This window comes from Triticum aestivum, chromosome 1A, assembly GCF_018294505.1.
Source record: "Triticum aestivum cultivar Chinese Spring chromosome 1A, IWGSC CS RefSeq v2.1, whole genome shotgun sequence".
NCBI classification, from domain to species: domain Eukaryota; kingdom Viridiplantae; phylum Streptophyta; class Magnoliopsida; order Poales; family Poaceae; genus Triticum; species Triticum aestivum.
The window spans coordinates 514376370-514448458 of NC_057794.1; the positions used below are offsets into that span (position 1 = coordinate 514376370).

At 42.9% G+C, this 72089-nt stretch overlaps 2 protein-coding genes across 3 annotated transcripts; both read right to left on the minus strand.

The window, feature by feature from the left end:
• Positions 1 to 28202: 28202 nt before the first annotated feature.
• LOC123168311 (uncharacterized) lies at positions 28203 to 31194 on the minus strand. Of its 2 annotated transcripts, XM_044586277.1 has the most exons (7): positions 31061 to 31194; positions 29910 to 30062; positions 29521 to 29778; positions 29211 to 29412; positions 28983 to 29051; positions 28710 to 28864; positions 28203 to 28537 (listed from the first exon to the last, which is right to left on the minus strand). In XM_044586277.1, exons 2-6 carry the CDS (start codon positions 29964 to 29966, stop codon positions 28854 to 28856), a joined length of 597 nt encoding a protein of 198 aa, XP_044442212.1. In that variant the 5' UTR covers positions 29967 to 30062; positions 31061 to 31194; the 3' UTR covers positions 28203 to 28537; positions 28710 to 28853. The 2 variants fall into 2 exon arrangements, with proteins under 2 accessions (XP_044442212.1, XP_044442149.1); XM_044586214.1 differs by having other exon boundaries at positions 28710 to 29051.
• A 336-nt stretch (positions 31195 to 31530) lies between these two features.
• On the minus strand, positions 31531 to 32330 carry LOC123168451 (uncharacterized). The gene is made up of 2 exons (XM_044586366.1): positions 32111 to 32330; positions 31531 to 32023 (listed from the first exon to the last, which is right to left on the minus strand). The coding sequence occupies exons 1-2, from the start codon at positions 32249 to 32251 to the stop codon at positions 31640 to 31642; spliced, it is 525 nt and encodes a 174-aa protein (XP_044442301.1). The 5' UTR covers positions 32252 to 32330; the 3' UTR covers positions 31531 to 31639.
• Between the last annotated feature and the right edge of the window lie 39759 nt (positions 32331 to 72089).

The following is a 72089-nucleotide window of genomic DNA, read 5'->3' on the forward strand; positions in this document are numbered from 1 at the left end:
ATGACCGAGACATGTCTCTGGTCAACAACCAATAGCGGAACCTGGATTCTCATATTGGCTCCTACATATTCTACGAAGATCTTTATCGGTCAGACCGCATAACAACATACGTTGTTCCCTTTGTCATCGGTATGTTACTTGCCCGAGATTCGATCGTCGGTATCTCAATACCTAGTTCAATCTCGTTACCGGCAAGTCTCTTTACTCGTTTCGTAATACATCATCCCGCAACTAACTCATTAGTTGCAATGCTTGCAAGGCTTAAGTGATGTGCATTACCGAGAGGGCCTAGAGATACCTCTCCAACAGTCGGAGTGACAAATCCTAATCTCGAAATACGCCAACCCAACAAGTACCTTCGGAGACACCTATAGAGCACCTTTATAATCACCCAGTTACGTTGTGACATTTGGTAGCACACAAAGTGTTCCTCCGGTAAACGGGAGTTGCATAATCTCATAGTCATAGGAACATGTATAAGTTGTGAAGAAAGCAATAGCAACAAACTAAACGATCAAGTGCTAAGCTAATGGAATGGGTCAAGTCAATCACATCATTCTCCTAATGATGTGATCCCGTTAATCAAATGACAACTCATGTCTATGGTTAGGAAACATAACCATCTTTGATCAACGAGCTAGTCAAGTAGAGGCATACTAGTGACACTCTGTTTGTCTATGTATTCACACATGTATTATGTTTCCGGTTAATACAATTCTAGCATGAATAATAAACATTTATCATGATATAAGGAAATAAATAATAACTTTATTATTGCCTCTAGGGCATATTTCCTTCAGTCTCCCACTTGCACTAGAGTCAATAATCTAGTTCACATCGCCATGTGATTTAATACCAATAGTTCACATCACCATGTGATTAACACCCATAGTTCACATCGACATGTGACCAACACCCAAAGGGTTTACTAGAGTCAATAATCTAGTTCACATCGCTATGTGATTAACACCCAAAGAGTACTAAGGTGTGATCATGTTTTGCTTGTGAGAGAAGTTTAGTCAACGGGTCTGCCACATTCAGATCCGTACGTATTTTGCAAATTTCTATGTCAACAATGCTCTGCACGGAGCTACTCTAGCTAATTGCTCCCACTTTCAATATGTATCCAGATTGAGACTTAGAGTCATCTGGATCAGTGTCAAAACTTGCATCGACGTAACCCTTTACGACGAACCTTTTGTCACCTCCATAATCGAGAAACATATCCTTATTCCACTAAGGATAATTTTGACCAATGTCCAGTGATCTACTCCTAGATCACTATTGTACTCCCTTGCCAAACTCAGGGCAGGGTATACAATAGGTCTGGTACACAGCATGGCATACTTTATAGAACCTATGGCTGAGGCATAGGGAATGACTTTCATTCTCTCTCTATCTTCTGCCGTGGTCGGCTTTTGAGTCTTACTCAACTTCACACCTTGTAACACAGGCAAGAACTCCTTTTTGACTGTTCCATTTTGAACTACTTCAAAATCTTGTCAAGGTATGTACTCATTGAAAAACTTATCAAGCGTCTTGATCTATCTCTATAGATCTTGATGCTCAATATGTAAGCAGCTTCACCGAGGTCTTTCTTTGAAAAACTCCTTTCAAACATTCCTTTATGCTTTGCAGAATAATTCTACATTATCTCCGATCAATAATATGTCATTCACATATACTTATCAGAAATGTTGTAATGCTCCCACTCACTTTCTTGTAAATACAGGCTTCACCGCAAGTCTGTATAAAACTATATGCTTTGATCAAATTATCAAAGCATATATTCCAACTCCGAGATGCTTGCACCAGTCCATAGATGGATCGCTGGAGCTTGCATATTTTGTTAGTACTTTTAGGACTGACAAAACCTTCTGGTTGCATCATATACAACTCTTCTTTAATAAATCTATTAAGGAATGCAGTTTTGTTTATCCACTTGCCAGATTTCATAAAATGCGGCAATTGCTAACATGATTTGGACAGACTTAAGCATAGATACGAGTGAGAAACTCTCATCGTAGTCAACACCTTGAACTTGTCGAAAACCTTTTTGCGACAATTCTAGCTTTGTAGATAGTGACACTACTATCAGCGTCCATCTTCCTCTTGAAGATCCATTTAATCTTAATGGCTCACCGATCATTGGGCAAGTCAATCAAAGTCCATACTTTGTTCTCATACATGGATCTCATCTCAGATTTCATGGCCTCAAGCCATTTCGCGGAATCTGGGCTCATCATCGCTTCCTCATAGTTCGTAGGCTTGTCATGGTCAAGTAACATGACCTCTAGAACAGGATTACCGTACCACTCTGGTGCGGATATCACTCTGGTTTACCTACGAGGTTCGATAGTAACTTGATCTGAAGTTACATGATCATCATCATTAGATTCCTCACTAATTGGTGTAGTAGTCACGGGAACAGATTTCTATGATGAACTACTTTGCAATAAGGGAGCAGGTACAGTTACCTCATCAAGTTCTACTTTCCTCCCACTCACTTCTTTTGAGAGAAACTCCTTCTCTAGAAAGGATCCATTCTCAGTAACGAATATCTTGCCTTCGGATCTGTGATAGAAGGTGTACCCAACATTTTCTTTTGGGTATCCTATGAAGACGCACTTCTGCGATTTGGGTTTGAGCTTATCAGGTTGAAACTTTTTCACATAAGCATTGCAACCTCAAACTTTAAGAAACGATAGCTTAGGTTTCTTGCCAAACCATAGTTCATATGGTGTTGTCTCAATGGATTTAGATGGTGCCTTATTTAACGTGAATGTAGCTGTCTCTAATGCATAACCCCAAAACAATAGCGGTAAATCAGTAAGAGACGTCATAGATCGCACCATATCTAATAAAGCACGGTTACGACGTTCGGACACACCATTACACTGTGGTGTTCCAGGTGGCGTGAGTAGTGAAACTATTTCACATTGTTTTAACTGAAAGCCAAACTCGTAACTCAAATATTTTACTTCTGCGATCATATCATAGAAACTTTTATTTTTGTTACGATGATTCTCCACTTCACTCTGAAATTCTTTGAACGTTTCAAATGTTTCAGACTTGTGTTTCATCAAGTAGATATACTCATATCTGCTCAAATCATCTGTGAAGATCAGAAAATAATGATACATGCCGCGAGCTTCAATATTCATCGGACCACATACATTAGTATGCATGATTTCCAACAAATCTGTTGCTTGCTGCATTGTTCCGGAGAACGGAGTCTTAGTCATCTTGCGCATGAGGCATGGTTCGCAAGCATCAACTGATTCATAATCAAGTGATTCCAAAAGTCCACCAGCATGGAGTTTCTTCATGCGCTTTACACCAATATGACCTAAACGGCAGTGCCACAAATAAGTTGCACTATCATTATTAACTTTGCATCTTTTGGTTTCAATATTATGAATATGTGTATCACTACGATTGAGATCCAACGAACCATTTTCATTGGGTGTGTAACCATATATGTAAACAGAACAACAATTTATTCTCTTACTTAAATGAATAAGCGTATTGCAATAAACATGATCAAATCATATTCATGCTCAATGCAAACACCAAATAACACTTATTTAGGTTCAACACTAATCCCGAAAGTATAGGGAGTGTACGATGATGATCATATCAATCTTGGAACCACTTCCAACACACATCGTCACTTCACCCTTAACTAGTCTCTGTTCATTCTGCAACTCCCGTTTCGAGTTACTACTCTTAGCAACTGAACTAGTATCAAATACCGAGGGGTTGCTATAAACACTAGTAAAGTACACATCAATAACATGTATATCCAATATACCTTTGTTCACCTCGCCATCCTTCTTATCCGCCAAATACTTGGGGTAGTTCCGCTTCTAGTGACCAGTCCCTTTGCAGTAGAAGCACTCAGTCTCAGGCTTAGGTCCAGACCTGGGCTTCTTCACTTGAGCAGCAACTTGCTTGCCGTTCTTCTTGAAGTTCCCTTTCTTCCTTTTGCCCTTTTTGAAACTAGTGGTCTTTGTCAACCATCAACACTTGATGCTTTTCTTGACTTCTACCTTCGTCGATTTCAGCATCACGAAGAGCTTGGGAATTACTTTTGTCATCCCTTGCATATTATAGTTCATCACTAAGTTCTAGTAATTCGGTGATAGTGACTAGAGAACTTTGTCAATTACTCTCTTATCTGGAAGATTAACTCCCACTTGATTCAAGCAATTGTAGTACTCAGACAATCTGAGCACATGCTCACTGGTTGAGCTATTCTCCTCCATCTTGTAGGCAAAGTACTATCAGAGATCTCATACCTCTCGACACGGGCATGAGTATGAGATACCAATTTCAACTCTTGGAACATCTTATATGCTCCATGGCGTTCAAAACGTCTTTGAAGCCCCGATTCTAAGCCGTTAAGCATGGTGCACTAAACTATCAAGTATTCATCATATTGAGCTAGCCAAACGTTCATAACATCTGCATCTGCTCCTGCAATAGATCTGTCACCTAGCGGTGCATTAAGGACATAATTCTTCTGTGTAGCAATGAGGATAATCCTCAGATCACGGATCCAATCCGCATCATTGCCACTAACATATTTCAACTTAATTTTCTCTAGGAACATATCAAAAATAAAATAGGGGAGCTAAACGCGAGCTATTGATCTACAACATAGATATGCTAATACTACCAGGACTAAGTTCATGATAAATTTAAGTTCAATTAATCATATTACTTAAGAACTCCCACTTAGAAAGGCATCCCTCTAATCTTATAAGTGATCACGTGATCCAAATCAACTAAACCATAACCGATCATCACGTGAAATGGAGTAGCTTTCAATGGTGAACATCAATATGTTGATCATATCTACTATATGATTCACGCTCGACCTTTCGGTCTTAGTGTTCCAAGGCCATATCTGCATATTCTAGGCTCGTCAAGTTTAACCTGAGTATTCTGCGTGTGCAAAACTGGCTTGCACCCGTTGTAGATGGACGTAGAGCTTATCACACCCGATCATCACGTGGTGTCTAGGCACGACAAACTTTGGCAACGGTGCATACTCAGGGAGAACACTTTTATCTTGAAATTTAGTGAGAGATCATCTTATAATGCTACCGTCAATCAAAGCAAGATAAGATGCATAAAAGATAAACATCACATGCAATCAATATAAGTGATATGATATGACCATCATCATCTTGTGCTTATGATCTCCATCTCCGAAGCACCGTCATGATCACCATCGTCACCGGCGCGACACCTTGATCACCATCGTAGCATCGTTGTTGTCTCGCCAATCTTGTGCTTCCATGACTATCGCTACCGCTTAGTGATAAAGTAAAGCATTACAGTGCAATTGCATTGCATACAATAAAGCGACAACCGTATGGCTCCTGCCAGTTGCTGATAACTTGGTTACAAAACATGATCATCTCATACAATAAAATTTAGCATCATGTCTTGACCATATCACATCACAACATGCCCTGCAAAAACAAGTTAGACGTCCTCTACTTTGTTGTTGCAAGTTTTACGTGGCTGCTACGGGCTTTAGCAAGAACCGTTCTTACCTACGCATCAGAACCACAACGATAGTTTGTCAAGTTGGTGCTGTTTTAACCTTCGCAAGGACCGGGCGTAGCCACACTCGATTCAACTAAAGTTGGAGAAACTGACACCCGCCAGCCACCTGTGTGCAAAGCACGTCGGTAGAACCAGTCTCGCGTAAGCGTACGCGTAATGTCGGTCCGGGCCGCTTCATCCAACAATACCGCCGAACCAAAGTATGACACGCTGGTAAGCAGTATGACTTATATCGCCCACAACTCACTTGTGTTCTACTCGTGCATATGACATCTACGCATACAACCAGGCTCGGATGCCACTGTTGGGGAACGTAGTAATTTCAAAAAATTTCCTACGCACACGCAAGATCATGGTGATGCATAGCAACGAGAGGGGAGAGTGTTGTCCACGTACCCTCGTAGAACGAAATCAGAAGCGTTAGCACAATGCGGTTGATGTGGTCGAACGTCTTCACGGCCCGACCGATCAAGCACCGAAACTACGACACCTCCGAGTTCTAGCACACATTCAGCTCGATGACGATCCCCCGACTCTGATCTAGCAGAATGTCGGGGAAGAGTTCCGTCAGCACGACGACGTGGTGACGATCTTGATGTTCTACTCTCGCAGGGCTTCGCCTAAGCACCACTACAATATTATCGAGGACTATGGTGGAGGGGGGCACCGCACACGGCTAAGAGATCAATGATCAATTGTTGTGTCTCTGGGGTGCCCCCTGCCCCTGTATAAAAAGGAGCAAGGGGGAGGAGGTGGGCCAGGCAAGGGGCGCGCCAGGAGGAGTCCTACTCCTCCTGGGAGTAGGACTCCCCCTTTCCATGTTGGACTAGGACTTGGGGGGAAGGAGAGAGAGGGAAAAGGAAAAGGGGGGGGGGGGCGCCGACCCCCTCCTTGTCCAATTCGGACTGGGGGGAAGGGGCGCGCGGCTGCCCCTTGGCCTCCTCTCCACTTCCCCCACTAGGCCCATTAAGGCCCATTAGGTTACCGGGGGGTTCTGGTAACCTCCCGGTACTCCGGTAAAATGCCGATTTCACCCGGAACACTTCCGATGTCCAAACATAGGCTTCCAATATATCAATCTTCATGTCTCGACCATTTCGAGACTCCTCGTCATGTCCGTGATCATATCCGGGACTCCGAACAACCTTCGACACATCAAAATATATAAACTCATAATGAAACTGTCATCGTAACGTTAAGCGTGCGGACCCTACGGGTTCGAGAACAATGTAGACATGACCGAGACATGTCTCTGGTCAATAACCAATAGCTGAACCTGGATGCTCATATTGGCTCCTACATATTCTACGAAGATCTTTATCGGTCAGACCGCATAACAACATATGTTGTTCCCTTTGTCATCGGTATGTTACTTGCCCGAGATTCAATCGTCGGTATCTCAATACCTAGTTCAATCTCGTTACCGGCAAGTCTCTTTACTCGTTTCGTAATACATCATCCTGCAACTAACTCATTAGTTGCAATGCTTGCAAGGCTTAAGTGATGTGCATTACTGAGAGGGCCCAGAGATACCTCTCCGACAGTCAGAGTGACAAATCCTAATCTCGAAATACGCCAACCCAACAAGTACCTTCGGAGACACCTGTAGAGCACCTTTATAATCACGCAGTTACGTTGTGACATTTGGTAGCACACAAAGTGTTCCTCCAGTAAACGGGAGTTGCATAATCTCGTAGTCATAGGAACATGTATAAGTTATGAAGAAAGCAATAGTAACAAACTAAACGATTAAGTGCTAAGCTAATGGAATAGGTCAAGTCAATCACATCATTCTCCTAATGATGTGATCCCGTTAATCAAATGACAACTCATGTCTATGGTTAGGAAACATAACCATCTTCGATCAACGAGCTAGTCAAGTAGAGGCATACTAGTGACACTCTGTTTGTCTTTGTATTCACACATGTATTATGTTTCCGGTTAATACAATTCTAGCATGAATAATAAACATTTATCATGATATAAGGAAATAAATAATAACTTTATTATTGCCTCTAGGGCATATTTCCTTCAACGGATGCACTAGAGCTATAAGTATATGAAAGCTCAACAAAAGAAACTAAGTGGGTGTGCATCCAACTCGCTTGCCCATGAAGACCTAGGGCATTTTGAGGAAGCCCATCATTGGAATATACAAGCCAAGTTCTATATTGAAAATTTCCCACTAGTATATGAAAGTGATATCATAGGAGACTCTCTATCATGAAGATCATGGTGCTACTTTAAAGCACAAGTGTGGTAAAAGGATAGTAGCATTGTCCCTTCTCTCTTTTTCTCTCATTTTTTTATTTGGGACTTTTCTCTTTTCTTTTTTATGGCCTCTTTTCTTTTTATTTATTTTTAGTCCAGAGTCTCATCCCGACTTGTGGGGGAATCATAGTCTCCATCATCCTTTCCTCACTTGGGACAATGCTCTAATAATGATGATCATCACACTTTTATTTTCTGACAACTCAACAATTACAGCTCGATACTTAGAACAAAATATGACTCTATGTGAATGCCTCCGGCGGTGTACCGGGATATGCAATGACTCACGAGTGACATGTATGAAAGAATTATGAATGGTGGCTTTGCCACAAATACGATGTCAACTACATGATCATGCTAAGCAATATGACAATGATGGAGTGTGTCACAATAAACGGAACGGTGGAAATTTGCATGGCGATATATCTCGGAATGGCTATGGAAATGCCACAATAGGTAGGTATGGTGGCTGTTTTGAGGAAGGTATATGGTGGGTGTATGATACCGGCGAAAGGTGTGCGGTATTAGAGAGGCTAGCAATGGTGGAAGAAAGAAAAGTGCGTATAATCCATGGACTCAACATTAGTCATAAAGAACTCATATACTTATTGCAAAAATCTACAAGTTATCAAAGCAAAGTATTACATGCATGCTCCAAGGGGGATAGACTGGTAGGAAAAGACCATCGCTCGTCCCCAACCGTCACTCATAAGGAAGACAATCAAAAAAATAAATCATGCTCCGACTTCATCACATAACGGTTCACCATACGTGCATGCTACAGGAATCACAAACTTTAACACAAGTATTTCTCAAATTCACAACTACTCAACTAGCACAACTTTCATATCACCATCTCCATATCTCAAAACAATTATCAAGCATCAAACTTCTCATAGCATTCAACACACTCATAAGAAAGTTTTTACTATTCTTGAATACCAAGCATATTAGGATTATTTAAGAAATTTACCATGCTATTTAAGACTCTCAAAATAATCTAAGTGAAGCATGAGAGATCAATAGTTTCTATAAAACAAATCCACCACCGTGCTCTAAAAGATATAAGTGAAGTACTAGAGCAAAACTATATAACTCAAAAGGTATAAGCGAAGCACATAGAGTATTCTAACAAATTCCAAATCATGTATCGCTCTCTCAAAAGGTGTGTACAGCAAGGATGATTGTGGTAAACTAAAAAATAAAGACTCAAATAATACAAGACGCTGCAAGCAAAACACATATCATGTGGTGAATAAAAATATAGCTCCAAGTAAAGTTACCGATAGAAGTAGACGAAAGAGGGGATGCCTTCCGGGGCATCCCCAAGCTTTGGATTTTAGGTGTCCTTAGATTATCTTGGGGGTGCCATGGTAATCCCCAAGCTTAGTCTCTTTCCACTCCTTGTTCCATAATCCATCAAATCTTTACCCAAAACTTGAAAACTTCACAACACAAAACTTAAAGTAGAAAATCTCACGAGCTCCGTTAGCGAAAGAAAACAAAAGACCACTTAAAGGTACTGTAATGAACTCATTATTTATTTATATTTGTGTTAAACCTAATGTATTCCAACTTATCTATGGTTTATAAACTATTTTACTAGACATAGATTCATCAAAATAAGCAAACAACACACGAAAAACAGAATCTGTCAAAAACAGAACAGTGTGAAGTAATCTGTAGCTAGCGCAAGATCTGGAACCCCAAAAATTCTAAAGTAAATTGCTGCACGTGAGGAATTTATCTCTTAATCATCTTCAAAAATAATTAACTAAATATCACTTTCCAAATAAAAATGGCAGCAGTTCTCGTGAGCGCTAAAGTTTCTGTTTTTTACAGCAAGATATCAAGACTTTCCCCAAGTCTTCCCAACGGTTCTACTTGGCACAAACACTAACTAAACAAAAAAAACACAACCAAAACAGAGTATAGGTAAATTTTTTATTACTAAACAGGAGCAAAAATCAAGGAATAAAAATAAAATTGGGTTTCCTCCCAACAAGCGCTATCATTTAACGCCCCTAGCTAGGCATAAAAGGCAAGGATAGATCTAGGTATTGCCATCTTTGGTAGGCAATCCATAAGTGGCTCTCATAATAGATTCATAAGGTAATTTAATTTTATTTCTAGGAAAGTGTCCCATGCCTTTCCTTAACGGAGATTGGAATCTAATATTTCCTTCCTTCATATCAATAATTGCACCAATCATTCTAAGGAAAGGTCTACCAAGAATAATAGGACATGAAGGATTGCAATCTATACCAAGAACGATAAAATCTACGGGCACATAATTCCTATTTGCAACAATAAGAACATCATTAATTCTTCCCATAGGTTTATTAATAGTGGAATCCGCAAGGTGTAAGTTTAAAGAGCAATCATCAAAATCACGGAAACCTAGCAAATCACACAAAGTCTTTGGAATCGTGGAAACACTAGCACCCAAATCACACAAAGCATAGCATTCATAATCTTTAATTTTAATTTTAATAGTAGGTTCCCACTCATCATAAAGTTTTCTAGGGATAGAAACTTCCAACTCAAGTTTTTCTTCATAAGATTGCATCAAGGCATCAACGATATGTTTAGTAAACGCTTTATTTTGACTATAAGCATGAGGAGAATTTGGCACAGATTGCAACAAGGAAATACAATCAATCAAAGAGCAATTTTCATAATTAAATTCCTTGAAATCCATAATAGTGGGTTTGGCAACATCTAGGGTTTTAATTTCTTCAATCCCACTTTTATCAAATTTAGCATCAAGATCTAAAAACTCTGAATTTTTGGAATGCCTTCTAGGTAAAGGTGGATCATATTCAGCCCCATCATTATAAAGATTGATGATCATCATTTTCTAGAGCATTCTCCCAGGTGAGGAATTATAAAAAAAAGAGAAAGGCCATAAAAAAAGAGAAGGCCCAAAAAAAAGAGAAAGGCCATAAAAAAAGACAAGGCCCAAAAAAAAGAGAAAGGCCATAAAAAAGAGAAGGCCCAATGTATCTTATCGGATTGAGTTTCCCCTTTGAAGTTATCTTATCAGATTGAGTCTTTAAAGATTTGAGAACACTTGATGTATGTGTTGCCGTGCGTATCTGTGGTGACAATGGGATATCACGTGATTCACTTGATGTATGTTTTGGTGATCAACTTGCGGGTTCCGCCCATGAACCTATGCATAGGGGTTGGCACACGTTTTCGTCGTGATTCTCCAGTAGGAACTTTGGGGCACTCTTTGAGGTTCTATGTGTTGGTTGAATAGATGAATCTGAGATTGTATGATGCATATCGTATAATCATACCCACGGATACTTGAGGTGACACTGGAGTATCTAGGTGACATTAGGGTTTTGGTTGATTTGTGTCTTAAGGTGTTATTCTAGTACGAACTCTAGGGCTGTTTGTGACACCTATAGGAATAACCCAACGGATTGATTGGAAAGAATAACTTTGAGGTGGTTTCGTACCCTACCATAATCTCTTCGTTCGTTCTCCGCTATTAGTGACTTTGGAGTGACTCTTTGTTGCATGTTGAGGGATAGTTATGTGATCCAATTATGTTATTATTGTTGAGAGGACTTGCACTAGTGAAAGTATGAACCCTAGGCCTTGTTTCCTAGCATTGCAATACCGTTTATGCTCACTTTTATCATTAGTTACCTTGCTGTTTTTATAATTTCAGATTACAAATACCTTTATCTACCATCCATATACCACTTGTATCACCATCTCTTCGCCGAACTAGTGCACCTATACAATTTACCATTGTATTGGGTGTGTTGGGGACACAAGAGACTCTTTGTTATTTGGTTGCAGGGTTGCTTGAGAGAGACCATCTTCATCCTACGCCTCCTGCGGATTGATAAACCTTAGGTCATCCACTTGAGGAAAATTTGCTACTGTCCTACAAACCTCTGCACTTGGAGGCCCAACAACGTCTACAAGAAGAAGGTTGTGTAGTAGACATCACGGCGCTTCCATCGACAAAGAGCACCGTACTATCATGAGTGCGGTGATCGAGAAAGTTCAGTCCGCCAAAAATGGACTGACTGAAGCTTGCGCCAGCCTCCTAACAGGCTTTGAGGTAAGCAATCAAAATATAAGAAAATATTGCCGCATAGATAGTAGCCCCTGATGCTCTGTTCGGTGTTCGAGTAGAAAGGCCGAATAGAGGATCAAATGATGAATCAGGAGTCTAATCAGAATATATCTATGTGTATGTGCAGGCTTCACTGCTGGCCGCTGCCACACGTACTGCGGATGTCTCTGCGCTGAAGCAGGACCTGGAGCGGTCCAAGAACAAGCTTGGCCTTACCAAGGGGTAGCTCGAGGAGAGCAAAGGTAAGCAATACCTTGTCTATATAAAATAAAAGTAGTTCAGTGTAAAGTAATAGGATCATCATGAATTTTCCAGGGGCCACGACCAAAGTGGCGACCCTGAAGAAGGTGCTGTCCGAGGCCGAAGAGAAAGCGGCCAAGGAGCGCATTGAGCGGGAGAAACAAGAAGCCCGAGTGGGCGAGGTGCAGCAAGAGCTCGAGGCTCTCACCAAGAAACACGAGTCCTTGGAGCTTGACTCTAAGACGCGAGAGTCCGAGCTTGAGAAGGCGCTCGAAAGCGCCCGGAGCGCCAAGGCTGAAGCCCACAAGGCCCTCCAGGAGATTGATGCGGTGAAGAAGATAGCCGCGGGTAAGGCATTCATTATGCAAAGCAAGCATGTGAAGGAAACTTTCCTTTTTCTTACCCGATTTCGGAGCTCTCTAGGAGTGTTTGCAGATCTTTCCCGCAGTGTACTGGATGCCGTAGAGTTTTACCGAGCTAAGGAGGGGAGCTCGACGGAGAAGTTTATCTGGTCTCAGTATACTGGGACCGAACACCCCGTGCCCTTGACCGACCAGTTGAAGCAGTTGGTCGAGCTTCACAAGGCGGCCGAACAAGCCATGAGGGGCCTTATAGTCTGGATGTGGCCTGGCGAGCCCCTATCCGGTAGCTACTTCGGTCTGGTGGGGCGGCTCGTCGACGCCTACCCATGGCTTGAAGTCATAAAGCGGTCCTCCTGCATCGAGGGTGCACGCATGGCTTTTGCCCGGGCGAAGGTGCACTGGGCGATGCTGGACGCCGTGAAGCTGGTGAGGGAGGGGCCACCGGAGGGCAAGGAGCATCGCTGCCCCGAGATGTATTATGAGAGTGTCCTGAAGGGTTCCTGCCTTGTGGCAGATGAATGTGCCAGGGATGTAATTTTTGAATGAACATGCTTGTGTGATCCTGTAATGTGAAACAAGTTCATCTGCGCTATGCAACACCTTTTGAATTTAAAATATTACCTTCTGTGTGGCCGTTTACAAAATCTGAGAGTTGGCCAGTCGTCGGCTTCTGCCCCCATGTAACTAGTACTGGGGTGTTTGGGATAAACCTGAGCACTCTTTACCCAAATTTTGGGTCCTTCAAGGGAGGTGTTCAGCGCAACGAACCAGGCAATCGGACTGTAATGCTTTATCACTCTCACTTAGCCATAGAAGCCTACAATTTTTCAATTTTGGCGAAGCCCCTGGTATTCGGAAGGCCGAATTTGGGGCGCTATACACGCTGAAGCCGGACAAGGCCGACTCCTCGCCCGAAGTATAAAAAGTCTTTAAGGACTTGAGACCTCTCGAACAGCGACCAGTCTCTCGCCTTATCATGACAGTCATTTTTCGGCTTTCTCTACTAAGGTGCTCGTCCGGAAGAACTGGGACACAATCGTAGTAGTTCTCCCACCGCTACCTTAGCCGATATAGCGGAACGTAAGGTACCAAAGCATGGGAGCCGGGCAAACCCAACTATTGACCCAAGACATGATTCAGAGCTGATGCATATAATGCTATAAGTTCGGGGTGCCGCACTGTCGAAAGTGTTCGGACTTCTTGTGCCGTAATATGGGGTAAACGAAAGCCCCTGGCGTACTGACCGTACCCGAATTTACGGGTGTGGATTGTCATAAATGGACATAAAGGAAAAAAAGAATGAATAATGCAATAATAGACTAATGCTATGCATTGTTATTTAAATAATACAGCGAAGCGTACTGGTACAGGTAGTGCAGTAAGAAGAAAGTAGGACTATTTGAAATGTCCTATCCAAGGGCAAGCTGCATATGGATAGTAGAAAGCGGGTATTATTATTAGAGACCACCTGGGGGTTCCCGTGTACATCTTAGCTTCTTGCCTCCTTGGTTGTTCCTTCCCGTAATGTGTCCGACAATCATACTGCCGGAAAGGGCTTCTAGAGAGTTAGGCCCTGAAAGAGAAAAGAAATGATAAAGATATACAACCCCTAGGGCGGTTAAGCCGCATTGAGGGACGTGCCCTGATCGTGCCCCCGCATATGTCCATGGTATTTTCAGTGCATAATTATGTACCCGCGACACGGATTTCGTCACTTGACTGGGACTGTGACGGGGGCTGAATTGCTAGGCAAGCTCTGAACGTGCCAGGCGATCCTGTTGCAGTTTACTCCGGACATGCTTGAAGGTGTTCGGGGCCTGTATCGCCGAATTAGTGGTTTGCCTTGAAAGGCTGCTTTCTGCTTCTGATGCGAGGGCCGCAGTGTGCTCTTCCATGCGGAGCGAGTGTTCTGTGTTTCCATTCACTGTTATGACCCCCCGAGGTCCTGGCATCTTGAGCTTGAGGTATGCGTAATGCGGTACTGCATTGAATTTTGCAAATGCAGTTCGTCCGAGCAGTGCATGATAGCCACTGCGGAATGGGACGATGTCGAAGATTAACTCCTCGCTTCGGAAGTTGTCCGGTGATCCGAAGACCACTTCATGTGTGATTGAGCCCATCCAATGGGCCTCTACACCTGGGATGACGCCCTTAAAGGTGGTTTTGGTGGGTTTGATCCTCAAGGGATTGATGCCCATTTTTCGCACTGTCTCATGATAGAGCAGGTTCAGGCTGCCGCCGCCATCCATAAGGACTCGAGTGAGGTGAAATCCATCGATGATGGGGTCTAGGACCAGTGCGGCGGATCCGCCATGATGGATACTAGTGGGGTGGTCCCTGCGATCAGAGGTGATCGGGCAAGCAGACCATGGGTTGAACTTTGGGGCGACGGGCTTGATGACCCACAAGTATAGGGGATCTATCGTAGTCCTTTGGATAAGTAAGAGTGTCGAACCCAACAAGGAGCAGAAGGAAATGATAAGCGGTTTTCAGCAAGGTATTCTCTGCAAGTACTGAAATAAGTGGTAACCGATAGTTTTGTGATAGGATAAATTGTAACGAGCAACAAGTAACAAAAGTAAATAAAGTGCAACAAGGTGGCCCAATCCTTTTGTAGCAAAGGACAAGCCGGAACAAACTCTTATAATAGGAAAAGCGCTCCCGAGGACACATGGGAATATCGTCAAGCTAGTTTTCATCACGTTCGTATGATTCGCGTTCGATACTTTGATAATTTGATATGTGGGTGGACCGGTGCTTGGGTGCTGTTCTTACTTGAACAAGCATCCAACTTATGATTAACCTCTATTGCAAGCATCCGCAACTACAACAAAAGTATTAAGGTAAACCTAACCATAGCATGAAACATGTGGATCCAAATCAGCCCCTTACGAAGCAACGCATAAACTAGGGTTTAAGCTTCTGTCACTCTAGCAACCCATCATCTACTTATTACTTCCCAATGCCTTCCTCTAGGCCCAAATAATGGTGAAGTGTTATGTAGTCGACGTTCACATAACACCACTAGAGGCTAGACAACATACATCTTATCAAAATATCAAACGAATACCAAATTCACATGACTACTATAGCAAGACTTCTCCCTTGTCCTCAGGAACAAACGTAATTACTCACAAAGCATATTCATGTTCATAATCAGAGGGGTAATAATATGCATATAGGATCTGAACATATGATCTTCCACCAAATAAACCAACTAGCATCAACTACAAGGAGTAATCAACACTACTAGCAACCTACTAGCACCAATCCCGGACTTTGAGACAAGAATTGGATACAAGAGATGAACTAGGGTTTGGAGATGAGATGGTGCTGGTGAAGATGTTGATGGAGATTGCCCTCTCCCGATGAGAGGAGCATTGGTGATGACGATGGCGGTGATTTCCCCCTCCCGGAGGGAAGTATCCCTGGCAGAACAGCTCCGCCAGAGCCCTAGATTGGTTCCGCCAAGGTTCCGCCTCGTGGCGGCGGAGTCTCGTCCCTAAAAGTTCCTTCTGATTTTTTTCTCATGGAAAGACTTCATATAGGAGAAGATGGACGCCGGAGAGCCACCAGGGGGCCCACGAGGTAGGGGCGTGCCCTAGGAGGGGGGGGGGGCGCCCCCCACCCTCGTGAGCAGGGTGTGGGCCCCCTGGCCTTCATCTTTGGCGAGGATTTTTTTCTTTATTTATTTTAAGATGTTCCGTGAAGTTTCAGGACTTTTGGAGTTGCGCAGAATAGGTCCCTAATATTTGCTCCTTTTCCAGCCCAGAATTCCAGCTGCCGGCATTCTCCCTCCTTATGTAAACCTTGTAAAATAAAAGAGAATAGCCATAAGTATTGTGACATAAAGTGAAATAACAGTCCATAATGCAGTAAATATCAATATAAAAACATGATGCAAAATGGACGTATCAACTCCCCCAAGCTTAGACCTCGCTTGTCCTCAAGCGAAAAGCCGATAACAATAAATATGTCCTCATGTTTAAAGGTAGAGGCGTCGATAAAAATAAAATACGGACATGAAGGCATCATGATTATTCTCATAACAGCAACATATATAGATTTTGTCATATGATTACTTATGTTCAAGTGATGATCTATTCACAATGCAAAAGTATAAATCATAAACCTTATTGGGCTCCGACAAACTATAATCTCAGTCATTGAAGCAATTGCAATTTATCATAACATCGGAAAGAGTCTATGTCAGAGCTAAAAAGCAAGTCCACATACTCAACTATCATTTAGTCCTCCATAATTGCTAACACTCACGCAATACTTGTGGTTACGGAGTTTTAATCGGACACAGAGAAAGATAGGGGCTTATAGTTTTGCCCCACAACCTTTTACCTCAAGGGTAATGTCAACAATAATGGTTCATGCTCCCCTACATCCAATATATATATATATATATATATATATATATATCATGTTCTTTCCAACATGCTGAGCTTGCCAAAGGATAAAATGAAAAAGAAAAGGTGAAGATCACCATGACTCTTGCATAAGGTAGAAGATAATAATAAAGGATAGGCCCTTCGCAGAGGGAAGCAGAGGTTGCCATGCGCTTTTATGGTTGGATGCATAAAATCTCAATGCGAAAGAACGTCACTTTATATTGCCCCTTGTGATATGAACCTTTATTATGCAGTCCGTCGCTTTTATTACTTCCACATCACAAGATCGTATAAAGCTTATTTCTCCCACACCAATCAATCATACATATTTAGAGCAATTTTTATTGCTTTGCACCGATGACAACTTACTTGAAGGATCTTACTCAATCCATAGGTAGATATGGTGGACTCTCATGGCAAAACTGGTTTAAGGGTATTTGGAAGCACAAGTAGTATTTCTACTTGGTGCTGAGAATTTGGCTAGCATGAGGGGGAAAGGCAAGCTCAACAAGTTAGAGGATCCATGACAACATACTTTATCTCAGATATAAGAAAGACATAACTCATTACGTTGTCTTCCTTGCCCAACACCACTCTTTAGCATTGTCATATTTTAATGAGTGCTCCCAATCATAAAAGATGTCAATGATAATATATCTATATGTGAAAACCTCTCTTTCCTTATTACTTCCTATTAATTGCAACAATGACCAAAGCTATGTTTGCCAACTCCCAACAACTTTTAATCATCATACTCTTTCTATGTGAAGTCATTACTCTCAATAAGATCAATATGAACTTTTTGTTTCTTTTTATTCTTTTCTCTTTTCTTTTATTCACCCAAGATCATGGCAAAATAATCAAGCCCTTGACTCAACACTAATCTTTATTATATATAGCTCACGGACTCGATTACAAAGAGAGATCATAAAGCAAAACTCAAAACTAGATCATGCCATAAACTTTATTCTACTAGATCAAGATACTACTAATAGGATCGAACTAAGAAAAACGGTAAAGATAGGAGTTGTGATTGTGATACGATACCGGGGCACCTCCCCCAAGCTTGGCAGTTGCCAAGGGGAGTGCCCATACCCATGTGATTATATCTCCTTGGTTGGTGAAGAAGGTGGAGGTGTTGTTGATGATGCGGGCTTGTCATCCATCTTCCAAGGCATAGGTTCACCATCATAGAAGGATGATCGAGTCTCCGGAATCCTCGAATCTGCAGCCAAACTCATTCTTTTGAATCTATATTCATACTCACAGTTTTGGTTTTGCAGGTCATAGATTTGGGCTTGGAGGTGCTCGATCTTCTCATATAGCTTGAAGATGGCCTCCTCGGTGTTCTTGGCATCCGCTTGTAGTTGTTAGTGAACTCCGCGAGCATCGTGTGGCTAGCGTTGATTCCACGCTCCACCATCCCCTGGCACTTGAAAACTTGTTGCTCCATTGCTTCGAGCCTCGTCTCCACGCTTCCGGTTCCCTTTGGTCCCTCAACATCGCGGATGTGCAACAACCCATCACGCATCTCAATGGTTTGAGGGTGTCGCAGCACCTCCGCGAGGTAAGGGTTGATGACCTTCTCGAAGAACTTGTCCTTGGAAGCACTTGGGGACGTCATGATAATCTAGATCTGTCAGAAAAACAGCTCGAAACAAGAACAGAGAATAATTGCGTGATACGGGAGTCAAAACCTTCGGGAGAATATATAGTGAATTTTTACCGACCAAAATACGTATCGTGCAAGAAAACGGAGTCCGGAAGGCACACGAGGTGCTCACGAGGTAGGGGGCGCGCCCACCACCCTCGTGGGGCCCTCGTGTCCTTCCCGGACTGCTACTTATTTTTCTATTTTTCTAAATATTCCAAAACGGAGAAATATTGCCTTAAAAATTGTTTTGGAGTCGGTTTACTTACCGTACCACATACCTATTCCTTTTCGGAGTCTGAAACGTTCCGGAAAGTGTCCCTTATGTATTCCTCCGGGGTTACGGTTTCAATAATATTGGTTTCAACATTTATGGGATTACCTGAGATATAATGTTTGATTCTTTGACCGTTTACCACCTTCGGATTTGTGCCCTCGAAGTTGTTGATCTTTATGGCACCGGAACGATAGACCTCTTCGATAACATAGGGGCCTTCCCATTTAGAGAGAAGTTTTCCTGCAAAAAATCTTAAACGAGAGTTGTATAGCAATACATAATCACCTACATTAAACTCACGCTTTTGTATCCTTTTGTCATGCCATCTTTTAACTTTTTCTTTAAACAACTTGGCATTTTCATAAGCTTGGGTTCTCCATTCATCAAGTGAGCTAATATCAAATAACCTCTTCTCACCGGCAAGTTTAAAATCATAGTTGAGCTCTTTAATAGCCCAATATGCCTTATGTTCTAGTTCGAGAGGTAAGTGACATGCTTTTCCATAAACCATTTTATACGGAGACATACCCATAGGATTTTTGTATGCAGTTCTATAAGCCCATAATGCATCATCAAGTTTCTTGGACCAATTCTTTCTAGACCTATTAACAGTCTTTTGCAAAATTAATTTGAGCTCTCTATTGCTCAACTCTACTTGACCACTAGACTGTGGGTGATAAGGAGATGCAATTCTATGATTAACATCATATTTAGCAAGCATTTTACGGAAAGCACCATGAATAAAGTGTGAACCACCATCAGTCATTAAATATCTAGGGACTCCAAACCTCGGAAAATAACTTCCTTAAGCATTTTAATAGAAGTGTTATGATCAGCACTACTAGTTGGAATAGCTTCTACCCACTTAGTAACGTAATCAACAACAACTAAAATATGTGTGTATCCATTAGAGGCAGGAAAAGGTCCCATATAATCAAAGCCCCAAACATCAAATGGTTCAATAACAAGTGAATAATTCATAGGCATTTCTTGACGTCTACTAATATTACCAATTCTTTGACATTCATCACAAGACAAGACAAACTTACGGGCATCCTTGAAGAGAGTAGGCCAATAAAAACCAGATTGCAATACCTTATGTGCAGTTCTATCTCCAGCGTGGTGTCCTCCATAAGACTCGGAATGACACTTGCGTAGGATCTGTTCCTGTTCATGCTCAGGTACACAACGTCTAATAACACCATCTACTCCTTCTTTATAAAGATGTGGGTCATCCCAAAAGTAATGTCTTAAATCATAGAAAACTTTTTCTTTTGCTGGTATGTGAAGCTAGGTGGTATAAACTTAGCAACAATATAATTAGCATAATCAGCATACCATGGAGTACTACGAGAAGTACTTATAACATTTAATTGTTCATCAGGAAAGCTATCATTAATAGGTAGTGGGTCATCAAGAATATTTTCTAACCTAGACAAGTTGTCTGCAACGGGGTTCTCAGCTCCCTTTCTATCAACAATATGCAAATCAAATTCTTGTAGCAAGAGAACCCATCTAATAAGTCTAGGTTTAGCATCTTTCTTTTCCATAAGGTATTTAATAGCAGCATGATCAGTTTGAATAGTTACTTTAGAATCAACAATATAAGATCTGAACTTATCACAAGCAAATACAACTGCTAAAAGCTCTTTTTCAGTAGTAGCATAATTTCTTTGAGCATTGTCTAGAGTCTTACTAGCATAATGAATAACATTTAATTTCTTATCAACTCTTTGCCCTAGAACAGCACCTACAGCATAATCACTAGCATCACACATAATTTCAAAGGGTAAATTCCAATCAGGTGGCTGAACAACAGGTGCAGAGACTAATGCTTTCTTAAGTATTTCAAATGCTTCTACACAATCATCATCAAAGACAAATGGTATATCTTTTTGCAATAAATTAGTCAGAGGCCGAGAAATTTTTGAGAAGTCCTTAATGAACCTCCTGTAAAATCCGGCGTGACCAAGGAAACTTCTTATACCTTTGATGTCCTTGGGACATGGCATCTTTTCAATAGCATCAACCTTGGCTTTATCAACTTCAATACCTCTTTCAGAAACTTTATGCCCCAAGACAATACCTTCATTAACCATAAAGTGGCACTTTTCCCAATTCAAGACAAGATTAGTTTCTTCACATCTCTGCAAAACTCGATCAAGATTGCTCAAGCAATCATCAAAAGAGGAACCATAGACGGAAAAGTCGTCCATGAAAACCTCACAAATCTTTTCACAAAAGTCAGAGAATATAGCCATCATGCATCTTTGAAAGGTAGCAGGTGCATTACATAAACCAAAAGGCATACGTCTATAAGCAAAAGTACCAAAAGGGCATGTAAAAGTAGTCTTTGATTGATCTCTAGCCGACACAGGTATTTGAGAGAAACCAGAATAACCATCTAGAAAGCAATAGTGTGTATGTTTGCATAATCTTTCTAGCATTTGATCAATAAAAGGTAAGGGGTAATGATCTTTCTTAGTAGCTTTATTTAATTTGCGGAAATCAATTACCATCCTATAACCTGTGATAATTCTTTGTGGAATCAATTCATCTTTATCATTAGGAACAACAGTAATACCTCCCTTCTTAGGGACACAATGGACAGGACTTACCCACTCACTATCAGCAACGGGATAGATTATACCTGCCTCCAGAAGCTTTAGTATTTCTTTTCTTACCACTTCTTTCATTTTAGGATTCAGACGTCGTTGAGGATCACGAACTGGTTTGGCATCTGCTTCCAAATTTATTTTATGTTGACATAGAGTGGGACTAATGCCCTTAAGATCATCAAGAGTATATTCAATAGCAGCACGATGCTTCTTCAGAGTTTTTAATAGTCTTTCTTCTTCATTCTCTGAAAGGTTAGCACTAATAATAACATGATATATCTTCTTTTCATCAAGATAAGCATATTTAAGATTATCAGGCAAAGGTTTAAGCTCAAACACGGGATCACCCTTGGGTGGAGGAGGATCCCCTAAAATTTCAACAGGCAAATTATGTTGCAGAATAGGTTCCTGTTTAAAGAATACTTCATCTATTTCCCTTCTTTCATTCATGAACATATCATTTTCATGGTCTAGCAGATAGTGTTCTAAAGGATCACTAGGAGGTACGGCAATAGAAGCAAGACCAATAATTTCATCCTTACTAGGTAATTCTTACTCACCATGTTGTTTACTAAATTTAGAGAAATTAAACTCATGAACCATATCATCCAAGCCAATAGTAACAACATTCTTTTGCAATCTATCCTAGCATTAACAGTGTTCAAGAAGGGTCTACCAAATATAATGGGACAAAAGCTATCTTACGAAGAAGTAAGAACAAGAAAATCAACATGATATTTAGTTTTCCCACACAAGACTTCAACATCTCTAACAATTCCAATTGGTGAAATAGTATCTCTATTGGCAAGTTTAATTGTGACATCAATACCTTCTAACTCAGCAGGTGCAATTTCATTCTTAATTTCTTCGTATAAAGTATGCGGTATAACACTAGCACTCGCACCCATATCACATAAGCCATGATAACAATGATCTCCTATTTTAACAGAAATAACAGGCACGCCTACCACAGGTCTATGTTTATCTTTATCACAAGGTTTAGCAATTCTAGCAGTTTCACCTTCGAACTGAATAACATGCCCATCAATATTATCAGACAAGAGATCTTTAACAATAGCAATATTAGGTTCTACTTTAACTTGCTCAGGAGGTGTATAAGTTCTAATATTGCTTTTACGAACAACAGTTGAAGCTTTAGCATGATCCTTTATTCTAACAGGGAAAGGTGGTTTCTCAACATAAGAAGTAGGAACAATAGGATCATTATAAGTGACAGTCTTTTCTTCAACTTTAATAGGTGCAGCTACTTTTACTTCTATGGGAGGATGATATTTAAACCACTTCTCCTTAGGGAGATCAACATAAGTAGCAAAAGATTCACAGAAAGAAGCTACTATCTCAGAGTCAAGTCCATATTTAGTGCTAAACTTACGGAAAATATCGGTATCCATAAAAGATTTAACACAATCAAACTTAGGTGTCATACCTGACTCCTTACCTTCGTCGAGGTCCCAATCTTCAGAGTTGCGTTTAATTCTATCCAATAAATTCCATCTGAATTCAATAGTCTTCATCATAAAAGAGCCAGCACAAGAAGTATCGAGCATGGTGCGATTGTTTTCAGAAAGCCGAGCATAAAATTTTGAATAATCATTTCTCTTGAGAGCTCATGATTGGGGCATGAATATAACATTGATTTAAGCCTCCCCCAAGCTTGAGCGATGCTTTCTCCTTCGCGAGGCCAGAAATTATATATATAATTGCGATCACGATGAACAAGATGCATAGGGTAATACTTTTGATGAAATTCCAACTTCAATCTTTTATAGTCCCATGATCTCATATCATCACATAGCCTATACCATATCAATGCGTCTCCCTTCAAAGATAAAGGGAAGACCTTCTTCTTAGCAACATCATCGGGTATACCTGCAAGCTTAAATAATCCACAAACTTCATCCACATATATTAAGTGCTCATCAGGATGCTTTGTTCCATCTCCTGTAAAAGGGTTAGCTAGCAGTTTTTCCATCATACCCGAAGGAAATTCAAAAGGAGTTTCATTTTCAATAGGTTCAGTAGGTTGAGGAGCAACTCTTTGCTCTACTGGACGGGGTGAAGATACCCCGAACAAGCCCCTCAGAGAATTACTTTCCATAGTAACAAGTGACAGTAAATTTCAGCACACTATATAAATTTTTCCTTACCAAATTCCACCTACCAAAGGCGCTACACTCCCCGGCAACGGCGCCAGAAAAGAGTCTTGATGACCCACAAGTATAGGGGATCTATCGTAGTCCTTTCGATAAGTAAGAGTGTCGAACCCAACGAGGAGCAGAAGGAAATGATAAGCGGTTTTCAGCAAGGTATTCTCTGCAAGTACTGAAATAAGTGGTAACAGATAGTTTTGTGATAGATAAATTGTAACGAGCAACAAGTAACAAAAGTAAATAAAGTGCAGCAAGGTGGCCCAATCCTTTTGTAGCAAAGGACAAGCCGGAACAAACTCTTATAATAGGAAAAGCGCTCCCGAGGACACATGGGAATATCGTCAAGCTAGTTTTCATCACGTTCATATGATTCGCGTTCGATACTTTGATAATTTGATATGTGGGTGGACCGGTGCTTGGGTGCTGTTCTTACTTGAACAAGCATCCCACTTATGATTAACCTCTATTGCAAGCATCCGCAACTACAACAAAAGTATTAAGGTAAACCTAACCATAGCATGAAACATATGGATCCAAATCAGCCCCTTACGAAGCAACGCATAAACTAGGGTTTAAGCTTCTGTCACTCTAGCAACCCATCATCTACTTATTACTTCCCAATGCCTTCCTCTAGGCCCAAATAATGGTGAAGTGTTATGTAGTCGACGTTCACATAACACCACTAGAGGCTAGACAACATACATCTTATCAAAATATCAAACGAATACCAAATTCACATGACTACTAATAGCAAGACTTCTCCCTTGTCCTCAGGAACAAACGTAATTACTCACAAAGCATATTCATGTTCATAATCAGAGGGGTAATAATATGCATATAGGATCTGAACATATGATCTTCCACCAAATAAACCAACTAGCATCAACTACAAGGAGTAATCAACACTACTAGCAACCTACTAGCACCAATCCCGGACTTTGAGACAAGAATTGGATACAAGAGATGAACTAGGGTTTGGAGATGAGATGGTGCTGGTGAAGATGTTGATGGAGATTGCCCTCTCCCGATGAGAGGAGCGTTGGTGATGACGATGGTGATGATTTCCCCCACCCGGAGGGAAGTATCCCTGGCAGAACAGCTCTGCCGGAGCTCTAGATTGGTTCCACCAATGTTCTGCCTCGTGGCGGCGGAGTCTCGTCCCAAAAAGTTCCTTCTGATTTTTTCTCATTGAAAGACTTCATATAGGAGAAGATGGACGTCGGAGAGCCACCAGGGGGCCCACGAGGTAGGGGGCGCGCCCTAGGAGGGGGGGCGCGCCCCCACCCTCGTGAGCAGGGTGTGGGCCCCCTGGCCTTCATCTTTGGTGAGGATTTTTCTTTATTTATTTTAAGATGTTCCGTGGAGTTTCAGGACTTTTGGAGTTGCGCAGAATAGGTCTCTAATATTTGCTCCTTTTCCAGCCCAGAATTCCAGCTGCCTTCTCCCTCCTTATGTAAACCTTGTAAAATAAAAGAGAATAGCCATAAGTATTGTGACATAAAGTGAAATAACAGTCCATAATGCAATAAATATCGATATAAAAGCATGATGCAAAATGGACGTATCAGGGCTCCATCGCATAGACGTCCCTTAGTGCACGCTTGCGCTCCCTCTTGGGAATGTGGGTTGCGTATATCATGTTCACTGTCTTCACTTGTGGGGGGAACCCCTTCTGTCCTCCCGTGTTCGGCGGCCGGGGCTCCTCCTCGTCATCACTATGCAGCCCCTTGTCCTTGTTTTCGGCATTTAACTTGCCGGCCTGCTTGAGTAGCCAGCATTCTCTGTTGGTGTGATTGGCTGGCTTGTCGGGGGTGCCGTGGATTTGACACGAGCGATCCAGTATGCGATCCAAGCTGGACGGAGCCGGAGTACTTCTTTTAAAAGGCTTTTTCCGCTGACCGGATCTAGAGCCTCTGAATCCGGCATTAACTACCGTATCCTCGGTGTTATTGCCGTTATTGCCGCGCTTTGGTTTGTTACGACGTTGTCTGCCATTGGCATCTTTGGTGTCCGAAGTGCCCAGATTCCTCGATGTGTTATTGCTACGAGCCAGCCAGCTATCCTCGCCCTCACAAAAGCGGGTCATGAGTGTCGTGAGGGCTGCCATAGACTTTGGCTTCTCCTGGCCAAGGTGGCGGGCAAGTCACTCTTCACGGATGTTGTGCTTGAATGCCGCGAGGGCCTCTGCGTCCGGACAGTCGACAATTTGGTTTTTCTTAGTCAGGAACCGAGTTCAGAATTATCTGGCCGATTCCTTTGGCTGCTGAGTTATATGGATCAAGTCATCAGCATCCGGTGGTCGCACATAAGTGTCCTGGAAGTTGTCGAGGAATGAGTCTTCCAGATCCTCCCAACTGCCGATGGAGTCTGCTGGCAAGCTATTCAGCCAATGCCGAGCTGGTCCTTTGAGTTTTAGTGGGAGGTACTTGATGGCATGTAGATCATCACCGCGAGCCATGTGGATGTGAAGGAGGAAATCCTCAATCCATACAGCGGTTCTATTGTACCATCATATGATTCGATATTTACGGGTTTGAAACCCTCTGGGAATTCGTGATCCATAACTTCATCAGTGAAGCATAGGGGGTGTGCGGAGCCTCTGTGACGGGCTATATCACGATGCAGTTCATATGAGTCTTGTCTGCTGTATTCGGCCCGGCTAGATTTGCTTTTAGTGTATCCGACACGATGATCATCGTCCCGTGTTGGCGCACGTGCCCGTGACCCGTATATTGACCTTGCAAGTTTTGCCTTACTGTCCAATACGTCTCGCATGTCCCATGTGTTGCCCCAGGCCTTGGTATTTTTGATTGAGTGGCGGCGGGGTGCAGGCTTAACTTCAGGTTGAAAAGCCTCTCTTGCTCGGCCACGCAGTGGTTGGTCGGCCGCATCGTACACTGGTGAATGAGGTTTCAATGCTTCCTCCTCGAGGTGAGGTAGCAACCTGCGTTTTGGGTAACTCTTGGAGGGGCGCTTGAGTTCGTATTCCTCGGTCGCAAGGACTTCAGTCCATCTGTCTGCTAGCAAGTCTTGATCAGCTTGAAGCTGTTGTTGCTTTTTCTTCAGGCTATTTGCTGTGGCCATAAGCCGACGCTTGAAGCGCTCCTGCTCGACGGGGTCCTCAGGCATGATAAATTCGTCATCACCGAGGCTCGCCTTGTCTTCGGAGGGAGGCATGTAATTATCCTCCTCCAGTTCTCCATCTGATGCCTGCTCTGGAGGGCTAGCTTGTTCATCCTCCGGCTCTACATCGTGCCGGAGGGGATTGTGGTTGTCTTCGGCACTATCCGGAGTGTTATTATCTCCTGTGCCGGTATCACTAGTTTTGCTGAAGACAACCACAATGCGTCCTGTGGGCGGTGGTTCCTGCTCGTCTCCTGCATTGTCGTCCATACCATCGATGTCTTCGGAGTTGAAGTCGAGCATGTCGGTTAAATCGTCGACAGTGGCTACTAAGTGGGTGGTGGGTGGGCAGCGAATTTCTTCGTCGTCCGCATCCCATTCTAGCCGGACATAGTTCGGCCAAGGCTCTCATGACAAGGAGAGAGACCTTAATGAATTTAGCACATCGCCGAAGGGTGAGTGCTGAAAGATATCCGTGGAGGTGAACTCCATGATCGGCGCCCAGTCGGATTTGACGGGCATGGATGTAAGCGGCTCGGAGTCCGTGGCCGGAGGTGAATCCAGTGGTTCGGCGACACGGCTCTCGTAGGGGGTGAAGTCAGTATCCGGCTCTATCGCCACTGAGAGTGCGGCCTCCATGGCAGGGTCTATCCCTCCACTCTCGGATGGCGCGATTTGCTCCGGGTTGACGACCGGAGTAGTTGCAGATGCGATTTCCCGAATATTGTCCGACGGAAGAGTTACGTCATGCTCGTCGTGACTGTGCGGCGCAGCTGACATGGGCTCGAATCCGTCGAAGATCAAGTCTCTGCGGATGTCGGCAGTGTAGTTTAAGTTTTCGAACCTGACCTGATGTCCAGGGGCGTAGCTCTTGATCTGCTCCAGATGGCCAAGCGAATTGGCCCACAGTGCGAAGCCACCAAATACGAAGATCTGTCCGGGGAGGAAAACCTCACCCTGGACCGCAATGTTACCGATGATCGAAGGAGCCATCGAGCCTTACGGTGACAGCACAGTGGAACTCTCAATGAAAGCACCAATGTCGGTGTCAAAACCGGCGGATCTTGGGTAGGGGGTCCCGAACTATGCGTCTAATGCGGATGGTAACAGGAGGCGGGAGACAAGATGTTTACCCAGGTTTAGGCCCTCTTGATGGAGGTAATACCCTACTTCCTGCTTGATTGTTCTTGATGATATGAGTATTACAAGAGTTGATCTACCACGAGATCGTAAAGGCTAACCCTAGAAGCTAGCCTATGGTATGATTGTATGTTGTCCTACAGACTAACCCCTCCGGTTTATATAGACACCGGAGGGGGCTAGTGTTACACAGAGTCGGTTACAAGGGAGGAGATCTATATATCCGTATTGCCTAGCTTGCCTTCCACGCCAAGGAAAGTCCCATCTGGACACGGGACGAAGTCTTCAATCTTGTATCTTCATAGTCCAACAGTCCGGGCAAAGGATATAGTCCGGCTATCCAGAGACCCCCTAATCCAGGACTCCCTCAGTCCTTTCTTCACATCCACAAATGCATGAAGAGCATGATCATGTACTAACCGAGAAATCAGGTTCCACATCATGTACATGTTCACAGACTGCGCCTCCACGTCAATCTGGTGAAACCTCCTTATAGCGAGAGCAGCAACCTCGTGGTCAAGTGGATGCGTCCCAACCATTTGTTGCAGAACACACACGACATCACCCTCAGAAGCCGTGGGCATGTATGCACAAACCATACACTGCAAAAACATTGCAACAAATCAGATGGCTGATGTGCCCAAAAAACATAATAATTCCCCATTGAACAGATGATGCTATGCCATCTCCATGTACACCATAAAAAACTAAGAACTACTACTCTATCCCTTCCCCCCATTAATATAAAGCTTCGCTACCTCCAACACATATTACCTGTCTGATTCAAACTGATTTCCTCCCGATATCCATGCATGAAACCTATTCACCAATGGGATTGGTGGTGGTTGTGGTAGGCATCCACTTGTCCATGGGTTAGCAGCAAAACTTGCCGACATAACATACCTCCTTTTCGGCAACTTAGCCTCTATCTGCCCAAATAAAACAACATCTGCATCCGCATCACAGTTGTCGTAAAAGCAGCGGACCGTGTCAAGGACTACTCTGGCATTGACAACTTCTATATCTTCATTTCTCTAAAATCAATACCTTCATCATTGGACATGACAAGCAGGCGAGCCACCATTGTCACATTCCTCAGATGCATCAGTTTACCCCCTATCATCACACACACACAACAAACAAGATGAAGACAAAAGTCCTCTGTGAGTAAAACAAGCAAATAACATGACCGATGCAACACAGAAAAGATGACTCCCAAACTACCACCCTAGCCTCCATAAACAAAATAAAAAACATAGACCTACTACTGAATACCTGCACATCGCCTCCCGGGATCATCTAGCATCACACACTTTGACAGTCCGCGCTTGCTAAAAAATGGAAACGGTCCCGCACAAGCTCTATAACTGTCAGCGAAAGAAAACATGTCGGACTGCATCCTGTTACGAAGCAATGTCATACTCAGTGTGCACTTCGCATTGTGCTGCTTCAACATCAAACTCAGTTCTTGAAGCACCTGCATCCAAGAGAAAAAAAACCACAAATGCATTTAGAAAAAACCTGCTCCCCACAAAATTTGCCTCTCAGGGGAAATAGAAATGATCATCGCCTCAAAAACACATACCAGATCATCCCCACAAGTCTCTCGTAAATGCTTGGCAAACTCGTTAGGTCCAACAGACCGATGTGCAGACATTGGATCCCCCAATGTGCCACCCACTAGCGCACCCCTGTTCAGGATGACGTCCGGCTTCTGGCCAACCCTTCCATCAAACATCCCTCCCGATGGCACCTCATCAGGGGACCTTGTTGCAGAAGCACCACCAGATGGCTGGCTCATCAGAGCTACCCGATCATAACACACCGAATCTGGAGGGCCCAACTGTAACCAAGTATTTACAAGCATGAGAAAATAAAAACAAAAAAACATAAAACGATTCCAATAAGGTCATCTCAACAAGTACACACAGGACACCAAAAAAAGTATCCAAAAAAGCAAATCCGAACACTTACCGCTGCAGGCACATACGTCACCACACCTTGTTTCTTGAAATACGCCATCGTAATCATTTGCTACAACATTTTCTGATCAAAACACTACACACGAGGGAGCTCGCGATGTACCATATTAAACAGACCCAAGTCTATATTGTCCAGCACGAAAATCTGCACACAGAAACAAAAAACACAAAAAACAGACAACTCCATTAGCGTCTTCATTCATCTGGGTAACACTTCTCTACTTAGAGGACAAGTAAATCATCAGCTCATTTCACCTCCCCTACCCCCCTGCAGACGACTCATTCTACCTGAAAGAAGATATGGCATCCAGACATATGAATTGCTGGCACATTATTCTGGTAATCGCTCTGCAATTTCCTCACACCTGCCATCAGCTTGTACAAAGCATACTCACACCAACTGAATTGCGCTATGAGCTTCGGGTTCGCTACAGCACCCCAAAAATCAATTGTCGTATGATGATGCTTCGTACATGGCGCTAGTAAGTACCCCAGAACAAAAGTAACAAATGCAATCTAGAAACAATCCTTCTCCATCTTGCTTGACTCCTCCGTAATTTCTCTACTTATAAACATTTCAACAGCCTTCAACTTATGAGCAATAGAGTTGTTCATCTCGATTGTCTGCTTTATAAACTGAATCGCTGAAAACGCAACTTGTGCATCCCTACCATGCACATCTCGATTCCCACACGGCACCCCAGAAATCTTATGGAAGTCACTTGCCGTAAACACAATCTTCCTCTCGCCATCAACTACAATCTCTCGAGATCTAACCTTCACCTTCCTCATCACCCAGGCACTCATCCTCAGATCTATTTTCTTGAGCATCGGTAGCTTCAGTATTCCACCAAACCCGATCTCTGACACTAGCCACCTCTTGTATTCGTCAAACTTCCCCATGACGTTTACTACATGCTTAACTGACAGACGCGACGTAATAACCGGATCCTGCTCTAAGAATTCCCCAACCTCTAGGCCATCAGCTGAGCTCTCCTCCCCTCCGCCCATATAGTCATGCAAAAAACATCGAAAACCAAACATGAGATCTACATCCTAATACACACTTTGCAACTCACGCACACCTACGGATTCGCCCCCCCCAAAAGTAAATCTTGAGAGCACATGCAATCAAGGACGAACCTCCAGCCACAGATGACACCGCGCCACCGCGGATTTCGCCCCCGGATCTCCTCTCCAACACTCACTAGATTCGGGGTCAATGGTGTCGCCCTCCCAACAATGAGAGCCCCGGATCAAGCATACCTCTTTCAGCCGTTTCAACTGTCAAAAATGACCGGGTGAGTGGTTCCCCTGGGTCATCATCCAATCGCCGTTCTACCACCGCTTCCCCACCCCACCCCACGTGGTGCGCATGCACCGGTTCCGTCCCACCCAACCACAAGCTGTGTGCGCCTTGATTATGTTAATTACCAATTAGTCATAACATTTTGTTACTGTTACTTAATTTTTTGAAGCTTACTGTTACATCATTTTGACCCAGTTAGTCTTACCATTTTGAACCAAAGCATTCCCATTTAACCCTCCCATCTCGGGCGTACTAAGCAGGCCACGAGCTTTCATTAGATATTTAATTGTACGAACTAGCTCATTCCACATATATTAAAACCTTCATCATTACAAAAGATACATCATCACCACACACGATACACATTACAACCCTGAAAGCTAACCCATCATTTCATTCATCAGGACTACTGCCTACCCCAGCACGCGCAGGACCACATCGGCCACCAGCAACACAAGTATCGCCATGCCAACTATCAGGCTCGCCACAGATACCACCAAATTGATAGATGCGGGGTCCAACCTGACAGTCCCCTGGCAGGCAGCCGCAGGCAACGCAACGAGGATGTATCCTGTAACTGCGCTGACTGAAGAAACAAACTGTGTGCCATCCGCCATGCTATTGTGCTGCAGCTGTCCACCGTGCGGCATCTGCAGATCTTGAACTCCCCCGCATTGTCCACCTTGCTGCGGCTGTGGCTGGATTTGCGCCAATGGTGGCGCGACAGGCCCAAGCGACGCTAGATGGTCCGCGTACGCCTCCTGCCATCGGTAGAAATCACAACCCCCACGCGATGGCTGCATTTCAACCCCAAAAGACAACCCAAAATGATGAGATGATGAACATATCCGACAAATAACCACGAGCATAGATAAGTTGCTTACGTTGTGATTCCGGCACTTGTAGAAATGTTCATCAGCGTTCTGCCCCCAGCAAGCTACGTAGGTCACCATGTTCCTGCCGCAATCTGGGCAAGGGACGATTGGTAGTGGCGCCAGATCGCCCCCTTGGTTCGCGTTTGCCATCTCCTCATGCCCTACTCTGCCTTCCTCTCTAGATCTGGATCAGGATCCTCTCCTCCTAGGGTTTGCTTCTCAATTTGGGGATATATCCGACCAGACTGAACCACAGCGGGGTAGCTGGTCCCATACTTAAGCGGCGGACACAGGCTAACGGGCCGCAATCGATCCGTCTATGCCTCCGGTACACCTTGCTACCCTCCATCTGTGCATCCGGTACAACTTGCTACTGCCCTTAACATCGCCGCTATCCTCTAACGACCGTCCCTCCGCTTGATACAAATGTCGTCCCTCTCCAATCTCCCCTCCCATTAAAATATCCGTAGACTACTATGGCATTATACAACACGCACTAATACTCTGGACCCCGATGGATGCCAGCCAATTCCGTGAGCAGGTGCAGACGAGCGCACTTGCGAATTATCAGTATTTTGGGCCCTCCATTGTAGTCTGGAATGTGTCTTTGGTGGTGGTTCGAGTGCTGCTACTGCGGGTGATTGATCACCGTGGCGGATCTTTTTTTCTCATTTCTTTTTTCTATTTATTTTCCTTTTTGCTGCGTGCATCCTGGATGTTTTTAGGCATCTTGTTGTTGCAGAGGTTGGGTGTAATTAGTATCTGCTTGATATTAATATATTCCTTTTTCAAAAAAAAATGTATTTGGACCCTCCCTGGTGACTTGGCGCAAACCCTGGTGATGTCTACTACACAACCTTCTTCTTGTAGACGTTGTTGGGCCTCCAAGTGTAGAGGTTTGTAGGACAGTAGCAAATTTCCCTCAAGTGGATGACCTAAGGTTTATTAATCTGTGGGAGGCGTAGGGTGAAGATGGTCTCCCTCAAACAACCCTGCAACCAAATAGCATAGAGTCTCTTGTGTCCCCAACACACCCAATACAATGGTAAATTGTATAGGTGCACTAGTTTCGCGAAGAGATGGTGATACAAGTGCAATATGGATGGAAGATATAGGTTTTTGTAATCTAAAAATATAAAAACAGCAAGGTAGCAAGTGGTAAAAGTGAGCGTAAATGGTATTGCAATTCTAGGAAACAAGGCCTAGGGTTCATACTTTCACTAGTGCAAGTTCCTTCAACAATAATAACATGATTGTATCATATAACTATCCCTCAACATGCAACAAAAAGTCACTCCAAATTCACTAATAGCGGAGAACAAACGAAGATATTATGGTAGGGTATGAAACCACCTCAAAGTTATCCTTTCTGATCGATCTATTCAAGAGTCCGTAGTAAAATAACATGAAGCTATTCTTTCCGTTCAATCTATCATAGAGTTCATACTAGAATAACACCTTAAGACACAAATCAACCAAAACCATAATTTCACCAAGATACTCCAATGTCACCTCAAGTATCCATGGGTATGATTATACGATATGCATCACACAATCTGAGATTCGTCTATTCAACCAACACAAAGAACTTCAAAGAGTGCACCAAAGTTTCTACCAGAGAGTCAAGATGAAAACGTGTGCCAATCCCTATGCATAAGTTCACGAGGTCACAGAACTCGCAAGTTGATCACCAAAACATACATCAAGTGGATCACATGATATCCCATTGTCACCACAGATAAGCACATGCAAGACATACATCAAGTGTTCTCAAATCCTTAAAGACTCAATCCGATAAGATAACTTCAAAGGGAAAACTCAATTCATCACATGAGAGTAGAGGGGGAGAAACATCATAAGATTCAACTATAATAGCAAAGCTCGCGATACATCAAGATCATACCACCTCAAGAACACGAGAGAGAGAGATCAAACACATAGCTACTGGTACATACCCTCAGCCCCGAGGGTGAACTACTCCCTCCTCATCATGGAGAGCGCCGGGATGATGAAGATGGCCACCAGAGAGGGATTCCCCCCTCTGGCAGGGTGCCGGAACGGGTCTAGATTGGTTTTCGGTGGCTACAGAGGCTTCTGGCGGCGGAACTCCCGATCTAGGTTTCTTTCTGGAAGTTTTGGGTTATATAAGAGGTGTTGGAGTTGGGGACAAGTTAGGGGGGTTCCCGAAGCGGCCACGAGGCAGGGGGCGCGCCCAGGGGGGTAGGGCGCGCCCCTCGGGACTCTTCTGGCCCACCTACGGTACTCCGTGGGCTTCTTCTGGTCCAAAAAAGATCTCCATGAAGTTTTAGGTCAATTGGACTCCGTTTGATTTTCCTTTTCTGTGATACTTAAAAACAAGGAAAAAACAGAAACTGGCACTAGGCTCTAGGTTAATAGGTTAGTCCCAAAAATCATATAAAATAGCATAGTAATGCATATAAAACATCCAAGGTTGATAATATAATAGCATGGAACAATCAAAAATTATAGATACGTTGGAGACGTATCAAGCATCCCCAAGCTTAATTCTTGCTCGTTCTCGAGTAGGTAGATGATAAAAACATATTTTTTGATGTGGAATGCTACCTAACATATGTATCCACGTAATTCTCTTTATTGTGCCAAGAATATTCAGATCCTAAAGATTCAAGAATTTTTTTTAATATTGACCTAAAAATAATAATACCTCAATTATACTAACAAAGCAATCGTGTCGTCTCAAAATAACATGGCCAAAGAAAGCTATCCCTACAAAATCATATAGTCTGGCTATGCTCTATCTTCATCACGCAAAATATTTAAATCATGCACAACCCCAATGACAAGCCAAGCAATTGTTTCATACTTTTGATTTTCTCAAACTTTTTCAATCTTCAGCAATACATGAGCGCGAGCCATGGACATACCACTATAGGTGGAATAGAATGGTGGTTATGGAGAAGACAAAAAGGAGAAGATAGTCTCACATCAACTAGGCATATCAACGGGCTATGGAGATGCCCATCAATAGATATCAATGTGAGTGAGTAGGGATTGCCATGCAACGGATGCACTAGAGCTATAAGTGTATGAAAGCTCAAAAAGAAACTAAGTGGGTGTGCATCCAACTCGCTTGCTCACAAAGACCTAGGGCATTTTGAGGAAGCCCGTCATTGGAAAATACAAGTCAAGTTCTATAATGAAAGATTCCCACTAATATATGAAAGTGATAACATAGGAGACTCTCTGTCATGAAGATCATGGTGCTACTTTGAAGCACAAGTGTGGTAAAAGGATAGTAGCATTGCCCCTTCTCTCTTTTTCTCTCATTTTTTTATTTGGGCCTTTTATCTCTTATTTTTATGTCCTCCTTTTTTCCCTTTCTTTTATTTTTCGTCCGGAGTCTCATCCCGACTTATGGGGGAATCATAGTCTCCATCATCCTTTCCTCACTGGGACAATGCTCTAATAATGATGATCATCACACTTTTATTTACTTACAACTCAAGAATTACAACTCGATACTTAGAACAAAATACGACTCTATATGAATGCCTCCGGCGGTGTACTGGGATGTGCAATGAATCAAGAGTGACATGTATGAAATAATTATGATCGGTGGCTTTGCCACAAATACGATGTCAACTACATGATCATGCAAAGAAATATGGCAATGATGAAGCGTGTCATAATAAACGGAATGGTGGAAAGTTGCATGGCAATATATCTCGGAATGGCTATGGAAATGCCATAATAGGTAGGTATGGTGGCTGTTTTGAGGAAGGTAAATGGTGGGTTTATGGTACCGGCGAAAGTTGCGCGGTACTAGAAAGGCTAGCAATGGTGGAAGGGTGAGAGTGCGTATAATGCATGGACTCAACATTAGGCATAAAGAACTCACATACTTATTTCAAAAATCTATTAGTTATCAAAACAAAGTACTACGCGCATGCTCCTAGGGGGATAGATTGGTAGGAAAAGACCATCGCTCATCCCCGACCACCACTCATAAGGAAGACAATCAATAAATAAATCATGCTCCGACTTCATCACATAACGGTTCACCATACATGCATGCTACGGGAATCACAAACTTTAACACAAGTATCTCTCAAATTCACAACTACTCAACTAGCATGACTCTAATATTACCATCTTCATATCTCAAAACAATCATCAAGTATCAAACTTCTCATAGTATTCAATGCACTTTATATGAAAGTTTTTATTATATCCATCTTGGATGCCTATCATATTAGGAATAAATTCATAACCAAAGCAAATTACCATGCTGTTATAAATACTCTCAAAATAATATAAGTGAAGCATGAGATTTCATATATTTCTATAAAATAAAACCACTGCCATGCTCTATGAAGATATAAGTGAAGCACTAGAGCAAACAACAAACTACTCCGAAAAATATAAGTGAAGCTCAATGAGTAGTCGAATAATTACGCAACTATGTGAAGACTCTCTAACATTTAATAATTTCAGATCTTGGTATATTATTCAAGCATCAAGAAAAAAAGAAAATAAAATGACGCTTCAAGCAAAACACATATCATGTGGTGAATAAAAATATAGCTCCAAGTAAAGTTACCGATGAACAAAGACGAAAGAGGGGATGCCATCCGGGGCATCCCCAAGCTTAGGCTCTTGGTTGTCTTGAATATTACCTTGGGGTGCCTTGGGCATCCCCAAGCTTAGGATCTTGCCACTCCTTATTCCATACTCCATCGAATATTTACCCAAAACTTGAAAACTTCACAACACAAAACTTAACAGAAAACTCGTAAGCTCCATTAGTATAAGAAAATAAATCACCACTTTTGGTACTGTTGTTAACTCATTATAAATTCATATTGGTGTAATATCTACTGTATTACAACTTCTATATGGTTCATACCCTCCGATACTACTCATAGATTCATCAAAATAAGCAAACAACACATAGAAAACAGAATCTGTCAAAAACAGAACAGTCTGTAGTAATCTGGATCAAACGTATACTTATGGAACCTCAAAAATTCTAAAATAAATTGCTGGACGTGAGGAATTTATATGTTAATCATCTGAAAAAATAATTAACTAAATAACACTCTCTAATGAAAAATGGCAGCAAATCTCGTGAGCGCTAAAGTTTCTGTTTTTACAGCATGATCGCAAAGACTTTCCCCAAGTCTTCCCAAAGGTTCTACTTGGCACAAACACTAATTAAAAGAATAAAAACTCAATCATAACAGAGGCTAGATAAAGTATTTATTACTAAACAGTAACAAAAAGCAAGGAACAAAAATAAAAATTGGGTTGCCTCCCAACAAGCGCTATCGTTTAACGCCCCTAGCTAGGCATGATGATTTCAATGATGCTCACATAAAAGATAAGAATTGTAACATAAAGAGAGCATCATGAAGAATATGACTAGCACATTTAATTCTAACCCACTTCCTATGCATAGGTATTTTGTGAGCAAACAACTTGTGGGAACCATAATCAACTAGCATAGGACGGCAAAACAAGCATAACTTCAAAACTTTAAGCACATAGAGAGGAAACTTGATATTATTGCAATTCCTACAAGCATATGTTCCTCCCTCATAGTAATTTTCAGTAGCATAATGAATGAATTCAACAATATAACCAGCACCTAAAGCATTCTTTTCATGATCTACAAGCATAGAAATTTTATTACTCTCCACATAAGCAAAATTCTTCTCATTCGGAATAGTGGGAGTATCATAAGAGACTCGAATACTATAAATTGTTTCCACATTAAAAGAGTAATGTTCAGAAAAAGGGTAATCATAATCATGACAAGTTTTATAAATATAATCATCACTACTTTTTATAGCATAAGTGTCATCACAATAATTATCATAAGTAGCAACTTTGTTCTCATCATAATCGATTGAAACCTCTTCCAAGATAGTGGAATTATTACTAAATAAAGTCATGACCTCTCCAAATCCAGTTTCATAATTATCACAATAAGATTCAACATCCTCCAAAATAGTGGGATCATTACTTCCTAAAGTTTACACTCTTCCAAACCCACTTTCATCAATATAATCATCATAAGTAGGAGGCATGCTATCATCATAATAAATTTGCATATCAAAACTTGGGAGACTACAAATATCATCTTCATTAAACATAGCATCCCCAAGCCTGGGACAAACATTAATTGTAGCAAATATATTTTCAAACTTGTCATTATCATCAAACATAGCATCCCCAAGCTTGGGCCTTTTCATATCATAAGCATAATCACTCCCATCATTAATAGTATGGATAACACCAATAGTATAGCAATTATCATCATCACAATGAGTAATAGGAGCAACATCATTTGGGAGGGATACCTTTTCACCTTTGCTTCTCCGTCTTTTCTTTTTCTTCTTCACATCATGTGTGGGTTTAATCCTCTTTTCGGAGCTCCTTATTAATGAGATTGGTTGAATAGGAGGCTCCTCCTCGTTACCTGATTCATCATAAGAAATAATAGGAGAATATTGGGAAGTCTCTTCCCTTTCATTAGTATTCTCTTCATCTTCTATTTGTTTTCTTGTCTTTATGTAATTGGCAATATAAGGATTTTCAATGCAATCCCCTGCACAATACATAAAAATTTCTTCTAGATCAAGAAATCTATCAAGATTAAATTTTGGAATACCCTCAGTTATACGTTTCATTTCTTCATACCCCAAAAGAAGACTAAGCTCTTTATGATGCTCAAGGGTAATCAAGTTATCACAATTTTTGGACACGATTTGATCATGAAACAAATAGCATTGGAGCTTTAAATGACCATGTTCATTGCAAAGTTCACAAGGATGGCGATAAATATTGAATCTTTCGGCACAATCATCAAGCCTTTCTTGCAACCATTTAGTTTCCAAATACTTATGCCTCTTGCAAAATCTATCTTCCCTATTTGTTGTGTGCTTGCAAGCTCTATGTATTCCATAAAAGTTGACATGCTTATAAAAGAGACATTTTCATCATGACTAGTGCAATCATCATTAGTACTATGGATATTCAAAGAGTTCATACTAATAACATTGCAATCATGCTCATCATTCAAAGATTTAGTGCCAAACATTCTAATGCATTATTCTAGCACTTGGGCACAATTATCGGAATCCTTATTCTCACGAAAGACATTAAAAAGATGAAGCATATGAGGCATCCTTAATTCCATTTTTTTGTAGTTTTCTTTCATAGACTAAACTAGTGATAAAACAAGAAACTAAAAGATTCGATTGCAAGATCTAAAGATATACCTTCAAGCGCTAACCTCCCCGGCAACGGTGCCAGAAAAGTGCTTGATGTCTACTACACAACCTTCTTCTTTTAGACGTTGTTGGGCCTCCAAGTGCAGAGGTTTGTAGGACAGTAGCGAATTTCCCTCAAGTGGATGACCTAAGGTTTATCAATCTGTGGGAGGCATAGGGTGAAGATGGTCTCTCTCAAACAACCCTGCAACCAAATAGTAAAGAGTCTCTTGTGTCCCCAACACACCCAATACAATGGTAAATTGTATAGGAGCACTAGTTTGGTGAAGAGATGGTGATACAAGTGCAATATGGATGGTAGATATAGGTTTTTGTAATCTGAAGATATAAAAACAGCAAGGTAGCAAGTGGTAAAAGTGAGCGTAAATGGTATTGCAATGCTAGGAAACAAGGCCTAGGGTTCATAGTTTCACTAGTGCAAGTTCTCTCAACAATAATAACATGATTGGATCATATAACTATCCCTCAACATGCAACAAAAGGTCACTCCAAAGTCACTAATAGCAGAGAACAAACGAAGATATTATGGTAGGGTACGAAACCACCTCAAAGTTATCCTTTCTGATCGATCTATTCAAGAGTCCGTAGTAAAATAACACGAAGCTATTCTTTCCGTTCAATCTATCATAGAGTTCATACTAGAATAACACCTTAAGACACAAATCAACCAAAACCCTAATGTCACCTAGATACTCCAATGTCACCTCAAGTATCCGTGGGTATGATTATATGATATGCATCACACAATCTCAGATTCATCTATTCAACAAACACAAAGAACTTCAAAGAGTGCCCCAAAGTTTCTACCAGAGAGTCAAGACGAAAACGTGTGCCAACCCCTATGCATAAGTTCACGAGGTCACGGAACTCACAAGTTGATCACCAAAACATACATCAAGTGGATCACGTGATATCCCATTATCACCACAGATAAGCACATGCAAGACATACATCAAGTGTTCTCAAATCCTTAAAGACTCAATCCGATAAGATAACTTCAAAGGGAAAACTCAATTCATCTCAAGAGAGTAGAGGGGGAGAAACATCATAAGATCCAACTATAATAGCAAAGCTCGCGATACATCAAGATCGTACCACCTCAAGAACACGAGAAAGAGAGAGAGAGAGAGAGAGAGAGAGAGAGAGAGAGAGAGAGAGAGAGAGATCAAACACATAGCTACTGGTACATACCCTCAGCCCCGAGGGTGAACTACTCCCTCCTCGTCATGGAGAGCGCCGGGATGATGAAGATAGCCCACAGAGAGGGATTCCCCCCTCCGGCAGGGTGCCGGAACGGGTCTAGATTGGTTTTCGGTGGCTACGGAGGCTTCTGGCGGCAGAACTCCCGATCTAGGTTTCTTTCTGGAAGTTTTGGGTTATATAAGAGGTGTTGGAGTCGGGGACAAGTTAGGGGGTTCCTGAGGCGGCCACGAGGCAGGGGCGCGCCCTGGGGGTAGGGCGCGCCCCCACCCTCGTGGTGGCCTCGGGACTCTTCTAGCCCACCTCCGGTACTCCGTGGGCTTCTTCTGGTCCAAAAATGATCTTCGTGAAGTTTCAGGTCAATTGGATTCCGTTTGATTTTCCTTTTCTGTGATACTTAAAAACAAGGGGGAAAATAGAAACTGGCACTGGGCTCTAGGTTAATAGGTTAGTCCCAAAAATTATAGAAAATAGCATAGTAATGCATATAAAACATCCAAGGTTGATAATATAATAGCATGGAACAATCAAAAATTATAGATACGTTGGAGACGTATCACCTGGTAACAACAAAGGAACCAACGCCAAGCATCATGATGGAATTTCTACTCCATAGGCTATTTGTCCAGCTCTCAGTCACACTATGGGTGGTTTGGCAAAGCAATATATGAAGGCATCTTCCAAACACCGCATGCCATACATGCATTCATTCATTATGAAGTTCATTCCAGAGAGGGAAGTAATCAATGAGAAACAGCCAGCGAGGGCGACTGGTGGACCAACGGGTCCGACGTCACCCAAGAGCACCTATGCATTGGTATGCAAAAATCCATGTATACGTTGGGGCAAGATCATCAAGAGGTGGTTCGTCGGCTGTCGTTTGTCGGGACATCACAAGAATTTATGGGAAGCTCGTCATTGGTTATTCCAGGTACGGATGATCCATCTTCTTTGGAGACAAATGCATGTCGGGAGGGAATTGCACTAGCACAAGACCTCAATCTTCAAAACTTTATTATCTCCTCCGGGTTGAAGCAAGTGATCTCAGATATTACCAAAGGAAACCGGGGCAAGAATGGTGCTATAGTTAGCGAGATTAAATCCTTAGCAACTATTTTTAATTGTAATTTTGTTTTTGAAGGTCATGTTGCCAATCATGAAGCACATAGTCCAGTCAAGTACTCATTATCTCTAGGACATGGGCATCATGTATGGTTTGGCGAACCCCATGACCTGAAATGTATCATGCTTGTTTGTGTTTTTTGATGAGTAAACTTTACCCCTCAAAAAAATCTCTCACCCCAATTTTCTCTCTAAAAAAATTTACACATTTTTTCAATCTTCTTGACCTCCCACTCAAAAAATAAACAAACATGCATGTCTTCCAAAATTCAAGTTTTATTATGAATGTAACACCCTGTGTTATGTGCTGCTTTAATAAAGACAATAATTTGGGAGCAATCAAAAACTTTTTGATGTTACTTGCTTGATTTGGATTTTATGAATATTTTGCCGCTTCTTGAATTTTGATTACATGACCTATGTCAGGTTAGGAGGAGCCCTCTTGGACGTGCGGCCGTATTTCCTTGTACTCCAAGCCTTCCGGGACCATCTCGTCGTGGAACTTTGGAAGCGGAGGAAAGTCCAACATGCTCTAAGAAGGAACTCACTAAATAACATCCAAAGCAACAAACAAACATAGTTGCCTACAACGTCCCGATGAGGCATAACTGAAGGAAATATGCCCTAGAGGCAATAATAAAGTTGTTATTTATATTTCCTTATATCATGATAAATGTTTATTATTCATGCTAGAATTGTATTAATCGGAAACTTAGTACATGTGTGAATACATAGACAAACAGAGTGTCACTAGTATGCCTCTAGTTGACTAGCTCGTTAATCAAAGAAGGTGAAGTTTCCTAGAAATAGACATGAGTTGTCATTTGATGAATGGGATCACATCATTAGAGAATGATGTGATTGACTTGACCCATCCGTTAGCTTAGCACTATGATCGTTTAGTTTATTGCTATTGCTTTCTTCATGACTTATACATGTTCCTAAGACTATGAGATTATGCAACTCCCGAATACCGGAGGAACACTTAGTGTGCTATCAAACATCACAACGTAACTGGGTGATTATAAAGATGCTCTAGAGGTGTTTCTGATGGTGTTTGTTTAGTTGGCATAGATCAAGATTAGGATTTGTCACTCCGATTATCAGAGAGGTGTCTCTGGGCCCTCTCGGTAATGCACATCACTATAAGCCTTTCAAGCAATGTGACTAATGAGTTAGTTTCCAGATGATGCATTACAGAACGAGTAAAGAGACTTGCCGGTAACAAGATTGAACTAGGTATGATGATACCGATGATCGAATCTCGGGCAAGTAACATACCAATGACAAAGGGAACAACGTATGTTGTTGTGCGATTTGACCGATAAAGATCTTCGTCGAATATGTAGGAACCAATATGAGCATCCAGGTTCCCCTATTGGTTATTTACCGAAGATGAGTCTTGTTCATGTCTACATAGTTCTCGAACCCGTAGGGTCCGCACGCTTAACGTTTGATGACGATCGGTATTATGAGTTTATGTGTTTTGATGTACCAAAGGTAGTTTGGAGTCCCGTATGAGATCACGGACATGAACAGTAGTCTTATAATGGTCGATACATAAAGATTGATATATTGGATGACTATATTCGAACATCGGCATGGTTCCAAGGTGTATCGGGTATTTACCGGAGTACCGGGGGGTTATCAGAACCCCCCCCCCCCCCCCGGGGGGGGGGGGGGTTAATGTGCCTTCATGGGCTTTAGTGGAAGAGAGGAGGAGCCGGCCAGGTGGAGGCGCCCCCCAAGCCCAATCCAAATTGGGGGGGGGCTTTCCTTCTCTCCCTCTCCCTCTTTCCTTCCCCTCCTAGTTGGACTAGGAAAGGGGGGAACCTACTCCTAGTAGGAGTAGGATCCCCCCCTTGGGGCGCGCCCCATGAGGCTGGACGGCCCCCTCATCCCCTCATTTATATACAGGGGAGGGGCACCCCATAGACACACAAGTTGATTTCTTAGCCGTGTGCGGTGCCCCCCTCCACAGATTTCCACCTCGGTCATATTGCTGCAGTGCTTAGGCGAAGCCCTGCATCAGTAACTTCATCATCACCGTCAACACGCCGTCATGCTGATGTAACTCTCCCTCGACCTCAGCTGGATCTAGAGTTCAAGGGACGTCACCGAGCTAAACGTGTGCAGATCACGGAGGTGCCGTGCGTTTGGTACTTGGATTGGTTGGATCGCGAAGACGTTTGACTACATCAACCGCGTTACTAAATGCTTCCTCTTTCGGTCTACGAGGGTACATGGACACACTCTCCCCGCTCATTGCTATGCATCTCCTAGATAGATCATGCATGATCGTAGGATTTTTTTGAAATACTACATTCCCCAACAGTGGCATCCGAGCCAGATCTATGCGTAGATGTTATATGCACGAGTAGAGCACAAAGAGTTGTGGGTGATAATAGTCATACTGCTTACCGGCATGTCATACTTTGATTCGACGGTATTGTTGGATGAAGCGGCCTAGACCAACATTACATGACCGCGTTCATGAGACTAGTTCTACTGCCGTGCTTTGTACACAGGTGGCTAGTGGGTGTCCGTTTCTCCAACATTAATTGAATCGAGTGTGACTACACCCGGTCCTTGTTGAAGGTTAAAACAACACACTTGACGAAAAATCGTTGTGGTTTTGATGCGTAGGTAAGAATGGTTCTTGCTAAAGCCCGTAGCAACCACGTAAAATTTTCAACAACAAAGTAGAGGACGTCTAAAATGTTTTTGCAGGGCTTGCTGTGATGTGATATGGTCAAGACGTGATGATATATAAATTGTTGTATGAGATGATCATGTTTTGTAATAGTTATCGGCAACTGGCAGGAGCCATATGGTTGTCGCTTTATTGTGTGAAATGCAATCACCATGTAATTACTTTAATTTATCACTAAGCGATAGCCATAGCCGTAGTAGCAATAGTTGGAGAGATGACAATGATGCTTCGATGGAGATCAAGGTGTCAAGCCGGTGACGATGGTGATCATGACGGTGATTTGGAGATGGAGATCAAAGGCACAAGATGATGATGGCCATATCATATTACTTATATTGATTGCATGTGATGTTTATCCTTTATGCATCTTATTTTTCTTAGAACGACAGTAGCATTATAAGATGATCTCTCACTAAATTTCAAGGTATAAGTGTTCTCCCTGAGTATGCACCGTTGCTACAATTCGTCATGCCGAGACACCACGTGATGATCGGGTGCGATAAGCTCTACTTTCACATACAATGGGTGCAAGCAAGTTTTGCACACGCAGAATACTCGGGTTAAACTTGACAAGCCTAGCATATGCAGATATGGCCTCGGAACACTGAGACCGAAAAGTCGAGTCTGAATCATATAGTAGATATGATCAACATAGTGATGTTCACCATTGAAAACTAATCCATCTCACATGATGATCGGACATGGTTTAGTTGATATGGATCACGTGATCACTAAGATGATTAGAGGGATGTCTATCTAAGTGGGAGTTCTTAAGTACTATAATTAATTGAACTTTAATTTATCATGAACTTAGCACCTGATAGTATTTTGCATGTCTACGTTGTTGTAGATAAATGGACCGTGCTACTGTTCTGTTGAATTTTAATGTGTTCCTAGAGAAAGCTAAGTTGAAAGATGACGGTAGCAACTACATGGACTAGGTACGTAACTTGAGGACTATCCTCATTGCTGCACAGAAGAATTACGTCCTGGAAGCACCGCTAGGTGCCAAACCCACTGCAGGAGCAACACCAGATGTTATGAATGTCTGGCAGAGCAAAGTCATGACTACTCAATAGTTCAGTGTGTCATGCTTTACGGCTTAGAACCGGGACTTCAACGATGTTTTGAACGTCATGGAGCATATGAGATGTTTCAGGAGTTGAAGTTAATATTTCTAGCAAATGCCCGGATTGAGAGATATGAAGTCTCCAATAAGTTCTACCGCTGCAAAATGGAGGAGAATAGTTCTATCAGTGAGCATATACTCAGAATGTCTGGGTACCATAATCACTTAACTCAGCTGGGAGTTAATCTTCCGGTTGATAGTGTCATCGACAGATTTCTTGAATCACTGCCACCAAGCTACAAAAGCTTCGTGATGAACTATAATATGCAAGAGATGGATAAGATGATTCCCGAGCTCTTCGCGATGCTAAAAGATGCGGAGGTAGAAATCAATAAGGATCATCAAGTGTTGATGGTCAACAAGACCACTATTTTCAATAAAAGGGCAAAGGGAAGAAGGGGAACTTTAAGAAGAACAGAAATCAAGTTGCTGCTCAAGTGAAGAAGCCCAAGTCTGGGCCTAAGCGTGAGACTGAGTGCTTCTACTTCAAAGGGACTGGTCACTAGAAGCGGAAATGCCCCAAGTATTTGGCGCAAATGAAGGAGTGGAAAGTGAAAGGTATGTTTGATATGCATGTTATTGATGTGTACCTTACTAATGCTCGCAGTAGTGCCTGGGTAATTGATACTGTTCTGTTCCTAATATTTGCAACTTGAAACAGGGGCTACAGATTAAATGAAGTTTGGCTAAGGAAGAGGTGACAATGCGCTTGGGAAATGGTTCCAAAATCGATGTGATCACTGTCGGCACACTACCACTACATCTACCTTCAGGATTAGTTTTAGACCTGAATAATTGTCATTTGGTGCCAGCGTTGAGCATGAACATTATATCTGGATCTTGTTTGATGTGAGACGATTATTCATTTAAATCAGAGAATAATGGTTGTTCTATTTATATAAGTAATATCTTTTATGGTCATGCACCCTTGATGAGTGGTCTATTTTTGCCGAATCTCGATAGTAGTGATACACATATTCATAGTATTGAAGCCAAAAGATATAAGTTTAATAATGACATTGCAACTTATTTGTGGCACTGCCGTTTAGGTCATATTGGTGTAAAGCGCATGAAGAAACTCCATGCTGATGGGCTTTTGGAATCACTTGATTATGAATCACTTGATTCTTGCGAACCATGCCTCATGGGCAAGATGACTAAGACTCCGCTCTCCGGAACAATGGAGCGAGCAACAGACTTGTTGGAAATAATACATACTGATGTATGTGGGATGAGTGTTGATGCTCGCGGCGGGTATCGTTATTTTCTGACCTTCACACATGATTTGAGTATATATGAGTATATCTACTTGATGAAACATAAGTCTGAAACATTCAAAAAGTTCAAAGAATTTCAGAGTGAGGTGGAAAATCATCGTAGCAAGAAAACAAAGTTTCCACGATCTGATCATGGAGGTGAATATTTGAGTTACGAGTTTGGTTTTCATTTGAAACAATGCAGAATAGTTTCGCAACTCACGCCACCTGGAACACCATAGCGTAATGGTGTGTCCGGACATCGTAATCGCACTTTATTAGATATGGTGCGATCTATGATGTCTCTTACAGATTTACTGCTATCGTTTTGGGGTTATGCTTTAGGGACGGCTGCATTCACGTTAAATAGGGCACCATCTAAATCCGTTGAGACGACACCATATGAACTGTGGTTTGGCAAGAAACCCAAGTTGTCATTTCTTAAAGTTTGGGGATGCGATGCTTTTGTGAAAAAGCTTCAACCTGATAAGCTCAAACCCAAATCGGAGAAATGTGTCTTCATAGGATACCCAAAGGAGACTGTTGGGTACACCTTCTATCACAGATCCGAAGGCAAGATATTCGTTGCTAAGAATGGATCCTTTCTAGAGAAGGTCTTTCTCTCGAAAGAAGTGAGTGAGAGGAAAGTAGAACTTGATGAGGTAATTGTACCTGCTCCCTTATTGGAAAGTAGTACATCACAGAAATCAGTTCTAGTGATTCCTACACCAATTAGTGAGGAAGCTAATGATGATGATCATGAAACTTCTGATCAAATTACTACTGAACTTCATAGGTCAACCAGAGTAAGATCCGCACCAGAGTGGTAGGGTAATCCTGTTCTGGAGGTCATGTTACTTGACCATGACGAACCTATGAACTATGAGGAAGCGATGATGAGCCCAGATTCCGCGAAATGGCTTGAGGCCATGAAATCCAAGATGGGATCCATGCATGTATGAGAACAAAGTGTGGACTTTGGTTGACTTGACCGATGATCGGCACACCATAGAGAATAAATGGATCTTCAAGAAGAAGACTGACGTGTGACAACCTGATTTTGCCCTCTCTTATTTGCCTGATTTTCATTTGGATTTATTTTGAAAGTTGGGGTTTCTAAATCTTTTCATATGGACTTAAACACTTGGGTACCCTTGGCTTTCACCCAAGTGCATATCATTCCCCTCCTGATCCATCTCAAAATAATCTTGGGAATATTTTTCTTAAATGAAAAATATTCATTTTCTTCTCTAAAACCCTAGCTAGTTCAGTGAGCTCCAAAGAAACCCTCATTTTTATGGCCCACAAAAATCTGAGAAAATTCCCAAATATTCTTTGAACCCTAGGGCACCTTCCTGAGCAAAAATATTTCATCACTTTTTGGAATATTTTTGCTCAGAAAATATTTTCTGTTCTGGACAGAAATGGTGGTTTCTACAGCAACTACCATTTTACTTGCTCCCCTGTGCCTGAATTTTCTTGTGCATCATCACCTTAGTAGATGATGGCTAGCCTCCAAAGCACAGCCCCGAACTCCCAGCCATTTAACCTCAGTAACACCTCAAAGTTACTGATCAGAAGCTTACCTGGCGTGTGAAATCTTCTCTACTGCACCTGGAGCCAAACCAAGGCGTGGTAACATTCAAAACTACCACGAACAACATGCCAGACATGGAGTTTGGGCTTAGGTCGGCATGAGGTCATAGTTCACGCGGTGACCGCGTTCGTCCAGGCATACTGGCATGCAGCTGACGCGCTCTGCGACGCACCCGAGCCTCTGTTGCTCGCGTTATCGCTTCCCTGCCTGCCTAAGCGTGCCAAACCTCGCCACCATCATCGTCTCAACGCCATTTACTCCTCCCTGGCGCTCGCCGACACCAGAGCTCGCCGCAGTGAGCACGGGCATGGTCCGGCCAACCCAACAGTGCGGTGCGCACTGTGCTCGTCGCCATCTCCTCATTCCTGTGCTCGTCCCCACTCGCCCACAGTTCCCGCGTGAGCTGCGTCGCCTTCTCCCCCTCTCACTGACGCTGCTCGTCGCCGGGCGCCGTAGATAGGTGTCCACCGACGGAGCCCGAACCCCCCCTCTCCGCTCGCCTATAAATGGAGCCACCCCAGAGTCCTCGAGCACCATCCACCACTCCCACACACCCCACAAACGTGTAGGAAGCCGTAGCCCGACCGGGCAGGCCGCGGGCCGCCGCCCTCGAGCTTGAGGTCGCCGGCGATCCCCTCTGGTCGCCGCAGTAGCTCCAGCCCCTCCCAGGCCAGGGCGATCCTTCCAGGGCCTCCGCCTCTCTCCGGAGGAGCCATCCCTTCCCCCTGGAGCCCCTGGAGCTGCCTCTGCACGCCGTCTTCTTCATCTCCGGCGACCCCCGCCCTCTGGCTTCCTTTGCGAGGAAGATTCCGACGCCTTCCAACCGCCCTAGCTACGCTACGGGTATGGGCAGGTGCGCCTCAACCCCCTCTCTCGATCCCTCCCTCTGGTTTTGGCCAAGGAGCCCTCGTTGCTGGCGAGAGCTCCGGCGAAGCCGCGACCTTCCCCTGTTTCCTTCTCCCCTCCTTCTCACCTGACTAGCGGGGCCCACTAGTCAGCCACTATGTACTCGCATGAAGCGGTACGAGTGGTGGCACCCTGAGGCTTTACGCCTTTGACGTCACCCCCCAGTCTATTTATTTAAATTCAAATTTCATTCAATTCCAGAGCTTCAAACAACCATAACTTTTCAACCATAAGTCCAAATGAATTGATTCTTTTTGCATTATGTTCTTTGCAAGGAAATCTAGTAGCTCACCAAAAATGAGATTTTTCTGAGCTGTCTAGAATTTCTGGTGATTTTCAGAAGAGTTCTTGATATTTTCTTCTTGTGTTTAAAATTATTTTCGGAGGGTGAGGCTTGTCTTGAGGATCACCAGAAGGCTTGTGAACCTCATCTGCACTAAGGTAAGCCACAACAACATTTTCATGGTGCCATTTCAATATTGTTGAATTTCTTACTTTAATTGAATGATTAATCCATGCATTTTAAATAACTATTATGTTATTTATATGATGTTAAAGTGTGTGCTGGTATTATGCTTGATTTACAGAACCTTGAAACTACTTTAGTTAGTAAAGAGGCTAAGATCTAATTATGCTAATGATAAAATGAGTTGTTATGTGTATGAATAATTTCTTAAAGTTATTTTCTTGCATAAATAAATAGTTAAATTTGCTATAATATATCCTGTTTAGTGCTGGTGTAGCCGTTTTACTTAATTTCTAGAATGTTTGAACCTAACTTGATTGGTAAAGAAATTAGGATTTGCTTGAGGTGATGATGGTAGAATCTTTGCTATGCATATGAGGAATTAATCGAAGTTATTTTCTTGCATGAGAAAATAATGTTACTTGCTGAAAAATATATTGTTAAAGTGAGACCAGGAAAGTAAGATAAGTTGTTGATGCTTATGCTTAGTGTGAATATGGTTGGCAGCAGTCATTTTCGTATTATATGATGCATGTGTAGTATTGCATTTCATGGCATGCTATGACACCGGTCATTTTCATTTTAAGTTGAACCTGAATATAACTCAACTTGAATATATCGTTGACTGGGTCATGGTGCCGCTGAATCGAGATTTTCCCAGTGCAACCACATTTGCCTTTGTGGGAAGGCCTTGATTCGGTCCATTGACATGTCTCTGGTCGGTGCCTCCAACTAGGGAAGGTTATGGGCGTGCTTACCCTGGCCCGATAAGTAGGCATAACCTTGTGTGCCCGTTGTTGAGATTTTGGTACCGGGTCCCCGAGTGGGATTGTTTTGGCCACGACGGTGGTCGCTGTATCTTTGGTAGACACGGGGCCACCCAGGACTAGCCCATTGGGGATTGGGTCGGAGTGGCCGGGAGAGTGTCATGGCAATGGAAGGGTTTTGTCGGAATGCCGTTGGTCCACCCAAATGGGAGTGCGAGGCCATGGGTTCCGCGGTGTGGGTACAGTGTGCAACCTTTGCAGAGTGTATAATCTATCGATAGCCGAGTCCACGGTCACGGACAACTCGTAGTAGGTCCCACCATGAGTCAACGTTTAATAAACATGCACACTAAGTTATGATCATTGCACTTATGATGATGGCGGAAAGGCCATAGAGATGTTCGAGACCCAATATGGGTCGTGCTGGTGATCACCGAAAGGATCACGAGTTACTTCGGTTAAGACCACGATGGTGGTGTGGTGGTGATCGCCGAAAGGATCACGAGTTACCTTGGTTAAGACCATGATGGTGGTGTGGTGGTGATCGCCGAAAGGATCACGAGTTACTCTGGTTAAGACCACGATGGTGGTGTGGTGTTGATCGCCGTAAGGATCACAAGTTACTCTTGTTAAGACCATGATGGTGGTTTGTTTTGTGATCCGAGAACGATCACGGTTGGTAAGTTGGTCCCAAGGGATGTTTATCCCAAGAGCATGAGCATAACATGTTGGAACATTATTGCATTATTAATTGGCTAAATATCATGATATTGTTTGTCATTATGTTTATGTCTGTTGTGAGCTTGCAAGTACATTCAATGCACTCACCTGGCGTGTCATGCCAGATTTCAGAAAAGTCGCGTTGGAAAGGAGCGCTGCTCGAGTCTAGATCGTGTCCACATCGGTGTCCCTGTGCTATGGAGTTCCCACTACGACGTTGTTCCGCTGCCGCATAGTTGATATGATCGAGGCCCCATTATGTTCACTAAATAATGTACATATTGTTCAGCCACACCGTGTGTGCTACTCAGCCTCGACATCTGTTCTAATATAAACTCCGACCCGCTAGTATCAATAAAGCGGTTGTTTTTCTGTACCAAGATGTTGTGTGTTGCCAGAAGACATGGTCTCTGGGCTGGCAATGCAGGGTAAACCGGTCGCTCTGAGCCGGGGTGCCACAACACTTGGTATCAGAGCCACGCTGACTATAGGCCATGCTAGACTATGACGTGTTAACTGGACGTTAGATACGAGTTTTAGTTGAGTGTCGGTAGCTAATGTAGCTGATTGTTGCATTGCATGCACTTGATTTATATTTTTATGCTAACCTACTAATGATTGTGAGTGTAGATGGCTCCCGTGCCGTATCCGTGCCAGTTGCAACTGATGTTGTACACGTCACCGCACCTCCTTCGCAATGTGTGGCGTCGGTTGTACCCCCTCGGAGACGATCCAGTCTATCCTGTGTACCGGGAGCGTCTAGCTGATTCAGTGTATGAGTATCACGCAGTGGTTACTCTGCGCACTAGTTCTGATTCTAGCTCTTACACTCGAACTTCTCAGAGTGGTTATGCCTCTACCGCTTCTCAGGCTGTCTAGTTTGCAACATTCGAGGTCCTTGTTGAGCTTCACTACAGTGATATCCAAATGCGAAACCATCCAAGTTTCTTTTACTACCCTTCTCTGCATGACAATGGTAGTGTCCGCTTCCAGATCATTGATCCGGAGTCTCATAGTGTTGCTAGCCACCTTGCTCGTTATGTCACTGCTAGCTATCTTATGATCCACGAGCTGGCTCGTGCCCGTACTGCTTTAGTTGCTGCTTTGGTCACTACTAGATCTGCCACTACTCCATCTTCTCTGGGATTTACTCCCTATATTCCAGCCAGTTCTAGTTCCACTGTTTCACCGGTTACTCCCCCGAGTAGCTCAGGCACCTCAACGGTGAACCCTCTCAGTACTCCTGCCGAGTGGGCATCACTTCTCACCACTCCTGCAGCTCTGATGCTTCATCCTGCCCCTGCCCCTGAGGGAGAGCCCTCGAGGCAGCATCATCGTGTTACCTTTAACCCGGAGGTTTCTGTTAACCACGTCAGTTCAGGATCTGAGTCCACTTCAGGGGAGGACACCGCAGCACCAGCAGAGCAGTAGTACCTCGGAGTATTCGCAGTCGTTCGGATGATGTACGGATGTAGTCATACGAGTCATGATGTTTCGTTGCATGTATGAGAGTAGTTGAACCTGTCATGTTGTTTCTCTTTCATGTATGAGCCTATGTATAATTATATTGGGACTTTATTCGCCGTATTTTCTTTGCTCTTTTGCTTTCTTATGGGATTTGTCGCTGGCTTTTCCCCAAATTTATTCTTGGATGTTTCTCATCTCGATTGTGTTGTCTTGGGGAAAATCCACAATAGGATGACACGAGGAGGCAGCAGTAGCAACGTTCGTGAAGGAACTCATGTTCGTCGTTCCGCACGACAGGCGGGACATTCTCCCGAGCCGTACATTCTGCCACCACCTCCACCGCCAAATCCGTCCTCCACCGAGCAAATTCTGCATATGTTTGAGGAAAGAAGGAACAATGATCTGCTTGAAATATTAAGAAGTGTGCAAGCTATGGTTGGACAGAATGGAAATCAGAACGGTCATTACTCAAAGCTGTCAGATTTTCAAAGGACCAAGCCACCCAATTTCAGTCAGATTGTTGACCCATTGGATGCAGACGACTGGTTGCGTACCATTGAGAAAAAGCTTGAGATTGCTCGTACCAAAGAAAATAATAAAGTTCCATTTGCAATTCATTATCTTGAAGGCGCTGCTGCCATATGGTGGGAAAATACCAAAGCCATCTGGCCTACTGATGAAAAAATCACCTGGGAAAAATTTAAGGATCAGTTCCGGAAACATCATATCCCTACTGGAGTTATGAAGGTTAAGCAGCGTGAATTTCTCGCACTCGTCCAAGGAAATCAGTCTGTTTGTGAATATTTGCAAAAATTCAATCACCTGGCCCGTTACTCCCTTTATGACGTGGCCACCACAGAAATGAAGATTGAAAGATTTCTTGGAGGCTTAAATCCGCAACTCCGGTGTACGCTCAGTATGTTTGACTTCCCAGATTTCCAAACTCTGGTAAACAAGGCTTTCATTGCTGAACAAGAGCACACACTTATATCAGATAATAGGCCTGCCAACAACGACAACAAGCGTAAGTTTGAGCCAAAGAAGGATAGGAAACTAGTGCAAAAGGCTCAAACCTGGCAGCAGCCTTAGGTGGAATACAAGCCCAATTGGCAACAAAATGCTAACAAGACCACCACTCAAGTCAAGAATGTCGTGACCAACCCAATACGTGAGGAGCGTCAGCGCAAAAATTCATGCTTCATGAAACTGCATTATATCGACTAGAGGGGGGGTGAATAGGCGATTTTTATGAAATTCTTCACTGAGGAATTTGCCGATGAGGAAATTCCTTAGCGAAGAACTACTGGCAGCGGAATAAGTACTCAAAAGTAAACATAACAGAATACAAGCATAGTCATCATGATGAAATGAAGACAGGCACAGAGTACAGGAAGCGTAAGCACATGATAACACATGATGAAGACAAATAGACTGAAGAAATTGAACTGAGGAAATTGAGAAAGTCTTTAGTCAAAGTCTTCAAACACAGATATGAACAAGCACACAACACAGTTATGAGGAAATGAACGAGTTGAGGGAATAGAACCAGTAAGCTTGGTGAAGACAATGATTTGGTAGATGAGTTCCAACTGCTGTCTCAGTTGTACGTCTGGTTGGAGCGGCTGAGTATTTAAACTCGAGGACACACAGTCCCGGACACCCAGTCCTGAACACGCAGGTCAGGACACGAAGTCCTCACCGTATTCTTCTTGAACTAAGGTCACACAGACCTCGTCCAATCACTCGTGGTAAGTCTTCAGGTGACTTCCAAACCTTCACAAACTTGGTCACCCAGCGATCCACAATTCCTCTTGGATGCTATAGACCATGACGCCTAACCGTCTGGAAGAAGCACAATCTTCAAAGGTAACAAGTGTCGGATCCACGAAGGATCAATCTCTTCAGTGATGCTCAATCACTTGGGGTTTGTAGGTGTTTGGGTTTGGGTTTTCCCTCACTTGATGATTTTCTCTCAAAGTCCTCGGAGGATGGGTTGCTCTCAAATGACAAGTGTCAGTTTCTCTCGGAGCAGCCAACCAGCTAGTGGTTGTAGGGGGCGGCTATTTATAGACTAGGGAGCAGCCCGACATGATAAGACATAAATGCCCTTCAATGATATGACCGTTAGATGGATAGATATTTTGGGACAGCTAGCGCATAGCACAGCAACGGTCGGAATTTTGAGTAGCAAAATCCTCAGGGCTATCATGTTCCTCACTGTGTAGGAAATCTGCACTGGCGAATTCCTAACTCCTCAGTGAGAACAAATTCCTCAGAGACCAGAAGAACTTCGTCTCTGTCACTGAAGAATATGACTGGACTGTATGAGATTTCCAAAGGCTTCACTCGAAGGGATTGGTAGGTGTAGGATTTTGAGTTGAGCATCACATTCCTTAGTATTTCCTCGACCCCCTTTAACAGTACGGTGTTTCCTATGACTCAAGAAAGAGAAAATGAGACTATGAAAACAAAAGTCTTCATGCTTCATGTTCCTCGAATGAATACTAAGTCTTCAAGGTCACACCAATTTCTTCACTTTCAAAGTCTTCAGAGATCCAAAGTCTTCAGTCGAAGAACTTCATTTTTAGGGGTCGACTTTCTCTGTAAATATCAAACTCCTCATAGACTTATAAACCTGTGTACACTCACAAACGCATTAGTCCCTTAAATTATAAGTCTTCAATACACCAAAATCAGTAAGGGGTACTAGATGCACTTACAATCTCCCCCTTTTTGGTGATTGATGACAATATAGGTTAAGTTTTCAACGGGGATAAACATATGAAGTGTAAATACTGATATTGAGGAATTTGATTGCAAGATATAGAAGAACTCCCCCTGAATATGTGCATAGTGAGGAATTTGCTTTTGAAGCAATGCACACTTGAAGAGTTGAATCATGGAGACCTCCCCCTATTTCTTGTAATTCATACACGCATTTGACATATAACAGTGGAGAATTTGAAATGCATGATGAAATATGGTGGCTGATGTAATTCAACATGCGTGCAATAATATTAACGAGGAATAAGCATGCAGAAAAAAACGTCTCAAGAGTATCAGAGCACCATCGGGTTTAAGTTTACAACTCGATCCAATAAAGTCTCAGATGAACGAGAGTTGTAACTTGAAAAAAAACACCCATATAGAAAGACCCGCTTGAAGACTAACTCAAAATTCTCCCCCTTTGTCATCAAATGACCAAAAGGATCAAATATGATGACTAACGGCCCTGAAGAATATGAAGTTGATGATGGAGCGCCAGCGTTGTTGGGGTCGTTTGTCGTAGTAGGGCCTGCCGCAGTGTCGTCCAAGTCTTCATTCTCATCAGTGTCGCGCCATGAAGAAAATGAGCTGGCCACCAGAGAAGGAACCTTGACCTTCTTGAATTTCTTCGGTGGAGGTGCAGACCAGTCAAAATCTTCCTTGAGACCCATTTTCTTCAGATCTTCTTCACCATACAGATGTGACAGTATTACCCAGGTGCGACCGAAGACTTCATGGAGGTAGTAATGGTTTTTCTTCACTGCATTGTGTGTAGCAGTCCTGTTCTGAAGAAATGAACCAAACTGACGCTTAACCCATTTATGATTTCGATCCACCTTCTGGTGAAGACTAAGCAGAAGCTCACGATCAGTCATCACACGAGGAGCAGTGGCTTGAGGAGTAGACTTGGGTGCATTGGCAGAGTCATGTGTGGCAGAGTCATCATTGGTGGAATAAGAGGCAGCTTTGCGAAACTGACCATCCAATGGACAAATGCCTTCATCTATAACAGATGGTGCCTTGCCCTTTTCATCAACTGAGGAATAGGTCTGCTTGAGGACTTCAATTGGGGGCAAGTAGCTGAGGTGATTCTGAAAATCATCTTTGTAGTTGAGTGAAGACCTTGTCCTGAGGAACCTCATAATCCAAGGTGCATAAGGCTTCAGCTCAAACGGAGACAGTGCAACATTTGCCAGAGTCCTCATGAAGAAATCATGATAATTGACAGGAATGCCATGAACGATGTTGAATACCAGATTCTTCATGATGCCAACAATTTCCTCATCAGATGAGTCATGGCCTTTGATAGGACTCATTGTCCTCGTAAGAATACGATAGACAATTCTGGGCACATAAAGTAATTCCTTCACGAGGAATTTGGTTCGTGGGGCCTGACATGGCTTCAAAGGTTTCATCAGAACCTGCATGTAGTGATTTGTAAGCTCAGGTTCACTGTAGATGCAACGAGCTTCTTCAAGGGGAGGACTGAGTGGTAAGGCACGAAGCAATTCAGACGCTGGTGCAGTGTAGTGAGTGTTTTTAGACATCCAGTCCAGCACCCATGAATTCACATATTCAGAATCTCATGTGATGTGCAGTGTTGCATAAAATTGAAGAATCAGTTCTTCATTCCAATCACAGATGTTAGAGCAAAAATTTAACAGTCCAGCGTTGTGAAGAACACTAAGGACTGGCACGAAACACAGCAGAGATTCCATATCCATGTGAGGAATGTGCTCATGGTAGAAGATTTTCTCTTTGTTGAACAGCACTGAGGAATAGAAATTGGCTTGACTAGCAGTCCAGAAACGCCTCTTCCTAATGCGAGCAGAGTTATAAGGGTTGTAGTCTTCGAAGAATACATGCTCGCCGAAGAAATCATCAGCCTTGAACTTGTGCTTGCGTGAGAATGGATCCTTTGGCTTGGGCAGAGGAGTGTCAGTGAGTTGCATCACGACCTCAGGAATCGCAATCTTAGGTTCTTTAGGCTGAGGATTTTCTAGTTCCTCTTCAGTGGCAGTCTGCGTCTTCAGATGTTCAGTAGCAGCAGTTTCTTTAGCGCTAGTGGCTGGAATTTCTTCACGCACAGATGAAGTGGGGTGAGTTTCTTCAGAGCCCATTTGAACAGTTTGTGCAGGTGACTGAGGTATTTGCTGCAACGGTGTGAACATCGGAGAGTTTGGATGCTGACTTTCCCAGAATTCATCACTTATTACTGATGTGGAGCAGCCAACGTCCACATCTCCATCTTCCATTTCTTCAACGCCGGCCTCTTCAGCTGTGAACTGAGGCATGGGCGAGGAGATGACATGTGTTGAAGGGATTGTATCCACTTCAATTTCTTCATCCAATTGCTCAGACGAAGCAGCAGAAGGAGTTTCTTCATCAGATCCGCTGGGGATTACATATTCTTCATCAAAAGGAACAAGGTCCTTCGATGGCATGGTTGAGATTGGAACAACATCAATGGGATTAGCAAATGAACTGGTCAAAGGCTTCATCTTCTTCGGAGCTGAAGAATCTGAAGTAGCTGATGCTTTCCTTTTCTTCACTGTTGCATGCTCTACAGCCTTAGTTTTCTTCACATCTGATGCAGATGGAAGTATCGGAGTTGGTGTTGGCGCAGGAGGAGCAGAGGAATCTGGTTGATTTTCTTCAGGCACAACTGATGCAGTTGCCCTGATTTTTTCAGTTTCTTCAGGCGCACCACTAGTGGATGCCCTGACAATTTCTTCAGCCCTGGAACTCACATTTTCTTCAGCAACCTGATTTTCATCAGCGGTGCTGGCATGTTCTTTAGTCGGATGAGCAGATGCTTCAGCCTGAGGAACTTCCTATTGCGTTGGGGCTGCAACATTTGAGGTGAAGTTATCAGCGAGTCTCACAAAACGAACTTTGGCTCCAAGCCAATCAACATGATATGCGTCAAATTCATCACTGAGTTTCTTGATCTCAGATTGAGTAGTGACAAGTTCTTCAATTGTCATAGAGACAACGTTTTTCTTCAGATAGCGCTCCTTCTTGTACTGTGCTTTCTTGATCTGCCTGGCCTTCTCAAATTTCCATTTTTCTTCTTGTATGAAGTGGGTCAGCATGTGACTTTGGCCAGGAGTCAGCTTGAAGGCAGGCATGGGAGTGTTGGGGTCCTTGTGCCAAACGTCAATGTAATCGAGGATCAACTTGGGATCCAACAGCAGTGGCACATTTGTTCCCTTGGCTCTAACGGCCCTGACTTGCCTATCTCTGATGATTTCAGCAAGTTCATCATCATCAGCTTCGTCTTCTTCAGACGACACTTGGAAGGCGACTGGCTTCTTCTGAGGACTAGGGTGAGGACCTCGTCTAGCAGTGGCCTTTGTCTTCAGTAGAGAGGGTCCCGTTGAGGAATTTGGTGCAGCTGAGGAACTAACTGAAGCTCCTGAGGCAATTGAGATGCCTGCAGTCCTTTGGCATGAGGCAAGATGCACAGGTGCTGAGGACTTTGTCGGAACAGCCGAGGACTTTGGAGGAGCTGAGGATTTTGAAGGAGCAGGAGCAGCATGAGGAATTGGCCGTGAGGGCTTTGAGGATTCTGGCCGTGAGGGCATTGCTGAGGAACTTGGCCTGGAGGGCACTGTTGGTGAAGCACTTGGCTTGCGCGCAGACTTCTTTGACATAGCCTTCTTCGGCTTGATAGCATAGGCCTCAGCAGAGGCAGCAACAGTAGCAGAGTCTTCATTGAATTTCCTCACTGCTTCTCTGGCTTGCCTAGCCAACTTGGCTTGGCGCTTGGCCTATTCATCAGGATAGTACTCACCGCGCTTGAGTCTGGTGGGATCAGCTATTTGGCCAGGTGCCAATGGAGGTCTTGGACATGGAGGATTTTTTGGGGAATGTAGCAATTTCAAAAAAATTCCTACGCACACGCAAGATCATGGTGATGCATAGCAACGACAGGGGAGACTGTTGTCCACGTACCCTCGTAGACCGAAAGCGGAAGCGTTAGCACAACGCAGTTGATGTAGTCGTACGTCTTCACAATCCGACCGATCCAAGTACCGAACGCACGGCACCTCCGAGTTCAGCACACGTTCAGCTCGATGACGTCCTGCGAACTCCGATCCAGCAGAGCTTCACGAGAGAGTTCCGTAAGCACGACGGCGTGGTGATGGTGATGATGTTGCTACCGACGCAAGGCTTCGCCTAAGCACCGCTACGATATGACCGAGGTGGAATATGGTGGAGGGGGGCACCACACATGGCTGGGAGAGATCATCTGATCAACTTGTGTGTCTAGAGGTGCCCCCTGCCCCTGTATATAAAGGAGCAAGGGGGAGGCTGGCCGACCCTCTATGGGCGCGCCAGGAGGAGGAGTCCTCCTCCTAGTAGGAGTAGGACTCCCCTTTCCTACTCCTACTAGGAGGAGGAAAGGAAGGAGGAGAAGGAGAAGAAAGGAGAAGGAGGAAAAGGAGGAAAGGGGGGCCGCCCCCCTAGTCCAATTTGGTTTGGGCTAGGGGGGCCGTGCGCCCTGCCTCCTCTCTTCCACCACTTGGCCCATGAGGCCCATTACTTCTTCCTCGTATTCCTGTAACTCCCCGGTACCCCCGAAAATACCCGAATCACTCGGAACCTTTCCGATGTCCGAATATAGTCGTCCAATATATCGATATTTACGTCTCGACCATTTCGAGACTCCTCGTCATGTCCCCGATCTCATCCGGGACTCTGAACTAGCTTCGGTACATCAAATCACATAAACTCATAATACAATCGTCGCCAAAACTTTAAGCGTGCAGACCCTACGGGTTCGAGAACTATGTAGACATGACCGAGACATGTCTCTGGTCAATAACCAATAGCAGAACCTGGATGCTCATATTGGATCCCACATATTCTACGAAGATCTTTATCGGTCAGACCGAATAACAACATACGTTGTTCCCTTTGTCATCGGTATGTTACTTGCCCGAGATTCAATCGTCGGTATCTCAATACCTAGTTCAATCTCGTTACCGGCAAGTCTCTTTACTCGTTCCGTAATACATCATCCCGCAACTAACTCATTAGTTGCAATGCTTGCAAGGCTTAAGTGATGTGCATTACCGAGAGGGACCAGAGATACCTCTCCGACAATCGGAGTGACAAATCCTAATCTCGAAATACGCCAACCCAACAAGTACCTTCGGAGACACCTGTAGAGCACCTTTATAATCACCCAGTTATGTTGTGACATTTGGTAGCACACAAAGTGTTTCTCTGGTAAACGGGAGTTGCATAATCTCATAGTCATAGGAACATGTATAAGTCATGAAGAAAGCAATAGCAACAAACTAAACGATCAAGTGCTATGCTAACGGAATGGGTCAAGTCAATCACATCATTCTCCTAATGATGTGATCCCGTTAATCAAATGACAACTCATGTCTATGGTTAGGAAACATAACCATCTTTGATCAACGAGCTAGTCAAGTAGAGGCATACTAGTGACACTCTGATTGTCTATGTATTCACACATGTATTATGTTTCCGGTTAATACAATTCTAGCATGAATAATAAACATTTATCATGATATAAGGAAATAAATAATAACTTTATTATTGCCTCTAGGGCATATTTCCTTCAGTCTCCCACTTGCACTAGAGTCAATAATCTAGTTCACATCGCCATGTGATTTAATACCAATAGTTCACATCACCATGTGATTAACACCCATAGTTCACATCGACATGTGACCAACACCCAAAGGGTTTACTAGAGTCAATAATCTAGTTCACATCGCTATGTGATTAACACCCAAAGAGTACTGAGGTGTGATCATGTTTTGCTTGTGAGAGAAGTTTAGTCAACGGGTCTGCCACATTCAGATCCATAAGTATTTTGCAAATTTCTATGTCAACAATGCTCTGCACAGAGCTACTCTAGCTAATTGCTCCCACTTTCAATATGTATCCAGATTGAGATTTAGAGTCATCTGGATCAGTGTCAAAATTTGCATCGACGTAACCCTTTACGACGAACCTTTTGTCACTTCCATAATCGAGAAACATATCCTTATTCCACTAAGGATAATTTTGACCAATGTCCAGTGATCTACTCCTAGATCACTATTGTACTCCTTTGCCAAACTCAGGGCAGGGTATACAATAGGTCTGGTACACAGCATGGCATACTTTATAGAACCTATGGCTGAGGCATAGGGAATGACTTTCATTCTCTCTCTATCTTCTGCCGTGGTCGGGTTTTGAGTCTTACTCAACTTCACACCTTGTAACACAGGCAAGAACTCCTTCTTTGACTGTTCCATTTTGAACTACTTCAAAATCTTGTCAAGGTATGTACTCATTGAAAAACTTATCAAGCGTCTTGATCTATCTCTATAGATCTTGATGCTCAATATGTAAGCAGCTTCACCGAGGTCTTTCTTTGAAAAAACTCCTTTCAAACATTCCTTTATGCTTTGCAGAATAATTCTACATCATCTCCGATCAACAATATGTCATACATATACTTATCAGAAATGCTGTAGTGCTCCCACTCACTTTCTTGTAAATACAGGCTTCACCGCAAGTCTGTATAAAACTATATGCTTTGATCAACTTATCAAAGCGTATATTCCAACTCCGAGATGCTTGCACCAGTCCATAGATGGATCGCTGGAGCTTGCATATTTTGTTAGTACCTTTAGGATGACAAAACCTTCTGGTTGCATCATATACAACTCTTCTTTAATAAATCCTATTAAGGAATGCAGTTTTGTTTATCCATTTGCCAGATTTCATAAAATGCGGCAATAGCTAACATGATTCGGACAGACTTAAGCATAGATACGAGTGAGAAATTCTCATCGTGGTCAACACCTTGAACTTGTCGAAAACCTTTTTGCGACAATTCTAGCTTTGTAGATAGTAACACTACTATCAGCGTCCGTCTTCCTCTTGAAGATCCATTTAATCTCAATGGCTCGCCGATCTTTGGGCAAGTCAATCAAAGTCCATACTTTGTTCTTATACATGGATCTCATCTCAGATTTCATGGCCTCAAGCCATTTCGTGGAATCTGGGCTCATCATCGCTTCCTCATAGTTCGTAGGTTCGTCATGGTCAAGTAACATGACCTCCAGAACAGGATTACCGTACCACTCTGGTGCGGATCTCACTCTGGTTTACCTACGAGGTTCGGTAGTAACTTGATCTGAAGTTACATGATCATCATCATTAGCTTCCTCACTAATTGGTGTAGTAGTCACAGGAACAGATTTCTGTGATGAACTACTTTCCAATAAGGGAGCAGGTACAGTTACCTCATCAAGTTGTACTTTTCTCCCACTCACTTCTTTCGAGAGAAACTCCTTCTCTAGAAAGGATCCATTCTTAGCAATGAATATCTTGCCTTCGGATCTGTGATAGAAGGTGTACCCAACATTTTCTTTTGGGTATCCTATGAAGACGCACTTCTCCGATTTGGGTTTGAGCTTATCAGGTTGAAACTTTTTCACATAAGCATTGCAACCTCAAACTTTAAGAAACGACAGCTTAGGTTTCTTGCCAAACCATAGTTCATATGGTGTCGTCTCAACGGATTTAGATGGTGCCCTATTTAACGTGAATGTAGCTGTCTCTAATGCATAACCTCAAAATTATAGTGGTTAATCGGTAAGAAACATCATAGATTGCACTATATCCAATAATAGTACGGTTATGACGTTCGGACACACCATTATGCTGTGGTGTTCCAGGTGGCACGATTTTGTGAAACTATTCCACATTGTTTTAATTGAAGACCAAACTCGTAACTCAAATATTTGTCTCTGCGATCAGATCGTAGAAACTTTATTTTCTTGTCACGATGATTTTCCACTTCACTCTGAAGTTTTGAACTTTTCAAATGTTTCAGACTTATGTTTCATCAAGTAGATATACCCATATCTGCTCAAATCATCTGTGAAGGTCAGAAAATAACGATACCCGCCGCGAGCCTCAACATTCATCGGACTGCATACATCAGTATGTATTATTTCCAATAAGTCAGTTGCTTGCTCCATTGTTCCGGAGAACGGAGTCTTAGTCATCTTGCCCATGAGGCACGGTTCGCAAGCATCAACTGATTCATAATCAAGTGATTCCAAAAGCCCATCAGCATGGATTTTCTTCATGCGCTTTACACCAATATGACCTAAACGGCAGTGCCACAAATAAGTTGCACTATCATTATTAACTTTGCATCTTTTGGCTTCAATATTATGAGAATGTGTATCACCACAATCGAGATCCAACAAACCATTTTCATTGGGTGTATGACCATAGAAGGTTTTATTCATGTAAACAGAACAACAATTTATTCTCTTACTTAAATGAATAACCGTATTGCAATAAACATGATCAAATCATATTCATGCTCAACGCAAACACCAAATAACACTTATTTAGGTTCAACACTAATCCCGAAAGTATAGGGAGTGTGCGATGATGATCATATCAATCTTGGAACCACTTCCAACACACATCGTCACTTCACCCTTAACTAGTCTCTGTTCATTCTGCAACTCCCGTTTCGAGTTACTACTCTTAGCAACTGAACCAGTATCAAATACCGAGGGGTTGCTACGAACACTAGTAAAATACACATCAATAATCTGTATATCAAATATACCTTTGTTCACTTTGCCATCCTTCTTATCCGCCAAATACTTGGGGCAGTTCCGCTTCCAGTGACCAGTCCCTTTGCAGTAGAAGCACTTAGTCTCAGGCTTAGGACCAGACTTGGGCTTCTTCACTTGAGCAGCAACTTGCTTGCCGTTCTTCTTGAAGTTCCCTTTCTTTCCCTTTGCCCTTTTCTTGAAACTAGTGGTCTTGTTAATCATCAACACTTGATGCTCTTTCTTGATTTCTACCTTCATCGATTTCATCATCATGAAAAGCTCGGGAATCATTTTCATCATCCCTTGCATACTATAGTTCATCACGAAGTTCTACTAACTTGGTGATGGTGACTAGAGAATTCTGTCAATCACTATTTTATCTGGAAGATTAACTCCCACTTGATTCAAGCGATTGTAGTACCCAGACAATCTGAACACATGCTCACTGCTTGAGCTATTCTCCTCCATCTTTTAGCTATAGAACTTGTTGGAGACTTCATATCTCTCAACTCGGGTATTTGCTTGAAATATTAACTTCAACTCCTGGAACATCCATATGATCCATGACGTTCAAAACGTCTTTGAAGTCCCGATTCTAAGCTGTTAAGCATGGTGCACTAAACTATCAAGTAGTCATCATATTGAGCTAGCCAAACGTTCATGACGTCTGCATCTGCTCCTGCAATAGGTCTGTCACCTAGCGGTGCATTAAGGACATAATTCTTCTGTGCAGCAATGAGGATAAACCTCAGATCACGGATCCAATCCGCATCATTGCTACTAACATCTTTCAACTTAGTTTTCTCTAGGAACATATCAAAAATAAAACAGGGGAGCTAAACGCGAGCTATTGATCTACAACATAGATATGCTAATACTACCAGGACTAAGTTCATGATAAATTTAAGTTCAATTAATCATATTACTTAAGAACTCCCACTTAGAAAGACATCCCTCTAATCTTCTAAGTGATCACGTGATCCAAATCAACTAAACCATAACCGATCATCACGTGAAATGGAGTAGTTTTCAATGGTGAACATCACTATGTTGATCATATCTACTATATGATTCACGCTCGACCTTTCAGTCTCAGTGTTCCGAGGCCATATCTGCATATGCTAGGCTCGTCAAGTTTAACCTGAGTATTCTGCGTGTGCAAAACTGGCTTGCACCCGTTGTAGATGGACGTAGAGCTTATCACACCCGATCATCACGTGGTGTCTGGGCACGACGAACTTTGGCAACGGTGCATACTCAGGGAGAACACTTTTATCTTGAAATTTAGTGAGAGATCATCTTATAATGCTATCATCAATTAAAGCAAGATAAGATGCATAAAAGATAAACATCACATGCAATCAAAATATGTGACATGATATGGCCATCATCATCTTGTGCCTTTGATCTCCATCTCCAAAAATCGTCATGATTTCCATTGTCACCGGCATGACACCATGATCTCCATCATCTTGATCTATATCAATGTGTCATCACATGGTCGTCTCGCCAACTATTGCTCTTGCAACTATTGCTATCGCATAGTGATAATTGTAAAGCAATTATTTGGCGCTTGCATCTTATGCAATAAAGAGACAACCATAAGGATTCTGCCAGTTGCCGATAACTTCAACAAAACATGATCATCTTATACAACAACTTATATCTCATCACGTCTTGACCATATCGCATCACAACATGCCCTGCAAAAACAAGTTAGACGTCCTCTACTTTGTTGTTGCAAGTTTTACGTGGCTGCTACGGGCTTAGCAAGAAATGTTCTTACCTACGCATCAAAACCACAACGATAGTTTGTCAAGTTGGTGCTGATTTAACCTTCGCAAGGACCGGGGGTAGCCACATTCGGTTCAACTAAAGTTGGAGAAACTGACACCCGCCAGCCACCTGTGTGCAAAGCACGGCGGTGAAACCAGTCTTGCGTAAGCGTACGCGTAATGTCAGTCCGGGCCGCTTCATCCAACAATACCGCCGAACCAAAGTATGACATGCTGGTAAGCAGTATGACTTATATCGCCCACAACTCACTTGTGTTCTACTCGTGCATAACATTAACGCATAAAACTTGGCTCTGATACCACTGTTGGGGAACGTAGCAATTTCAAAAAAATTCCTACGCACATGCAAGATCATGGTGATGCATAGCAACGAGAGGGGAGAGTGTTGTCCACGTACCCTCGTAGACCGAAAGCAGAAGCGTTAGCACAACGCGGTTGATGTAGTCGTACGTCTTCACGATCCGACCGATCCAAGTACCAAACACACGACACCTCCGATTTCATCACACGTTCAGCTCGATGACGTCCGGCGAATTCCGATCCAGCAGAGCTTCACGGGAGAGTTCCGTCAGCACGACGACATGGTGATGGTGATGATGTTGCTACCGACGCAGGGCTTCACCTAAGCACCGCTACGATATGACCGTGGTGGAATATGGTGGAGGGGGGCACCGCACATGGTTGGGAGGGATCATCTGATCAACTTGTGTGTCTAGAGGTGCCCCCTGCCCCTGTATATAAAGGAGCAAGGGGGGAGGCCGGCCTGCCCTCTATGGGCACGCCAGGAGGAGGAGTCCTCCTCCTAGTAGGAGTAGGACTCCCCTTTCCTACTCCTACTAGGAGGAGGAAAGGAAGGAGGAGAAGGAGAAGAAAGGAGATGGAGGAAAAGGAGGAAAGGGGGGCCGGCCCCCTAGTCCAATTCAGTTTGGGCTAGGGGGGCCGCGCGCCCTGCCTCCTCTCTTCCACCACTTGGACCATGAGGCCCATTACTTCTTCCTCGTATTCCTGTAACTCCCCGGTACCCCCGAAAATACCCGAATCACTCGGAACCTTTCCGATGTCCGAATATAGTCGTCCAATATATCGATCTTTACGTCTCGACCATTTAGAGACTCCTCGTCATGTCCCCGATCTCATCCGAGACTCCGAACTACCTTCGGTATATCAAATCACATAAACTCATAATACAATCATCACCGAAACTTTAAGCATGCGGACCCTATGGGTTCGAGAACTATGTAGACATGACCGAGACATGTCTCTGGTCAATAACCAATAGCGGAACCTGCATGCTCATATTGGCTCCCACATATTCTACGAAGATCTTTATCGGTCAGACCGCATAACAACATACGTTGTTCCCTTTGTCATCGGTATGTTACTTGCCCGAGATTCGATCGTCGGTATCTCAATACCTAGTTCAATATCATTACCGGCAAGTCTCTTTACTCGTTCTGTAATACATCATCCCGCAACTAACTCATTAGTTGCAATGCTTGCAAGGCTTAAGTGATGTGCATTACCGAGAGGGCCCAGAGATACCTCTCCGACAATCGGAGTGACAAATCCTAATCTCGAAATACGCCAACCCAATAAGTACCTTCGAAGACACCTGTAGAGCACCTTTATAATCACCCAGTTACGTTGTGACGTTTGGTAGCACACAAAGTGTTTCTCTGGTAAACGGGAGTTGCATAATCTCATAGTCATAGGAACATGTATAAGTCATGAAGAAAGCAATAGCAACAAACTAAACAATCAAGTGCTATGCTAACGGAATGGGTCAAGTCAATCACATCATTCTCCTAATGATGTGATCCCATTAATCAAATGAGAACTCATGTCTATGGTTAGGAAACATAACCATCTTTGATCAAGGAGCTAGTCAAGTAGAGGCGTACTAGCGACACTCTATTTGTCTATGTATTCACACATGTATTATGTTTCCGGTTAATACAATTCTAGCATGAATAATAAACATTTATCATGATATAAGGAAATAAATAATAACTTTATTATTGCCTCTAGGGCATATTTCCTTCAGGATTGAGTGCGAATTTCTTCATGTACTTGGGAGTAACATACCTGTACTCCCTCCACTCTCTTGCCCATCTCCTCTCTATCTTCTGAATGCGCACCTTGCGCTGATTTTTGTCTTCCTCAGGAGGTGTGCAGTACCCAGCATATATATCATCAGGGATCTCAAACGCTGTGTTGACCTCAGCCCGCTTTCCTCCTTTCTGTGGCTTCTTACCATCAGCCATTTTCTTTAGTTGAGGAATTTGAACAATTGAATTCTTTGAAGAAGTATGCAAGTTTTCTTCGAGGAATGCTGCAAATGAGTTAAGTTGATGAGAACCTAGTGATTCAGCAGCTGACAAGAGTACCTGTGAATAGAGTATAGTTGCGAGGAAACTAGAGAGGTCATATGCGTTCTCAGAAGGTTTTGTAAAAAGAACAAGTTTGAGGAATTTGACCAGATGAGTCTTGAAGAATTTCACTAAGCGTTCTTTGTCTCCAGAGATGTGTAGATCAAAAATCCACACATTTGAGGAATCTTGAAGAAAAACATAGCTTAGAGAAACGAATCAAGAACAGATGATATGTGAGGTGTTTTAGTGTGTGAAAATATGAGGAAAAACACCTTTGAAGATTTTGTAGATAATCATTTGAATCAACGAAGCCAGTAAAAGTAACTTTTAATTACCCTGGATGAAGAACACAACGAACAGTGAGGTGGAGAGGTGAAGTTCGTCTATGTAGATCTTCCACGCCCTAACTTGGCGGAGGAAGACGGCTACGACGGCGGCGGAGTGAAGATTTCCGCGGCCGGCGCGAGTACGGCGGCGATGAGGTCGAGGCAGTTAAGCTCTTCCTCACCGGCGACGATGAAGTAGCGGTGGCGCTAGGGTTTGAGAAGCTCGAGCTGGAGAGAGGTCAAGCGGAGTAAAAGAAGTGAGGAAGGGGAAGAGGGGTATTTATAGCCATGGTGAAAAACTGTTCGCCCGAAGAAATTGGACGAACGTGCCCTTGGCCCTTCTCATTCTCTTGACATGTGTCACCCACGTACTAAGAGGTGGAGATCGTGTGCGATCGTGGGTGAAAGGATAAGTGTATCGTGGGATGCGGAACGGTTTGAGTGGCAAAGCCGAAAATTTAGATAAGATAGGTTTTAAAGTTCCGTTCGCAATTTCTTCAGCTGACAAGGACACAGTGAAGATTTTGAACGAGTTTCAAATAGAACGCACATGAAGAATTTGTGAACAGATTGGGTTGAGTTTAGCATAGAGGGGGAAGGGTCCGATCACATTCACTTAGCAAAAAAACCAACTTGAAGAATTAGCAATAAGTGAATGCTGTAGAGGACATAAACTCATATATATATAGCCAATGAAGAAAAATGACGGAAACAGTGAAGACAATGCAAAGTTGAAGAATATGAACAAATGAGGAATTTCAACTTTTGGTGGTGGCGTGACCCACCGTATAAGAATGATGATTTCAGACACCGCATACAATTATTGTAGGGTTCTGAGAATCAAATTCTTCGTTAATTTCTTCACACTAAGAGTGTTATTTGACTGAAGAAAAACGTTTCTTCATGTGTTGCACATCTAAGTCATCAATTCTGCATAAGTGTTAGGACGAGTGTCCTTTTCAAAGAACATTCGAAGATTCTAGGATATTTAGCTCACACCGCAACTTGCTAAATCTCTTCTCATCCAAGGGCTTTGTGAACATATCAACTAGCTGTTCTTCAGTCTTCACATGCTCAATAGAAATGTCGCCCTTCAACACATGATCACGAAGAAAATGATGACGAATCTGAATGTGCTTAGTCTTCGAGTGCTAAACTGGGTTGTGAGCAATCTTGATGGCACTCTCATTGTCACATAAGAGAGGCGCATTCTTCATGTTGACGCTGTAGTCCTTGAGAGTTTGCTTCATCCATAGCAATTGAGCACAACAAGAACCAGCGGCAATGTACTCAGCTTCAGCAGTAGATAGTGATACGCAGTTCTGTTTCTTCGAGCACCAACAGACCAAAGATCGTCCAAGGAAATGACATGTACCAGATGTTGACTTGCGGTCCACACGATCACCAGCATAGTCAGAGTCAGAATATCTAATGAGATCAAAAGCCGAGCCCTTGGGGTACCATAATCCAAGTGTTGGTGTGTGAGCTAGATATCGAAGAATATGCTTCACAGCCTTATGGTGTGATTCCTTCGGTGTAGCTTGAAATCGGGCACACATGCAAACACTAAGCATTATATCTTGCCTAGATGCTCATAAGTACAATAAAGAACCAATCATAGAGCGGTATAACTTATGATCGAAGTCAATACCATTTTCATCAGTGCACAGATGGCCATTTGTGGGCATAGGAATTTTGACGCCTTTGCAATCTTGCATGCCGAATTTCCTCAGTACATCCTTGAGGTATTTCTCTTGAGATATGAATATGCCATTGCGTTGTTGACGAATTTGAAGACCTAAGAAGAATTTCAACTCTCCCATCATAGACATTTGATATTCTTCACTCATCATATAGGCAAATTCATCACTATAACGTTGGTCAGTACAGCCAAAGATAATATCATCAACATATATTTGGCACACAAACAATTCACCATCATAAGATTTAGTGAAAAGAGTAGGGTCGAGTGAACCGGGTTTGAAGCCTTTCTTCATGAAGAATTCCTTCAAGGTATCATACCACGCCCGAGGGGCCTGCTTGAGGCCATAGAGGGCCTTGTTGAGTCTGAAGACTTTGTCAGGATTCTTTGGATCTTCAAAACCTAGGGGTTGAGCAACATATACTTCTTCCTCAAGCTTACCATTGAGGAATGCACTTTTCACATCCATTTGATATAAAGTGATATCATGATGGTTAGCATAAGCAAGTAATATGCGAATAGCCTCAAGTCTAGCAACAGGTGCAAAAGTTTCATCGAAATCAATTCCTTCAACCAGTGTGTAGCCTTGAGCTACAAGTCGTGCCTTATTCCTCACCACAAGGCCATTTTCATCTTGCTTGTTGCGGTAGATCCACTTTGTGCCAATGATATTGTGCTTGCGAGGATCTGGACGTTTGACCAGTTCCCAGACATTGTTGAGCTCGAACTGATGTAATTCTTCTTGCATGGCCTGAATCCACTCAGGCTCCAGAAATGCTTCATCTACCTTAGTGGGCTCTGTGATAGAGACAAAAGCATAGTGCCCACAAAAGTTAGATAAATGTGAAGCTTTTGAGCGTGTGAGAGGACCTGGCGCTTTGATGTCATTGATGATCTTTTCAACTTGCACTTCTTTTGCAATGCGAGGATGAGCTGGTTGTCGTTGAGGAATTTGATCAGCATTCTCTTCAGCACCATTTTCTTCAGTATTTTCTTCAGGTGCATTAGCTCGACGTTCTTCATGTTCTGGAATGAATTCTTCAGCAGATTCTTCAGTAGGAATGACATCCTCAGTAGCCTTGAACTTGATAGTTTCCTCAGGTGCTGGTTCATCTATCACAGTAGGTAGGTGCTCTCTTTGCGAGCCATTAGTTTCATCGAACCGCACATCTACAGTTTCAACAACCTTGTGAAGAACGTTGTTGAAGACTCTGTAGGTGTGCGAGTCCTTTCCGTAACCAAGCATAAAACCTTCATGTGCTTTCGGTGCAAATTTTGAGTTGTGATGAGGATCTCTAATCCAACATTTAGCACCGAAGACTTTGAAATAACTTACATTGGGTTTCTTATCAGTGAGGAGTTCATAGGCAGTCTTCTTGAAGAATTTGTGAAGATATACTCTGTTGATGATGTGGCACACAGTATCAATTGCCTCAGTCCAGAAACGACGAGGCGTTTTGTATTCATCAAGCATAGTGCGAGCCATCTCAGCAAGAGTCCTGTTCTTGCGCTCCACGACGCCGTTCTGCTAAGGAGTGTAAGGAGCAGATAACTCATGAGTAATACCAAGTTCATCAAGATAGTCATCGAGACCAAAATTCTTGAACTCAGTGCCATTGTCACTTCTGATGTGCTTGATCTTCACACCAAAGTTGGTTGAAGCCCTCGAGGAAAATTGTTTGAAGACTTCCTGCACTTCATGTTTGTAAGTAACAAGGTGTACCCATGTGTAATGAGAGTAATCATCAACAATAACAAAGCCATATTGAGATGCTTCATTTGAAACAG

Bases quoted from the DNA above. Each gene is read 5' to 3' on its own strand.
- LOC123168311 (XM_044586214.1), bottom strand. From the start codon at position 29,966: ATGATTACGATGGCGTATTTCAAGAAACAAGGTGTGGTGACGTATGTG. The intron at 29,413-29,520 runs GTATGTGTTTTT...TCTTGGATGCAG, and splicing joins AGACTTGTGGGGATGATCTG to GTGCTTCAAGAACTGAGTTT. The intron at 29,052-29,210 runs GTATTCAGTAGT...GTGTGATGATAG, and splicing joins TCCCGGGAGGCGATGTGCAG to GGGGTAAACTGATGCATCTG.
- LOC123168451 (XM_044586366.1), bottom strand. From the start codon at position 32,251: ATGGCAAACGCGAACCAAGGGGGCGATCTGGCGCCACTACCAATCGTC. The intron at 32,024-32,110 runs GTAAGCAACTTA...GTTGAAATGCAG, and splicing joins ACAAGTGCCGGAATCACAAC to CCATCGCGTGGGGGTTGTGA.